General features: G+C 38.9%; 3 protein-coding genes and 1 long non-coding RNA gene across 6 annotated transcripts; 2 read left to right on the forward strand and 2 right to left on the reverse strand.

The window, feature by feature from the left end:
* Positions 1–22,327: 22,327 nt before the first annotated feature.
* On the forward strand, positions 22,328–24,557 carry LOC122011735 (protein ABIL2-like). 2 transcript variants are annotated; one of them, XM_042568113.1, is made up of 8 exons: positions 22,328–22,467; positions 22,586–22,744; positions 23,139–23,221; positions 23,316–23,466; positions 23,550–23,649; positions 23,750–23,824; positions 23,954–24,162; positions 24,282–24,557. In XM_042568113.1, exons 2-8 carry the CDS (start codon positions 22,640–22,642, stop codon positions 24,456–24,458), a joined length of 900 nt encoding a protein of 299 aa, XP_042424047.1. In that variant the 5' UTR covers positions 22,328–22,467; positions 22,586–22,639; the 3' UTR covers positions 24,459–24,557. The 2 variants fall into 2 exon arrangements, with proteins under 2 accessions (XP_042424047.1, XP_042424046.1); XM_042568112.1 differs by having other exon boundaries at positions 22,329–22,467; positions 23,951–24,162; positions 24,282–24,554.
* A 215-nt stretch (positions 24,558–24,772) lies between these two features.
* Positions 24,773–28,050, forward strand: LOC122009634 (protein kish-like). The gene is made up of 4 exons (XM_042565873.1): positions 24,773–24,917; positions 25,026–25,132; positions 25,931–25,965; positions 27,779–28,050. The coding sequence occupies exons 1-4, from the start codon at positions 24,915–24,917 to the stop codon at positions 27,844–27,846; spliced, it is 213 nt and encodes a 70-aa protein (XP_042421807.1). The 5' UTR covers positions 24,773–24,914; the 3' UTR covers positions 27,847–28,050.
* Positions 28,051–28,809: 759 nt separating this feature from the next.
* Positions 28,810–30,812, reverse strand: LOC122009633 (bidirectional sugar transporter SWEET4-like). 2 transcript variants are annotated; one of them, XM_042565870.1, is made up of 5 exons: positions 30,496–30,805; positions 30,383–30,419; positions 29,910–30,291; positions 29,600–29,719; positions 28,810–29,146 (listed from the first exon to the last, which is right to left on the reverse strand). In XM_042565870.1, exons 1-5 carry the CDS (start codon positions 30,536–30,538, stop codon positions 28,946–28,948), a joined length of 783 nt encoding a protein of 260 aa, XP_042421804.1. In that variant the 5' UTR covers positions 30,539–30,805; the 3' UTR covers positions 28,810–28,945. The 2 variants fall into 2 exon arrangements, with proteins under 2 accessions (XP_042421804.1, XP_042421805.1); XM_042565871.1 differs by lacking the exon at positions 28,810–29,146 and adding an exon at positions 29,157–29,420 and having other exon boundaries at positions 30,496–30,812.
* A 13,238-nt stretch (positions 30,813–44,050) lies between these two features.
* On the reverse strand, positions 44,051–45,444 carry LOC122011739. Its single transcript, XR_006120020.1, has 3 exons — positions 45,303–45,444; positions 44,221–44,243; positions 44,051–44,120 (listed from the first exon to the last, which is right to left on the reverse strand). It is a non-coding gene; the product is annotated as an uncharacterized LOC122011739 (long non-coding RNA).
* Between the last annotated feature and the right edge of the window lie 26,645 nt (positions 45,445–72,089).

The following is a 72,089-nucleotide window of genomic DNA, read 5'->3' on the forward strand; positions in this document are numbered from 1 at the left end:
ATCGATCCACGGATCGATCCAGAGGCTCTCTGTTCGCTGGGACAGGTCTGGATCGATCCACTGATCGATCCAGCACTTGATTTTTGTCCAAAACCAAGTCCCAAACCTTCCAAACCAACATCCGGTCAACCTTGACCTGTTGGTATGTCATGCCTAGCATCTAGTCACTCCCTTGACCTGCTAGGACTCCCTTACCAAGTGTCCGGTCAATCCCTTTGACCCACTTGGACTTTTCTCTGTTCCAAGTATCCGGTCAATCCCTTTGACCTACTTGGACTTTTCTTTCATGCCAAGTATCCAGTCAATCCTTTGACCTACTTGGACTTCCCAACACCAGATGACATCCTTGATCCATCTGGATTTTCCCTTGCCTGGCTTCACTCACCAGGACTTTCACCTAGCTTCACTCACTAGGGTTTTCCATCTGCCTAGCTTCACTCACTAGGGCTTTCACCTGGCTTCACTCACCAGGCCTTTCACCTAGCTTCACTCACCAGGACTTTCACCTAGCTTCACTCACTAGGGCTTTCACCTGGCTTTACTCACCAGGGTTTTCCTTCTGCCTGGCTTCACTCACCAGGACTTTCACCTAGCTTCACTCATTAGGGTTTTCACCTGGTTTCACTCACCAGGACTTTCACCTAGCTTCACTCACTAGGATTTTCACCTGGTTTCACTCACCAGGACTTTCACCTAGTTTCACTCACTAGGGTTTTCACCTGGTTTCACTCACCAGGATTTTCACCTGGTTTCACTTACTAGGACTTTCCTTCTGCCTGGCTTCACTTACCAGGACTTTCCTTCTGCCTGGCTTCACTCACCAGGACTTTCATACTGCCTAGCTTCACTCACTAGGTCTTTCATTTTGCCTAACATCCCAGTTAGGACTTCCCAGTCAAGTATCCGGTCAACCTTGACCTACTTGACTCTTCTTCAATCAATATCTTATTGTCAAACATCTAAACCCAAACCAAGACTCAGCTTGGTTACCCAGGTCAACCTTGACCTGAGGGATATTGCACCAACAAAGGTCTCAAAGGAATACTCAGTATCAAGAGAAACATAACATTCATTTCTCCAGTAACCTAACTCGGTCTCAAAGGGGTGAATTACTAGTTTTCACTCATGATAACTAGTTTTTATCCCTTATTTTTTTCTCCTTTGAATGTTTTCAAAGTATCAAACTTAAACAAACTTTCATCATTATTTTTTGGGATTGATTTTTCCAAATGAGCTTACATGATCTGAGTTTATCCAGTAACCAAAATGTAGTTGAGAGGTCACCATAGAAGCACAAGTACTAGTCCAATTATATGAATCATGACTATTTTAGAGTTATCAACTATCAAAAATAGGCATAGTGTATGGAGATCCTAAAACGAGGTCAATACTTAAACTCTTATAGTAAAAACATTGCTCACTTCATGCTATCAAAGATAGAAAAAGATAGATCACTAAACATACTAGCACCATAAGTAACCAATAAACCACATGGAATCTAGAATAAACGTGCTAGTATTTTGCAATAAGGACAAACAAACATGATGTGATGAATGATGCAACTAGCAAAAACAAAAAATTATTATACAAAAACTAAACTAAACCAAATGCATCTAATGCATCCCCCTAGACTTAAACTTTTCATTGTCCCAATGAAAACTAGAAATGATATATGGAGGAGGTTTTATGGAGTTTAGAGAAGTTACCAAGTGATGAGCTCCAAATGGTTTACATTCATGTTCTTGAAAATACTCCTCTAGCCAATTCTCACATTCCTCCACAATTTTGAAATCTATAAAACAATAATAAACAAGAAAACTTAAGTAGAGGGTATGAGTTATTATGAAGAAAGAAATGAAAATAAGAAAGAACTAAAGACATGAATGAAAATAAGGAAAATGAACTTGGGTTGCCTCCCAAGAAGCGCTTTTTTAAGGTCATTAGCTTGACCCCTTAGTAGGCTCATCGAAATCGTGATCTTGCCGGAGTGAGAAACTTCTGGACTTTTCTTCCAATAGCCCAATTTATTATGAAGAGAGTTGTCATTATAAGAACAATGTAGTGCATCACCGCTCTCTTCATCTTCGTCTCCTTAAAAGTCCTTTCCGGCGGTCGAAAATGGTTCAGTGTGAGCATCCAATTATTAGCCTCTTGAAACCCTACACACCCAAAAGAAAGGCCAACCTCCCACAAGCATGTAATAAAAGAAAGAACTAGAACCATATTAGTATGAACTAAGTATTTATCAAAAATTGAATCACATCCAATAAAATCAATTATAGGTACCTCTATAAAATTTTCTAAAAGATCACTAGAAATACTAACCTTGCATTGTTGAGATGTACCTGAAAGTTCTAACCAAGTGGATGTGACCTCTTCAGAATTTTGTAGTGGTTCTAGCTCTGGTTCGAGTGGTGGTGCCTCTAAAAGTGGTGATTCTTGGGGCTTTGCTTCCATTGCATAAGTCCCTACACATTTATCATCAACTAATTCCATTGTATCAATTGGTTGTGCGACCAAAAGAGGTGATCCTTGGGATAATGTCTCTACACTTTTATCCACCACATCATCGTCTTAAGTAGGGAAAGGTCCACTAACACTAATGCCATCAATAGAGGGATCAACAACATTATTAGAAATTTGAAGCAATATTCATAAAGCTAAAATCCCCCGTTGCACCATTAGCTCTTCAGAAACTTGTGTTGTGGTCTCCATCTGACTTGGAGCAGGAATATTTGTGTCTTGGGAGTCCTCCAAGTCAATCGGCTCATCTGGTTGAATGATGTGGTCTATACAATGAAAAATCATCCTGAAACTCTGAGAGACTCTGAGATGCTTGAAAAGAATAATCAATACCTCACACGCTTCTATAATCAAAATTTTGATAATCCATCCAATCCTGATTGTAGTGCTGAGGTGGGTAAGAGTTCTGCTGCTGGAATAATGACTGCTCACTCTGCTCTGGAAATAGCTGGGGTTGAAGGTTCTGAATTTGATAATCTTCCCAGTCATAGCCATAAGTATCAGGAACTTGCTCATATGTATCTTGATGTTGAGGTTGAACCAAACACTGAAGTTCTGGAGTTATAGCAGTATTTTGGAAAAAATGGCAAATAGCAGCTGGATGAGATGTGCTTGTTAGAGTGTATACTAAAAGCCTAGCTTTTGGTATAAACATTTATCTAGAAATAAGAATCACATTGGTCAAATTTCTACATTTATGATAAATGTAGTTGCTCAATTAATTTATATTGTAGATAACATGGTGTGTGGTGTCACATACAGAAGATCATGTTATCGGTTCCTTATAAATTATAAACAGTAGCTCACGACCAAGATGGAAAGGAACAAACCATTGGAAGGTCGTAGTGTAATTAGGTATTAGTTTATCTTAACTATATAATTACACTAGTACACTTAGAGTGTATTGAGTAGGACCATTTGAGGTCGTTCCTTTTATACTGACTTTATAAAGGAACAAAGACCTCAGTTATTATGGAAGTGTGTGCTCTTAATCCTAATATAATAACAAGCACATATATTTGATATTTATTTCTTTAATTTATCAATGGGTGAGATTTAGTTCGATAAATCAATAAGCCCGATAAGTTGGGAAATAATATCACTTATAGTGTGTGTTGTTGATTATAGAAGGAAACTGTGTCCTAGTGATCTAGGTTGAGAATGTCCCCAAGAGGAGCTCATAAGGATTGTCATGTTAAAGCCTGCAGGTGGACTTAGTCCGACATGACGATGAAGTTGAGTGGTACTACTCTTGGAGCTAGATATTAATTAAGCGAGTTGTCAGTAACTTACTTAATTAGTGGACATTTGTTATCTTAAACACAGGGAGACTAACACACTCATAATAAGAAGGAGTCCAAAATGTAATTTGGGATTGGTGCGGTAGTTCAATAATAGTTCTTTAGTGGAATGAATTATTATTGATGAAATTAAGTTGTGTGTTAGGGCCGAATGCTTAATTTCATCGGGAGACCAAAACCAATTCCTCCTCTCGGTCCCTATCGTAGCCTCTAGTATATAGAGATTTATACCCACCGCATACCCACCTTCTTACCCATCCAATGGGGCCGGCTAAGCTAGCTTGGAACCCAAGCTAGGGCCGGCCAAGACCAAGTGGATGAGTCATGTAGGTGGCCGACCAAAGCTTGGGTCCCAAGCTTAGGTGGCCGGCCACTAGAATATTAAAAAGGATTTTTATTAAAATTATTTCTTATGTGGATATCATGATTTTAAAAGAGAGTTTAAAAATTAAAAATTTCCTTTTATAGTTTTCTACAAAAGATTAAGAGAAGAGATTAATCTCTTTCCTTATTTGTAGTTTAAAAGGATGGTTTTAATTTTTGGTAAAAACTTTCCTTATTTGTAAATCATCTACATGTTTAAAAGAGAGTTTAAAATTTGAAATCTTTCCTTATTTGTTGATTAAAGGAGGATTTTAAATTTTAAGAAAACTTTCCTTATTAACCATGTTCATGATTTAAAAGAAAGTTTAAAAATTAATAATTCTCTTTTATTAGTTTCTACAAAAGATTGAGAAAAGATTTGATATCTTTCCTTATTTGTAGATTAAAAGAGATTTTAATTTTTAGAGATAACTTTATTTTTATCTACATGTTTAAAAGAAAGATTTTAATTTATTAAATTTCTTTTTTATAAACCAATCATGAAGGGATTAAATTATTGGAGAAATTTTATAAATTTCTGGAGACAAATTAGGAAGTTTTAATTAATTAAAACTCTCCTTGTTTGTAGCTTTTATATGGCCGGCCAAATAAAATTGAGAAAGAAAATTATTTTAATTAAATAATTTTTCCTTTTCAATGGAAAAAGAATTAAGGAAATTTTATTAAATTTTCCTTATTTGCCAAGATCAAGGATTATAAAAGAGGGGGTAGAGGAGGCTTCAAAAAAGAACAACTCTATTATTTTTCTCCCTCTTTTCTTCCTTGGTGGTGTGGCCGGCACTATTTCTCTCCTCTCCTCTTGTTGGCCGAAACTTATCTCTTGGTGGAGCTTTTGTTAGTGGCCGGATCAAGGAAGGAGAAGAAGGAGAGAAAACAAGCCTCGTTTCTAGCATCCCTTGGAGCATGGTGGTGGTGGCCGAACCTCTTCATCCTAGAAGATGTTTTGATGGCCGAAACTTGCAAGGAAGAAGAAGGTGATTGGTGGTTTCTCATCTCGGAAGAACGTTGCCCACACAACGTCCGAGGTTAGAAGAGGAATACGGTAGAAGATCAAGAGGTCTTTCTAGAAGGTATAACTAGTAATTTTTCCTTTCCGCATCATACTAGTTATTTATGGAAATAATACCAAATACAAGAGGCTTACGATTCTAGTATTTCGAATATGTTTTTCGATGATGTGTTCTTTTGTTTTATTTTTTCTTGTGATTTGATTGTTCTTTTCGGTTAACCTAAAGTTATTTTAGGAAATTAAATATTAGCTTTCCATAAAAGGTTTTGTCTAGTCGGTGGTGGTTGCTCCCATATCCAAGAAGGCCATGTGCCTCGCCACGTCAGTACTGGGAACTAATTATGGAAATTAATATTTAATGGAATTAATAACTTAAGGTGATTTGGGTCGAACGTGTTAAGTTCCGCAGGAGATCCAAGTCAAAACCTAAAAGAACAAATAGATTAAGTTTTGGATCAAACGTGTTAAGTTCCGCAGGCGATCCAAAATTTAATTTAAAAGAACACATGGTAGCTAGGAAAAGGTTCAGACCTTTGTACAAAATTTTTGTACAGTGGAACCTCTAGGTTTTCCGAGTAGCAACCAACAGTGCTACCACACACTCTATAAAGAAACTCAAATTGATCATCTTCTGAATCATAATATTCATCAATGGAAGATCTTGCGCTCATAGGTGTGAAAAATTCTCTTGAAGCCCTGCTTGACATGTTAGTGCTCAAGATATCTAAAAAAATTACAAGAAAAACTAAAAATGCAGAATTAATTAAAGACAAGAAATAAAATACATAATGAAAAACAAGAAGGAAAATGAAAAAAAGAAAAAGAAAAATGTCTAGAGTAACTCATATGCTAATCAACTAATGTTAATCGAAAATAGTCCCCGGCAACGACACTAAAAACTTGTTACGAACCGCAAGTGTACGGTTACGTCGTCAGTAATAATAAAAGATATCATATCCACAGGGATTGTTGATTAAGCACTAGTTAACTTCACACGGTGAATTATCTAGACAAACCTAAGATTGGTGAGAAAAGAAAGTAGAGCAAGAGAAGAGAAAAGAGAGAGAATGGATCTCGAGAGGGGTAAAGCTAGAGAGGATGGAAGGCGATAGATTCTAGGATTTCGGTTTCCTTGTAATGCTAGGTGATGTTACATAGATTGCTTAGTTCCTATCCTCTATGTTCATCATCTTGTAGGAAGTTAGATTCATTACCGACTCCCTTGTAATGGATAAGTCGGCATGATCTCCTACTCCATGTCCTATTCTACTAAATGGGAATGATTCCTATGTTGTCCTTACACGGGCTTTCCTGTCATGTGCGCCCCTCAGATAATCAACATAGAAACAGACTAACACACAATAGCATAGAAATATAAATAGTGATTACACCCGATCCCCTACTTCCTTGTGGAGATTTGCTTCTCCTTTGAAGATGATACCCTAAATCATCCTTACACGGGCATGTTCCTATCACGAACGCCCCTCGGATAATCAATCTAGGGTATCCCCCTATGGGATTAACAATTCTACACAACCATTTGATTAAACATGCAAAAGATATAAACAAGATTCACACACACATTACATCAAACATGAACAAGGCATCAACAAGTCATTGAATAGAAGACATGACAAATCTACATAGTTTTACATCACCATCACATCACAAATACTTCCTATATCCTAGATCTAGAGATATACTCCATTGCTAAGGAAGAACAGCCCCAAAACATATAGAAAAGCATACTTACAACCCTAAATTTGAGAAGAAGAGGAAGAAGAGATGCTTGAAGATGATTCCATTGTCTTGGGGATGCCTCCTCGCTCCGGAGATGGATGGATCGCCAAGGGATGGAGGAGAATGAAGCTCTAGGGTTTCCCCCTAAGGGGAGAACCCTTCCCTTAAGGAGAGGGATGAAGTCCCAGATCCAAGATCCAAGATCAGTCCAAGAATGAAGATCTTGACCCTTTTATACCTCCTCCAAACTGCCCAGGAAAATCAGGAAAATAGGGGTCCTGTAAACCAGATTTTCACCCGCTAAACCAGGTTTTCTCGTGATTTACTCTGAACAAAAGTTGTATCTCTTGGAATTATCTTCAATCTGATACTTGGATCGAGCCCTGGCTCCAACCGAGCCGAAAGTTATGGCGGTTCAAAGTTTGGTCTGCAGTCTGGGCGGAGGTCCAGTTGAACCCAAGGTTGGGAGGCACGACCATGCCATTTAGCACGGGCAGAAAAGTCTCCCTCTCTCTTTAACCTGAAGCAAAGTTGTAGATCTTGAAGTCAGCTACGTTTTGGTATAAAGAATAGCCCGAAACTCCAACGGAGCACAAAGTTATGGTCGTTTTATGAACGGTCTGCAATCTGCCAGAATTCAGCACAGCTCTGTTTTTGGCATGGCACGGCCCGTGTTCTTCATCACACGGCCGTGTGAGATCCACACGGACTCACACAGCTTCTTCTCTGGTTGAGTCACACGGCCGTGTGGCTCACACGGCCGTGGCTCTTTTCTTCTCTGTCGATGTCATACGGCCGTGTGAATTCACACGGCCGTGGCCTTCCTCCCCTTTGGATAGTTGGCACGGCCGTGTGGCATACACGGTCGTGGCTTGATTTGCTACTGTGGTGGAGCACGGCCGCGCCATTTGGCACGGCCAAAACAAGCTAATGGCCACACGGCCATGTGGCCTACACGGCCCATTGCTCCTATGTGCGTTTTAGCTCCATTTTCGCTCCAAATAGCGTCCTGTCAATCAAAATAAGCAAAGAGCAGATCTCTGAACAAAATATAATGGAAGTATGATATTATAAAGAAATGGGGTACAATAGACATAAATTATGCCAATGAAATACAAGTAGATGTGCGTGAAAGCATGCATAAAAGTGTATATAATCTACGCACATCACCTAACGTGTCTTGCTTTCAAGAGCTGATCAACTTCAGCTCGGATGATCTTATTTTATTCGGCCGAGAAGTTTCGCTTCTTCTACTTGACTGGCCGGGAATCGGGCAGGAGGTGTAGCTTGTGCTTAGCTACCTCGGACTTGACTCCCGGTAGCTCCTTGGGGGACCAGGCAAAGACATCCCTGTTGCGCGTCAGACATTCGACCAGATCCGTCTTTATTCCGATCAACAGGTAACTTGATATGCGGGTAATGCTCTCTAGACGCTTAGGATAGAGTTGGACCTCCTCCCAAGGGATGAGTTTTTCGGCTATAGGAAGAGGCTCTTCTTAGATGATGTAGATTCTTCCATCTTGGGTTCTTTGAGCCTTGCAGACCTCAACCTTCACCATGTCTATATAACACCTGCGAGAGACCAGTTGCTCACCTCTGACTTCCCTGATCTGGTCCCCCACAAGGAATTTAATCTTCTGATGAAAGGTAAAGACTGCCGCTCGGAACTCGTGCAGTGCGGGTCTTCCCAAAATGACGTTGTAGGAGGATGGGGAATCCACAATGATGAAGGTGCTCTTCCGTATCCTCACCAATGGTTCGCTATCCAAAGATATGACTAGCTTAATTTGACCCATTGGTCGTATCTCATTGCCAGTGAACTCGTATAAGGAAGTATCTACGGGTTGGAGCTCACTAGCGTCGATCTTCGAATGCATCCTTGAACAACACGTTGACAGAACTTCTGGTGTCAACGAAAACCCTGGTCATGCAGCTGTTGGTGATGATGACTTTGCTTATGAGGGCATCATCATGAGGGAGCTCCACCCCCTCCAGGTCTTGCGGCTTGAAGCTGATTACGGGCCCTGCGACTTATTTCTGGCTGCATCCCACCGCATGTATCTCCAAGCGACACTCATGGGATTTTCGGGCTCTGGAGGAGTCTCCATTGGTGGCCCCTCGGGAGATCATGTCGATCTCCCGAATGGCGACATTTCCCTTATTCTCTTCCTCAGGGGATTCCACTGGCTCCTTGCCCCATCTTGGTTGCTGAGTTCCCTGGCCTCCGCTTCCGGACAAGGCTTTACTTGACTGCCCTGCTGCAGTAGGTGGGTTGGCCAGCATCTTTTGAAGCTTAGGCGCAATCTTGGGCGGAGGCATGCCTAGTTTAGTTGCCCGTCGAGAGTCACGGGCAAATTGGACATAGTCTCCTGTGGAATGAGTGTGAGACCTATGGTAGGTGCAATAATAGGGCCCCCACTAACCAAGTTTGGGGGCTTGAACAACTTTGGCTCGTTTCGCCACCCTGGATTCCTGACCGGGTGGATATCCTGGTCGGGCATTCTTGGAGCGGGGAAAGGGTCGAGCTGGATGTTAGGGCGGGCAGCCTTCTCTTTGACTTGTTGGCAGGAGAGTTGGCAGAAGCAGGCGTCTTGTCTGCTTTCCTTCGGGCAACCTGGGCTTCTTCTACATTAATGTAGCTTGCCGCCTTTCCCAGCAACTTATCAAAGTTCTTTACAGTCTCTCGAATGAGGACTCGGAAGAACTCTCCTTCCACCGGGCTATGATACCCTGAGCTACAATTCATCAAGATCTCAGAGGTAGTGGACAGGACATCCTGAGCTACTTGGTTGAAGCGTTTTATATAACTTCTCAAGGGCTCTGCAGACCCTTGCTTGAGGGCAAAGAGATAGTGGTATGTCTTCTGATATTTCCTGCTGCTAGCAAAATGACGCAGGAAAGTATTCTTGAAATCCTAAAAGTAGGTGATGAATCTGTTTGACAATCCATCGAACCACTTTTGTGCCAAGCCAGACAGAGTGTTTAAGAACACCCGACACTTGATGGCGTCGTTGTATTGGTGTAGCAACATAGTATTCTGAAATTTTTGGAGATGATCCTCTGAGTCCTTGCTACCATCATATTCTCCAATAGCTGGGGCTTGCACCCCTTCGATAGCTTCTCCTCGAGTACCCTTAGAGAGAAGGGCACTTGCTCCTTGGGCATCTCCCTCGGCTCATCCTAGAGGACTATAGCTTTCCCCTTCTTCGAATCTCTGTGCGGGGAACTCTCGGCCGTGGAGACATGATGTTGCTCTTTTTTGTGATAATATTCCGGGTAGGGGTAGCGATAGAAAGCTTGGGGTAAATCCTCAGGCTATTTTCTTTTAGACCCCCTAACTAGTTTTTTGAAACGATGGGCATCTTATGTGGTTGTGAAGCAGTGGTGTGCCTTTCGGAAGCCACTCGCCTCTTGACTTCCGAGAACAGCTCGTACTTTCTGGCTGTCATGGTGACGTTGATTTTGCTGGTGTCCTCCATGATCATATTCCAAAACAGGTGAAGGAGATTTCTACAGACGGCGCCAAATTGATCCTGTCCAGAATCTGAGTCAGACGAAAATCGGCTGAGATGGTGTTGGCGTTGACGGAGAGGTGACTTGGGCACACCTTGCGTATATGCATCGAAAAAACGAAGGACAATGGTAACGAGACCGGTGGTACTTTGGCTTTGCGCATACTCAGACAGGCACAAGAAGCATTAGAGACTAGAAACTAGGGAAAAAGTCTCCGGCACAGGTCCTCCGACGCTCAAGTCAGATACTTTTTCCCCAGAAGAACAGTGTATGAAGGAAAAAGAACTGTAAAAGACGAGTGCAAATGTGTGTGTACCTGGCTAAGGGAGAGGGTCTCCCTTTTTATATGACGCTGCGTACCTTCAGAGCCTGTATGTTGTCAGAGAATGTCAGGTGTCAGGGTCTGTCGGGTGAGAGAGGGTGTACGGTGGCCTCCTATTGGTGGAAGGTTCCATTCACAGGCGATCACATACCACTGAAATATTCCCTGACGCATGGCAGTTATTCTCTGACAGGAGGTTATAATTTCCTGATATTGTTTGTTGCTTAGCGCTTTCTGTCCTACCTGGGTTTAGCTCTGGGTGATCGTTCAAGTGTACCGCCTAACTTGAGTCTTGATGATGGAGACGAGTTGTGGCAAGAACCCCATCTTTCATGCTTGGATCGCTGAAGGGCCGATCGGGAGTTATCTTACTGAAAGTACCAGGCTTGACTATGCGACCTGAGCTGAGGAAGCCCAACTAGTTGGGGTAGGTCAGGCACTACTCTAGGGCCTAGGTTGTGTCTTATGTCTCAGATCTAAGACCCTGATTTGTTTGTACCTGACTAGGAATTATGCGGTTGGTGACATTAGGCGGTCTAACTCCTTCTTTCTCCTAACTGTTGACTGCCACGTCCCTTTGATTGCTAATCGTCGTGTTACCTTGACTTTGGACTATCCTTAACTGTCATGTCCCTTTGACTTCTGACTGTTCTTAACTGTCGCGTTCTCTTGACTTCTGATTGCCTGGTCGTATCAGACCCCACCTTTATGCACCATATTAGGGTGCAAGGAGTTCAAATATGCTATCGATTGATGGACTTAGAGAGCTTTGATTGCATCCATTTAAGTTCTTGTGGATTTTTGGAGTTGCAAGGAGTTCAAATATACTATTCATTATTTATTTTGATGTTGCAGAGGTGTTAAAATATAATAAAGAAGAATCGTCAAAATTCTCCACGTTATGCCTGATATGATTCCATATTAGACCTAACATAGAGAATTTTGATGATTCTTTCTTATTATATTTTAATACTCTTGAGAAGTCAAAATAAATAATGGATAGCATATTTGAACTTCTTGTAACCCTAAAAATCCATAGGAATTGAAATGAGTGCAATCGGAGCAAAATCCACTTATGGACCTAGAGAGCTCTGATTGCACCCATTTTAGTTTCTGTGGATTTTTGGGGTTGCAAGGAGTTTAAATATACTATTAATTGTTTATTTCAGCCTCACAAAGGTATTAAAATATAATAAGGAAGAATCATCAAAATTCTCCATGTTGGGCCTGATATGGAATTATATCAGGCCCAACATGGAGAATTTTGACGATTCTTCCTTACTATATTTTAACACCTATGCGAAGCTGAAATAAACAATAAATAGCATATTTGAACTTCTTGCAACCCTGAAAATCCACAGGAACTGAAATGGGTATAATCAGATCTCTCTATGTCTATAAGTGGATTTTGACCAAAACTCACTTATGGATCTAGAGAGTTCCGATTGCACCATTTCAGTTTTTGTAGATTTCTGGGGTTGTAAGGAGTTCAAATATACTATCTATTATTTATTTTGATTTCTCGAGGGTGTTAAAATATTTTTAGAAGAATCAACGTACAAAAGAGAGGAAAGATAAAAGAAGAGAGGAAACTGAATTAGATGTTGCATGCATAGGAGAAAAGAGAAGAGAGAGAAATGAAATAGGAAATAAAAAAATAGTCAAATTTGTTAGGAAAATAAAATAGAAAAAGTAATGTAAAATGTGCATCTTTTGATAAAGAATAAAGTACCATACGTCATTTAGTAAATTTGAAAATCTATACAGACGGGATTTACGGACCAGAGAATCTGTGCTCAAACTTACCTACATCTTTTGGTAAATTGCGGGCGCTATTTGGTGCGTTTCATATCTCCCCCTTCCCTCTTATCGCATTAAGATTTGTGACTCGCTCAAACTTAAACGTTTGAGTCAGTTTATTTACGAGAGCAAAAACTAAAACTAAGGAAAAGTTTCCGTAGTAGAAAAGTTTTCGTCGTTTACTTCATTAAAATTTTTAGATGGAAGAGAAACACAATCCATCAACGGATGGTTTTGGAGACAATATCGATCACCTCAAAATCGGATGAAAAACAGCGGATGGAAAAAAAAAATGATACATGCACCCTTTTTTATTCACAAAATTACATCATATACCAAAATAATATGACGCATGCACCCTTTTTAACTCATAAAATTATACCATGTACCTAAAAAAAATGACCGCATGTATCCATTTTTATTTACAAAATTACAATACATGAATCCACCTTCCTCTATCAAGATAAACAAAAATTTCACCCTTTCTCTTTTCTTCCTCCAAAGATAATTTCCCATTATAAATTACTTTTCCTCCTTCATCCGCGCTTCAGAGTAAACACTGAGCATCAGTAACTGAAGCTCCGTGTTTTCACTTCGAAAATCTTGCTGTCGAAAACACGATAAATGGATGCAATTACCATTGCTCCCATGACAAAGGGCATTGTTGGTGAGGCAGTGAATTGTTTCACATGAACAAGTTAAAGTTGCAGTGCTGCATGCCAGACTTTTCACATGAATTGGCTGGCGCCGCCATTCCAATTGCTCCGATTTGATGCCAAGAGCAGAGTCGCGACCGTGTTTAATTGAATAACTTGTTGCATAACAAAAGAACTAGCTTTTTTAGATAATGTCATCTTTGAGACTAGAGACAGTAGCGTTGATCATGAAGTATCTGCTGCGCAGGCACGGCGAGCGCGGCGAGCGTTGAGGGGGCTCGTGAGGCTGCAGGCGCTGGTGCGAGGCCACCAGGTACAGAAGCAGGGGCACACGACCCTGCGCTGCATGCAGTCTCTCTTCCGTGTGCAAGCCCTTTCCGCGACCGACGCCACAAGATAGCTACCACCCACCGCAATCTCCTCTTCTCACCTTCGCCCGATGACCACGATCTCTACCGCCTACGTCACACGGAAAACAGGCGGCTGCGCGATTACCACCGCCTCGACGTGGAAGAAGACGACGATGAGGATGGCGAAGGGGAAGGTCCAGGCAATCGGCCAATTTGCGCGATCCAGAGCCCGTTGAAGGACTGGGATGGACGGCAGCAGAGCGTGGACGCCATCTCCGCTGACTCCCAGAGCAAGCACGAAGTAGGCAGCGAGAAAGCTCTCGCTTACGCACACACTTGCACTGATCAGGTAATTATTTGCTCCTTTTGCGTATTAAATTGCTGAAGTTTGCAATTTATTCATCTGGATTTGGATTTCGGTTTGACGGCGTCTGCAGCAGTGGCCGCCGGAGCAAACGAAGCCCCAGTGGCGATGGAACTGGCTGGAGCAGTGGATGGCTGTTGAGCAGTGGGAGGCACGTCATGGCACGCCTCGGCCACCCCCCTTGAGCTCCGACGTCAGGGCCACGGCGGACATGGACGGCGACCTGTCGGAGAAGACCGTCGAGATGGACCTTGGAAGAGTCAGCCCATTCCATCCAGCCACGCACTATTCCTACCACTCTAAGGATGGGCCCGTCCGATCACGGGCGGCGGTTCCCAGCTACATGGCGGCCACGCAGTCCGCCAAAGCCAATGCGCGGACCCAGTCGCCACCGCAGGCCATGACCAAGACATGGACTAGGAGATCGCACTCAGGTAATGTTGCCGATTCATCAAGCTCCAGTGGGGGCACACCAATGTATCTGGCTGATCGAAGCCCCGGCCACATCGACGGAGTTGGGCTTAATGCGCAGAGAAGGAAGCACACCGGTTACAACCATGACTCCAGCTGCGACTGAGATCACCACACGCCGCCGCACTGAAGAAGGTGATTGAGGATTTCAGTAAACGTTTGAGTTCTTTAAATTGATTTGACTCTATAGTTTATTAGATTACTGAAGACCTCTCTGATAATTCTTGAATCAAGGATCTGTTGGATATTGGGGCCTTAAATGGACCAAAACGACTTAGATGAAGGAAGCCATCAATTGTTGAAAGTCATAATTGACTTCAAAATTAAAATCTACGATTCGTGTAGATAGATTTAGACTATTAATTTGCTCAAAACCGATTAAGGGTGAATGAGAAATTAATGTTTAAAGTCAACCCAAAATAACATTTGTTATTCATTAATAAAGTGCATAGGAGAATAGTCCCACATCGGAAATTTTCGATGTGTATTCTCTACTTGTTAATGAAGATGTGTTAATGGAGTTAACACAAAAAAATAAAAGGACAGGTGACCCCTTAGCCCAGGGCGAGCAGGTGCTCGCACCTGTGAGCCCGCCACCCGCCACGTGCGCAATGGGCGCTTTGTAGGCGCACTTTGCGGCATCCTCGTGGGCAAAGGGAGATGACTGGACAGTTGACTTAGGGAATGGATGACTTACGCATCGTCGCGAGGAGCATTGAGGAGCTTAAATTTATGCTCCAGGTGACATTGCAGTGCCTGCGTGGCACTCGGGTGACGTGTCAGGCTCTTACCTGACGTGGCAGCGCCTATGCGGCATCCTCGTGGGCAAAGGGAGATGACTGGACAGTTGACTTAGGGAATGGATGGCTACCGTTGATCAACGTTGATCAAATAGATATGATGGATCGCTTGTGATGCGATCTAGAGCGTTGGATCGCAAAGAGTAACGATCTGACGGCCTGGGATGAGGCTTGATCTGAAGCATCGAATCAATGGATCCAGATCCGATAGTTGATGACAATAGGCGGGATCTGAGGGTCACAACTCCTCAGATCTGATGGATGAGATTGAAGTGGGCTTGGTGAAGGGTTACAACTCTTCAGAATAGATGATCTAGATCGATCCAGCCCAAGGAACACATCCACTCACCCAAAGGACACTCAACCTCTTCGTTCAGTATAAATAGAACCCTCCAGATGATGGAATACTCACTCAATCTTCTCTTCTCTTCCTCAAGCATTCATCACATCTTGTGCATTCAAGAGTCCAAGAAGTCTACTAAAGGTTCGCTGGTCTCGGAAGTCGGAGTGCTACGATTCCGAGACGTTCGTCGTCGTTGTATCTTGGGAACGAATTGCAACAATCCATTAAGCACCGTAGCGGAGCAATATCGTTTACGGAGATAGTGTCGAACACTAGCCTCGACGATCAGTTTGCATACTCTAGAAGCTACCCGGAGACAACAGTCGTAAACGATATTTCCTGCAAACTGATATGGCTACCAACGACATTCCGACGGCCGTTCCGACCGTCGTTCCGACTGCCATTCCGCACGGAGAAAAGCCGGAGAAATTCACCGGAACCGACTTCAAAAGATGGCAACAGAAGATGTTGTTTTATCTAACAACGCTAAACCTTGTACGGTTTTTGCACGAAGACACGCCAGCCGCTACGGAAGGAAGTAAGGCTGCTAGCGATGCGTGGTCTCATGGAGATTTTCTGTGCCGCAATTATATACTCAACGCCTTGGACAACACGTTATATAACGTATATTGTTCTCTGGAGAAGGCAAAATCTTTGTGGGAATCCCTTGAGAAGAAATACAAGACCGAAAATGCTGGATTGAAGAAATTCATCGTCGATCGGTTTTTGGATTTCAACATGGTGGACGCAAAAGCGTCTCATCTCAAGTCCAAGATATGCAATTAATACTGCATGATCTGGACGCCGAAGGCATGAAGCTGAACGAGACATTCGCAGTTGCTGCGGTAATTGAGAAGCTCCCTCCGTCATGGAAGGATTTCAAGAATTACCTAAAGCACAAGCAAAAGGAAATAGGGCTGCAAGACCTGATCCTGAGGCTACGAATAGAAGAGGATAATCGAAAGTTATCCGACTCCAGAGGAACCAAGCGGACTATAGACGAAATGTCCAACCTGGTCGAGCCGAACGCCAAAAAGCCGAAGCAGTTCAAAAGGAAGGCTCAAGCAAAGAAGTTCAAAGGCTCCTGCTACAACTGTGGAAAGGCAGGACACCTGTCCAAGGACTGCAGACGCCCAAAGAAGCCAACCAAGGGGCCAAAGTATGCTACGAATCATGTCGCAACCTCTCTTGAGGACTTGGATCTCACTGCGGTTGTATTTGAAGCCAACTTGGTGGATACCAACCCGAAGCAGTGGTTCATTGATACTGGAGCAACTCGTCATATCTGTTCCGATAAGGCGATGTTCTCCAAGTATACTCCGATAAATGGCAGGAAGCTCTATATGGGTAATTCCACGACGTCGCCAATTGTTGGACTCGGAAAGGTTGTTCTGAAGATGACGTCCGGAAAGGAGCTAACACTCATTGATGTACTCCATGTTCCCGACATCAGTAAGAACCTAGTTTCTGGAGCGGCATTGGTAAAGGCCGGATTTAGGCTAGTGTTCCAGTCAGACAACTTTGTACTTACGAAGAATGGTGTCTTCGTAGGAAAGGGGTACCTAGAAAAGGGTCTATTCAAAATGGTTGTAATGCCTGTACTCCGAAATTTTGATGGTAATAAAATAAATGCTTCCAGCTATGTTGTTGAGTGTTTTAATTTATGGCATGATCGACTCGGACATGTGAATAATAATACTCTCAAACGTCTCGTCAAATTAAATTTATTACCAAACGTCAATGTTGACGGAACACTCAAATGTGAAGTGTGCGTGGAAGCGAAAATGACGAAACTACCTTTTCATTCGGTGGAAAGGACGACAACTCCTCTAGAGTTAATACATAGTGATCTATGTGACTTGAAATTTGTGCAAACTAGAGGAGGTAAAAAATATTTTATTACTTTTATCGATGACTGCACAAAGTTCTGTTATGTCTTTCTTTTAAGAAGTAAAGACGAAGCCCTAGAGGCGTTCAGAACCTATAAAACAGAAGTTGAAAACCAACTTGACAAACAAATTAAAATAATTCGAAGCGATAGAGGTGGAGAATATGGTGCACCGTTTGATGAATTTTGTACAGAATCTGGCATTATCCATCAAACAACGGCACCTTACTCACCTCAATCAAACGGTGTTGCCGAACGTAAAAATCGGACACTAAAAGAAATGATGAATGCCTTGTTGATAAATTCAGGCTTACCTCAAAACTTGTGGGGAAGCAATATTATCGGCAAATCACATTCTCAACAGAATCCCTCATAAAAAATGATAAAACCCCATATGAACTATGGAAAGGTCGCGAGCCATCGTACAAATACCGAAAGTGTGGGGTGCTTGGCAAAGGTCAAGTACCTAAACCAAAGCAAGTAAAGATCGGACCTAAAACGTTCGATGCGATATTTGGATATGCCCATAATAGTAGTGCATATCGCTTCCTAGTTCACAAATCAGATATTCCTAATATACATGTGGGAACAACCATAGAATCTCGAAATGCGATATTCTTTGAAAACGTATTCCCAAATAAAAGGGAAACGTTGAAAGTAATAACAACGGAAGTTCAAACAAAATGACGTTACCGAACTTAGTTGTTATAAAAGGACTATTGACGATCAGTGAAGAGCCACGTCGTAGCAAGCGGGCTAGAGTTGAGAAATCGTTCGGGCCGATTTCATGACTTTCATGTCGAAATGGAACCAAGAACATTAAGTGAAGCTCTCTAGACCCCATGCTCCAATGTGGAAAGAAGTCATCAATAGTGAAATTGAGTCTATCATGAATAATCATACTTGGGAATTAGTAGACCTTCCTTCGGTAATAAACCATTAGGTTGTAAGTGGATACTAAAACGTAAGTATAAAGCTGATGGATCAATTGATAAGTATAAGGCCGACTTGTAGCCAAGGGGTACAAGCAAGAGGAAGGCCTTAATTACTCGATACATACTCACCGGTGACAAGGATTACGCCCATACAGTGCTAATAGCCATTGCAAAGACCGTATGACCTTGAAATACATCAAATGGATGTTAAGACCGCATTCTTAAATGGTGAGTTGGAAGAAGAAATTTATATGGAGCAACCCAAGGGTTCTTGTCCTGGAATGAGAAAAGGTGTGTCGACTTGTTAAGTCGTTATACGGACTTAAGCAAGCGCCTAAACAATGACACGAAAATTTGACAAAGTAATGTTGTCAAACGAATTCAGAATAAATGAATGTGACAAATGCATTTATGTCAAAAACACACTTGAATGATTTGTCTATACGTAGACGACATGCTAATAATGGGCAGTAATCATGATGTAATCATGACTACAAAGAAAATGTTGACCAGAAATTTTGATATGAAAGATATGGGTCAAGCAGATGTTATATTGGGAATTAAAATTCTCAGGACATCAGAAGAGATAGTTTTAACACAATCCCATTATGTAGAATCTGTATTGAAAAAATTCAATGCGTACGATCTCTCTACAGTGAAAACACCTATGGATCTAAGTCAACACTTAGCAAAAAAACCATGGTGAGACCATATCGCAGTTGGAATATTCTCGGATAATAAGCAGTTTGATGTATCTCACAAACTGCACACGTCCGGATATTGCCTATACGGTCAACAAACTGAGTCGTTTTACGAGTAATCCAAACGACACCCATTGGAAAGCATTGATGCGAGTTCTCAGATATTTGAAATATACTATGAACTATGGATTACATTATGGAAAATATCCCGCTGTATTGGAAGGCTATTGTGATGCTAATTGGATATCAGATACAAAAGACTCCAAATCCACTAGTGGATATGTATTCATGATTGGTGGGGGAGCAGTATCTTGGAAATCCACTAAGCAGACTTGCATTGCTCGGTCAACTATGGAATCCGAGTTTATAGCACTAGACAAAGGAGAGGAAGTGAAATGGTCTGGAATTTCTTGGAAGATATTCCTAATTGGGTGAAACTTGTGTCACTATAATCCACTGTGATAGTCAAGAAGCGATAGGGAAGGCACAGAGTAATATGTATAATGATGGATCTCGACATATTCGTCGTAGACATATATAATTAGGCGGTTGATCTCTAATGGAGTGATTGCAATCGACTATGTTAAGTCCAAAGAAAATCTTGCGGATCCTCTAAGAAGGCTTACTCAAAGATAAGTAAACTGCTTGTCTAGAGGGATGAGTTTAAAATCCAACATATGAATGGAGGAGTGTTAAACCAACCATGTGGAGGTGAGAGTCCAAGATTCTACTTCAAAAGAGACAACTAACTTTCACAATTCGAATCACCTATGAGTAGTTACTCCATCTCATTCCATCACAGCAAAGTGCAACTCACAAATGGATAAAGGGTGAGCAAAAGGCTCTTAATGATTCTTATATTATGTCGTAGAAGGTTCCACTGTTTATTCAATCGTCATGACTTGAGATGCAAAACTGCTTTCAAATGCATCGGTATGGTATCCGTGTTAAGAACCTAGTCCTGTATTTGCTATATTTCTCATAATTTGTTGATCTACTATGCTAAGCTAAGAATGTGCATTCAAGACACGTTCACTGCGCAGCCTAGTATACTCGATAGCATTTCACTACGGAAGGTTCAAAGCCACAAGCTACCTCTCCCGATGCAGTGACTTATTGATTGGACTCTTGAAAAATGTCAGCATGCATACACGCATTGCATTAATTTCCATTCATGTGGGGGATTGTTGGATATTGGGGCCTTAAATGGACCAAAACGATTTAGAGGAAGGAAGCCATCAATTGTTGAAAGTCGTAATTGACTTCAAAATTGAAATCTACGATTCACGTAGATAAATTTAGACTATTAATTTGCTCAAAACCGATTAAGGGTGAATGAGAAATTAATGTTTAAAGTCAACCCAAAATAACATTTGTTATTCATTAATAAAGTGCATAGGAGAATAGTCCCACATCGGAAATTTTCGATGTGTATTCTCTACTTATTAATGAAGATGTGTTAATGGAGTTAACACAAAAAAATAAAAGGACAGGTGACCCCTTAGCCCAGGGCGAGCAGGTGCTCGCACCTGTAAGCCCGCCACGCGCAATGGGCGCTTTGTAGGCGCACTTTGCACTTACGCATCGTCGCGAGGAGCATTGAGGAGCTTAAATTTATGCTCCAGGTGACATTGCAGTGCCTGCGTGGCACTCGGGTGACGTGTCAGGCTCTTACCTGACGTGGCAGCGCCTATGCGGCATCCTCGTGGGCAAAGGGAGATGACTGGACAGTTGACTTAGGGAATGGATGACTTACGCATCGTCGCGAGGAGCATTGAGGAGCTTAAATTTATGCTCCAGGTGACATTGCAGTGCCTGCGTGGCACTCGGGTGACGTGTCAGGCTCTTACCTGACGTGGCAGCGCCTATGCGGCATCCTCGTGGGCAAAGGGAGATGACTGGACAGTTGACTTAGGGAATGGATGGCTACCGTTGATCAACGTTGATCAACGTTGATCAAATAGATATGATGGATCGCTTGTGATGCGATCTAGAGCGTTGGATCGCAAAGAGTAACGATCTGACGGCCTGGGATGAGGCTTGATCTGAAGCATCGAATCAATGGATCCAGATCCGATGGTTGATGACAATAGGCGGGATCTGAGGGTCACAACTCCTTAGATCTGATGGATGAGATTGAAGTGGGCTTGGTGAAGGGTTACAACCCTTCAGAATAGATGATCTAGATCGATCCAGCCCAAGGAACACATCCACTCACCCAAAGGACACTCAACCTCTTCGTTCAGTATAAATAGAACCCTCCAGATGATGGAATACTCACTCAATCTTCTCTTCTCTTCCTCAAGCATTCATCACATCTTGTGCATTCAAGAGTCCAAGAAGTCTACTAAAGGTTCGCTGGTCTCGGAAGTCGGAGTGCTACGATTCCGAGACGTTCGTCGTCGTTGTATCTTGGGAACGAATTGCAACAATCCGTTAAGCACCGTAGCGGAGCAATATCGTTTACGGAGATAGTGTCGAACACTAGCCTCGACGATCAGTTTGCATACTCCAGAAGCTACCCGGAGACAACAGGATCTATCTGACTATGTAATAGCAATTATTGTGTTCATTAATGCCAATAATTTGACAAAGCTAGTAGTCTTTCTCTCCAGCTGAACAGAGAATCATGATGACCAAGAATATTTGACTAACTAATATTCTTAATGCTGAAAACTGGTTCATACACGGCCAACAACTCATTTTACAACTTGGTTTGGTTATGAGAAGGTAGCTCAAGTACACTAATTGGGGAAGTTAATGAGATTATTTTCATGAAAATTACTTAATTATTTATGAATCCTTATGAATGGGCTCAAGAACAATGAAGTTCCTTGCTAGTTGCTAGTCATGCATATGGAACATGATACATCAAAGCTAAGGACAAAATTAGGGGCAAAGTGTTATTAAAGAACTTTTCCTTGTATAAGAAGCATGTCTCAAATGGCAGAAACAATATATTAAAACAAGAATCCTTAGGCAAAAGTTAGAATTGAGCAATCTTATTAGTTGGAGTTCATTTGACATTCAAAATGATCAGGAATATTTGGTCATCTGTGTTTAAAGCTAAAAAGGGAGCACTGAAAAGTAGAAAAAGCAACAAGTTGCTACCTTTTAATGATAGCTAATGTTAGGCTTCACTGCTCAATGTTTAAGTGTTTTTAAGATGATGGAAAGAACTAACAAGCTGTATATTCTATATACCAACTCCTTTTAAAACTAAACCATGATTTGAGAGTTGGTGATGAATCTAATAAACAAGGCATGAAAAAGAACCCTTCTCTGTTTCTTCCCCTTTTCTTTATAATAGCAGCCAAAGCAATCCAAGCTGTGCCTCAGCGAAAAGAGTTAAATCTTATCGTTACAGGTAGTTTTTCCAATTCCATGCTCCTATAGTCCTATACTCCTATTCTCACTTCTCTGATTCAGTGGTAGTATGGAGATATAGTCTTTCATATCTTTTCATTCTTTCCCTTGATTTGCAGACGAAGGAAGAAGACACTTCAAGATTTTCTACCTTCTAAGTTGGCCTTCATACTATGATAACATCTCCATCTGCTTCCTCTATGTCTGCAAACCTGCAGGAGGAGTCAAGCTTGGATGTCTCCATTCCACAGAACCAGCTGTTGTCAGAAAGTCTCAAGGTTTTTTACTTGAAATTTTTGCTTAGTCTGAATTCTGAAGGAAAATCATGGATCATTCTTGCTATGATGTTTCATATGTTAACTCAGTAAGCTTTCATTGCAAAAATGGAGGTTTTATCATTTTAATCATGCAGTTAGGATTAACATCCAGAAGACACACCTTTGTTGGATGTTCATATTTGATAGTCATGAAGTATGACAGGACTGTTTTTATAGATTAAATCATTTCCACCCCAGTTAAAAAAATATATAGTGGAGTTTGATAACCGAAACTAGGAACTCGATCTTGGTTATCTCAAATAAGACCCTACTCTCAACAAGTCTTGAAGAACTTAATAGGTTGAAAACCACAGATTCTTCATTGCGATCTTTTCACCTTGCTTGTTGGTTTCAGGGTCTGAGGAACATGCGATCGCAGTTATACTCGGCAGCAGAATATTTTGAACTATCTTACAAGAACGACGACAAGAAAGAACTGTGTGTTTGTTTGCATGTACACTATCCTTGTATTCTCTAGATTTCAGATGGTTGAGTTTTGCCTAATTTGAGATCACTTGATCCATTTCATCAGAATCTCAAAGACTTTGAAAAGTTATACTCTTGAGACTCTTGCTGATGCTGTGAATCGATTAGGCTTGGTATCGAATAATGTAAACAACCTTCTCCATCAAGAAGTTAATGAGATCTCTGCTGCAGAGTTTCAAGTATCATGCATTGAGCAGGTATCATCAACTCAATCCTTCCCTTCACCCCCAAATGCAGTCGTTTGTGTTCTGATACAAGTGTTCTATCTTTCCAACACTAGAGATTTAATACATTTCAAGCATGTCTAGACAAGGAAGGCCTTCATGAACAATCCCATTTGATCAAATCGCCAAAGCATCACAAGCACTACATTCTACAAGGCAGAATGATACTATCTTTGATAATTATTTACCACATCAAATATCAATGCATCTATCGTTACATTTTTCTTAAGTTTGTGTTGGTTGGTTATCAATATAGGTGATGAACCTATGCAAACGTATGAAGGCATACATCCACCTCAAGAGGCCAGCAAACTAAGAAAGCATAAAACTGGTAATGCTATTATTTTGTCATGAGATATCACACTTTGTATCATTATATCACCTGGATTAAATCATCTGAAAAGTGCTAGATTCATCAGTCAACACTAACATGTACATGTTTTTGCAATCTTTTCAGCAGCTCGACGCAGGTTGCCTCCTCCTCCTCCTGTCCTTAGTTCATACACTCTGACTTGGCCCTTGCCGCGACTTGGGAAGACATTTTTAGACAAAAGTAAGCTGATTGCACAGCTTCAGGAAGATCCTAATTGTGCTCTTTACGACATGGAAAGAAGAGAAAATTCACAACTTCAAGCAAATCGACCATTTATATCTGACTCATGGCCGAAGGTACGATGATTAGAATCTAGTTTGCCACTCATTATGCTTTCTAGTGAGAAAGCAGTCGAGCAATTAGTGAAAAAAATGAAGAACAATGTAGCAATAATCCTTATTGTTTTAACTTGCAGTATAATTTGGAGCCGCAACATTCACTTCCAGTATACTTGCATGATGGTGAGAGGATCAGACGCAGAGAGACAGAGGAGGGAAATAGGAGAAAAAAGAGGGGATTTTTCAAGGGCTTGTTCTCAAGGAAGAGTTCATGGACTGACGAGCCTATGTATAATTATTTAGATGAATATTGAGCAAGCTAAGGAAGAAGAAAGACAAAAGAAAAAATGAAGATTATTTTCTTTGTTTTCATGATGTAGATTATTTATAAAACTAATTGATTCAGACATTCAATCAGTGGAATGATAATAGTAATGAAAGAAAATATAATAATCAGTGAAAATGATACTAATGTATGTTTGTCATACCAGCCGATAAAGTCAATTAATTTAATAATACTAATAATGAGGGGCAAAATGCGAAGAGCTCCTTACTCAAGGAAACTTTGACCGGGAGTGTTTTCGTAAATGGTAGACTTACAGGGGTAAAATAAAATTTCTTCAATGTGTATTTCTGTGTTTTCTTGGCGGCCAAGTCGTCACCGCAAAGAGAAGCGGCGAGTCCGGCGCTCGCCATACGAGGTCCTTCCGGGCTGTCCCCGCTGCTCTACAGATCGGAGTTTCTCGATTGGTATCTAGGAATTGCCTCTGATGGTAAGGACAAATCCAGATCCACTTTCTGATTCGTTCATCGGCTCGTGCCTTATTTCTTGCTGATCGATTTGGGGAAATCCTGATGCTGATACTTGGCTGCTCCCAAAGTCGGCTCTGTTCAATTTCCACTCTTTCCTGACGGTGGTGCTGTTGGTGATCTGCACCTGCACCTACATCAAGATACAGTTTCCCGCCATTCTCGAGCAAAGAACCGGGTAATTACTCCCAGGCTTCCTCTTGTTTATCGTTGATAATATTATACGATTCTATTGTATGCTAGTTTTCTAGGCTTGTTCTTTGAGAGGCAGTATCAGTTTAGGTGACTCGTGAGTTGCAGAAGGAATGCAAAACATGAAAGTTCTTTATTTTTTGAGACACCATTGAAAGGTACTGTTTGCGGAGGTATTAAATATAATCAAGTTGGATCTTGTGGCTGAAACGGTTGGACAAGCAATGGGATTTACTAAGAGTTAACTTCAACTGACATATTGACACTGTGATCATTATGATGGCTTGGAACACTATTTTAGAACAGAAGTCTGAAAACTCATATTCAAGATGTCTCCTGTTACTTGAATAAAAGGTTCAACCAGCTCTTTTTTATTTTGCAGAAGATTGTAAAGCATTTTCAATCTTGGAAATTCTGAAAGTTAACTAGCAGACACTGTGAGGCTTGTTGTAATTTTTTCAAATATTATCACGATTCTAGCTAATTCTCAGTTGGAAAGCATTTTCAAACTTCCATATTAGGTGCTTGTCAGGATTGTTAGTCATCCCATTTAATGTTTTCTTCTATACTATGTGCCCTCGAAATTATTGTTCATATGTTATCAGAGTTGTGCAGCAGAAGTCATTACACTTGTTTAGCATTGTCTTATTCTAAATGTACATGCGTTTCTCATGGGTGAAGGGTTGAAGCGCATCACGATGTGTTCTAGAATCTAGATGTCGACTTTTTAATCTTAGCTTAACTAGTAAGTTTCAGTATTTGATTCTGTAGCTTTTTCTGTCAGGTTTCGTGGTTTCTTCTGGAAGGCTGCTAGAATAGGTATGTTATTTAAATAAACAATTGTTTGGAATGAATCATGATTGTTCTCTATCTTATGTAAAGCTGGTAGTGCATTAAATATAAGTATTATATAGGAATTTATTAGCATATGTATATCGGCCTCCACTGCACACTTGTTGACATTAAGCTACGTCGGTCGCTAGCTAGGCAAGCTCTGCTCTACACGTGCCTTTTCCTTTAGCTAACTAACGCTATGTGCTACATATAGCTGAGTAAACTCCTGATTTGATAGTCGAGCGTGTAAACATCAACCTACAAATTACGCAGTAGTGCGAGCCCCTCCTTTGGTGGCAATGAGTTGAGGCAAATATGGTTGATGATGATGTATTTCGCGTCATAATGACATGAAAACAATCTTAAACCTAATTGATTAAAATATCTGTGTCTTATATTTTTTGGGTCGATGTTTGCAATTTTGATTATTTCTTTTGCAATTTTCATGCAAATGCACTTTAATGTCTGATGATTGTGGTTAAATTTTTTTCTTGAAATGAGCTCCTTTTCCTTATTCATGGTTCTAGCCTCTTTATAGCGTGTGTGCATTGACTAATCACATTTTCTTCCTAAAACTTAAGTTTATTGTTACTTGATTATGGGAACTAATGTTAAATTAGTATGGAATAGATTCCAAATAGATAGGACAGGATTATCATTTTTGAGAAGGTAGCATACAATGTTAGTCTATTGCTTTTGCAATTCTTTTCATCTGTATGCAATTTCAGGCTTCGCTAAGTGTATAAGTACTCAGAAACACTTAGTTCAATATGTATATTAGTACAAGATGCACGCATCCACATGCCCTACATATGACGTAAACAGATTCTCATTCCTTTCTTTATGAATCTGGCAATCTTAGAGAATGTATTAACCAATCACATTTTATACTTGCATTCTAGCTTTCCACTATTTATGTGGAGAGTACAAAATGCTAAGTTATTATATCCTTCTTGATAATGATTGTTGACAACATCAGAATAATAGGATATAGTGTGCAAAATATTGCAAAAGGATAACTGGTTTAAATCATACATGAACTCTAGGGCATGTTGCATTTGCATGCATAAATTTTGATACGTGATCATATTCATAAACTTTTCCATCCTTCAGTATCTTTCCTGCTCTTTTTCAAGCCATTGTGTTGAAACTAGCTAGGAGAGTCCACAAGTCCCACATTGGCAAATGTAGTGCTGTCTATATATTGAAGCGTGTCCTAACCAAGAGATTAGTCATTGGAGTATATGCTTGAGCTACGAGGAAGCATGTCAATGTTAGGATTCTCCTTACCTGTTTTTGGACAAATGAATTGTGCTGGAGTGGGGTTCATCACTTTACACAGATATTCTTGAAAACATTCTCTTTCTTTAGCTCAATTACTTCATCACTTAGCACTTGGCCTTTATTTACCTTAGTTCACTTTGTTACTTTTCGTCAGATAGATTGTTGGTGTATCTAACTTTATTTCCCTATTTATACTTTTAAGAAGTTCAAAGCCTCAATTCGAAAGATAACCCGTGCAATGAACAAATTGCATCAAATACCAATGTGTCACCACACAACCTTTCCAATGGCGTCTACTAGTTTTGTTTGTGATGGCTCAGCAGTTAGATTTCACTTTGGACTTTACAAACTGAAACATTTCAAACTAGATTTGATTTTCCTTACCCAATTAACAAATCCAACTGTGTCCACTCTACACCTCTTCAATTTGCCATTATATTCCTTTTTTGTGGTTGATAAATATAAGATATTGCTGTGAATTTTCTGATGCACATCCATCTTTATTTTGCTTCAGGTGAGCGCCTAAGCCCATGGGTAGCCTTGGGTTGCTTTGCGATGGGTATCTCCATCATTATTTTCTGACGGATGTAAGTTATTTTGGTAAAATCAAGCAATTTTTACATCCTGGAGGAAATCTCTCTTGTTTGTACCGAGACAATTGAATTTTTTATTAGCAAGTTTGAAGACAGTTGTAACTAGTAACATGAAACCAAAACTTTTGGTCGTTGTCTCCCAGCATATTTTTGTTTTGCTTTTGCAATATCATCCTTGCTTTCTTGCACTCAATTTTGATTTAACTGAGTGATAACTGTCCCTACATTAGCAGCCCCCTCTTGTGGACTCTCAAGCTCTGTTTGATAGTTATTGAAGTACAAAATACTTAGTGCTGTTCATATGATGACATTAGTTAGCAAAGTAGTTCTTTAACTCTATCGACCAAATAGTTTGCTAATTGATCTTTTCCAGCTCTTATTTTGGTTCTCATGGAGCCTCTTTACTTTCGTTGATAAAACTTGTTGCTTTAGATAACACAAATTTAGGCAGCCTATTTTCTTCTATTTACTAGTTAGTTAGATCTCTTTTTCTTCTTTCTAAAGTGGAGATAGTTGCAAAAACTGTTGCTTTCGATAACCTAAATTTAGGCCGCCTATTTTCTTCTATTTACTAGTTAGTTAGATCTCTTTTCCTACTTTCTAAAGTGGAGATAGTTGCAAATCATGGCGGCCGTATTACTAAAAACTTATGGCAAGGATGCGTTTCGCTCCGTGCTTGAAAATAATCTTCCAAGCCTTTGTATGCTCTCTAAATCCTATGTTACACAATTTATAATTTGGAGCATAGAGTTTAATTTCTTTGATGAATGCATCAAAGACATGAGAGTTTAATCAGTCAGGAAAAGTAACAAAAGACTTCGATTCATTTCTGTCTGTTCAAATTAGATGAACTGAAAAAGGAAGGGTGGTGGATAAGACATTATTCTCTCTTATATTTTAGGAGTACGTTCAATAAGATACAAGATGGAGCCGAGAAGGTTTAGTTTAAAAATTTTAAAAGCAGAGCAAAAAGTCGAACAATTATTCTGATAAAAATTCAAGCACCAAGCAAATTTAAAATTTGCCTTTTAGGTTAATTTTACACCATGAAAATTAATTTCTATATTATTCGAATTCTTCCGGCCTCCTCATTGGGCGCCGCTGCCTCCGGCCTTATCATCATTAGCATCAACAGCCACGGTGGGCGCCGCCGCCTTGACGACCACCACCTCTGCCATCTCCGCCGTCTTACGCTTCCGGTCGGCGATCTGCCGCTGAGTTGATTTGTAGTAGACGGCGTAGAGCACCAGCTGCGCCACGGCGAACATCACCCCCAGCGCGTTGGGAATCTGCATGCAAATTGCAACAAAAGAAGCCAAATAAAGGTGATGCGTCGGGGTCATTCAATGTCTGGTGGCAGGAAATCATTCACGAGAGTTTATTTTGTATCACGAGGGAATAGCAATTTTGAGTCTGCAAATGTTTTTGTTTCTTTCGAAGTCTGAAAAAGAGAGAGAGAGAGACACAGAACGTCTAATTCCAGTGATTGCTTGCTGCATGATTGGTAGTGCAGTCAGCAGTGCCAATGTTCTCTCTCTCACCCCATCCAACATTGCATGTGATCTGTAAAATTATTAGAACCTGCGTACACTTATTTATATCGATTTAGATATATAAATGGTTTATCTAGCTAAGATAATAGTAAAATTGAATTTGAATATTAATAATAATAAAAAAATATTTATAGAAGAAAAAAAAAAAGCTCCTTTCCAAATTTAATCATCAGAGGATGGAATGCTCACAGTGATGTAAAGGTCAAAGCGGATGAGAGCGTAAGCCGTCCAACAAAGTCCATTGAAGAAAGACGCAAGCGACAGACTTAAAGGCATGTACTCAACACTCTTTGTCTGTATCACCAATTTCTGGCACAGTGTAAAAAAGAAATAATTAGTTCATTGATTGAACTCACCGAACCCCCAATTAGCTGATCAATTAACATCCATGTCGACACATGTTCCATGTCGATCGGAAAACGACTTCCTTAAAATTTTTCCGAAGCGAATACCAATAATATTTTGATCGATATATGTGGAATTAATTTTACTCACTTACCATGACAGATAAGGGCGCGGCGTACATCATGGTGCCGAAGACGACGCAGAGGACGCCGACGACCATCGAGCGGCGCTCGTGGGTGCGCAGCGTGGTGAGCACCATCAGCGCGACGGCGACGACGAAGGCGGCCTCGGCGGCCAGCATGGCGGCCACCCTCGCCCGCTGCCTTCCGCCCCGGGCGTAGACGAGGAAGAGGAGGACGTAGGCGAGCTCGATGGCCGTGCCGGCGCCGTTGATGGTCAGCACCAGGGTGCTGTGGGGGTGCACTGCCGGAAGGCCGTACACCAACCACATCGTGCAGTTCAGCAGCGTCGCCACGTACGGCACCGCCGAGAACTCCTCCACCGACCTCTTCTTGCATATCCTCACAAACGTCGGCCTGTGTTTATCAAACTCCATCAACCATTACAATCTATATATTTCCACAAATTAATTAAGCACAAGCTAAGTAAATATGCTAGCGTACGTACAGTGGAGACAAGAAGAGAGCCAGTGCAATCCCATTCCCTGTAACATCGAATTTGTTAATTAAATCAAATTAAAGATATCGCAGTAAACAGATTCCGAAAGCGAGATCACATACCAAGAATTCCAACTGCTGTGCGAATGGCGTCGGCAGAAACCATGATTCGTACTGTAAACAGAGAGCTAAACTTGCAAGAGGGAGGAAGAGAAGCGGTGAGATATATAAGCTAGGACGGCGTCGGAGGAGATCGAGTAGAACTCGAGGGAATGGAAGGGAGAGGAGGATAGGGATGAAATAAATAGGGTGGCACTTTGTTCGAGGGTTTGGAGTTGAGACTCGGCTATCGTGGCGACTCGGCACGGTGGGGGCGAGTCGACCAAGTCTCGCTATCAAAATTCAGATGATTCCAGTGGCCTTTGACAGTTCGTCCTGCAATTTAGTTGATATTCAATTGTCAAGTGATGGATGATGGGAAGAGTTTTTTTTCTCTAACAATTATGTTTCCGTCAATCGATTCGATTGGGCATACCAGGACAGTCACGCTATCTCCTATGTTTGTGCATGGTTCCCGTGATACTTTCAAATCTGTTTGAATCAGTTTGGCACCGACATAAAAATTCTCTTGTATCCTATAAACAGAGAAAAAGCCATAAGCAATATTTTGTCAGTAAAAGAAAAAATCTTATATGGCATTTTTAACATCGATAAAATATTAGAGGGGCATTTTTTAAATAAATAAACATTAAATATTAAATATTAGAAGACATTTTAATTTTGTAGAGTTTTTTTAGTTGGCACAGCTTACCCACTATTTTACCGAAGTTTTCTATTATAGATAAATCAAAAAACACTTATAGTAGGTTCTTATTGGGCGTCTCTATGTTTATTTTTAAAATTTATTTAGTAAATAAGTAGTAAAAATATAATAATTTCCTAAATTATTAGGACATGCGCATTACACACATATACACATATGCGCAAACATAGCCATAGAATGAAATTTTAAAACGAAATTATACATGTTGGATGACATTAAGCAGGAACAACATTAACTAGTAAATTTGATGAAGTTTGCCTCTATCCATATCCACGTCAAGATATATTCGAGACGGTTTCACTAAGTCACAAGTTTCATCTCTGATTCGGCACGAGCTGAAGGAAAAGACGATGTGATTCGAGAGAGCATACTTGACTCGCCTTTGTGTTTGACAATGAGGACAGCCCGATAGCACAAAGAGAGAGAGGGAGCAACCAAAGGGGTTGTTGTCCGACGCTGTAGAAGTTGCTACCCATAACTTTTGGTCGCTTTTCAGTGGCTTGATAACTGACTGTAGGAAGCAGACAGCTGAGCCTTGAGGCCCAACAACAAGGGCAGGTGGCCAGAGGCTTGCTGGCGGCACCGTCGATGAGTTGGAAGAGGCGACGGTGGCTAGCGACAGCAATCAAGGAGGACTTTCCTCCTTGCTGTCTGGCGCCCTTTGTGGCTGCTGGATGGCCGACGATCGGGAGGAAGATCAACAGTAGGTGGACGGACTCCGGTGACTACAAACAACACTGGCCTAAGGCGAGAGCACAAAGAGGGGCTACCTCCTTTGGGCGGTGGCGGCAAAAAGTGGGAGAGGAAGAAAAAGCAACAACCTAATTCACAATTAGATTTTTCTTCATCTTCAAACCCAAAACCTAATACTAACTAGATCTATTAGCATTAATCTTAGTTTAAAACCAAACCAATTTTGAATCATAACTAAACCAAACCAATTAGGTTTATTACTAAATCATAATGAATCTAACCTTACCTACAATGAGCATGACCCACCATCACTTTTATTCCAATAAATATTTTTCATATTTGCGTCTCATTTGGTCATACTAGACTTAGTCTCTCTCAATCAAAGAATCTAATTATCAAACTTATTTAGTCTTTCTGATATATTCGTAGTATGCGTGATCCAATAAATTTTAGTTTATGTTGGTCTTTCATAATTAACCATTAATTATGGATCAATCATAAGTGGCGCCTAGTAGTAAATAATGATCTACAATTATTAGTGTGTCTATTCCTTTCACTCATCTTATATCAATTTGGCTCATGATATAATCTATATGTCAGTCTCCAATAGGCTAACTATGTTATACCTAGCCCAAGTAATAGTTCCTTATCTTGCATATTCAAATTACTTAAATACATGTCCAAGAAGACCATCCTCTTGGCGTGTAATGCTTTGATTAAAGACTTACGAGTAATAATCTTGACAAGAGACCATATAGTATACGCCTCCTTATAAAGGAGCGGTGAATACTCTGTATGCTACTCAAACACTTTTGGGTATATTGACTTATACCCAATCATCCTAAACTTACACCTCCTAGGATATGTTTGCTAAAATGTCAAAGTATAAGTCTCAATTACCAAGATGATTTGAATATCTTAAATCTAAAGAAATTTGCACTCAAGTTGCAATGAGATTTTCATGGACATATATAGAATCATATAAAGTCTTATAGTATGTCACATTGAATGAACTAGTTACCTTTAACCAATATTCATATGTTAACTCTCAACATCCCAATGTTTCTAGCCAGTGAAAACTGATTGCTTGGATAAACCAAGGAACATAACATATGCTAGTCTTATAAATTTGATGCTATCTAATCTCATCAATTCATCGACTATGAAATATTTTAATACATATAAAATTACACATGGAGAGATTCTCATTAATTGTGATTCAATTACAATTTCTCTCATGTTATGCATTGTATTGTGGACTTTATTAATTGAGTTCAAAATCAATATCATATACATATAAAATGCATACTTAAATATGGAATTATATTTATCCAATAAAAAATATAATATCTAAGGTGATTGTCTTAGGACACCTCTCAAATATAATATACTCCTACTTGGCTTAATGTCAGTCGCCTTGGTATATAATTCCAGAGGACTCAACATGACTCTCAAACTTACTTTATAGTAGAGTCTTTATTAAAGGATTTGCTAGGTTCCTTTAGGTGAGATTTTTTTTTCAATTTGTATTTGTTTCCTACTTATGATCTCCTTGATCAAATGATAGCGGCAAAGTATATGTTTAGATCATTGATGAAATCTTGGTTCCTTAACCTATATAATGGACTCAATGTTATCCTAGTAAACTTGTAATACTTGAACAATGCTCGGAACTACACTAAGTTTAGTGACAAACTTCTTGATCAAAATCGCTTCATTTGTTGCTTCAAAAGCTGCAGTGTATTTCGCCTCAGTGATAGAATTAGTAACGATTTCTTGCTTGAAACTTTTTCAACTAATTGTACTTCCATTGAAGGTGATTATTTATCTAGACTGAAACTTAAAGTCATCATTGTCCATCTAGAAGCTGACAGCAGTATACCTGCATATCATCATTTCTATATACCAAGAACACATCCTTAGTACTTCTCAAGTACTTAAGGATGGTCTTGACAACCACTCAGTGATCCATTCTTGGATTCAACTAATATTTGTTGGTGACACTCAGAGCGATAGTACATAGCATAACATATATAATCTGTAACGATCCCACCTTCTACACTACTACTACTACTCTAAAGGTGGACGTTATCTAACTACTAACTCTACTTAACCGGTACGTTACTTGACTACGAGGAATCCCTACCGAAAAATTTCGACAGAATCTCACCTGTACCGGTGACCAAATCAACAATACAAATGATATATACTCAGCCACAGGCGGCTGGAACACATTTTTTTTTCACAACCACGCAGTAATAATAACACAATAACTCAAAAGAAACTATTCTAACAATGGTAAACAAGTATATAACTCCAACAATAGGACATATCAGCCCACAAGTACAGAATAAACCCAATTACAGTCCCAACCTCATAATAGCGTTTAAGGAAAACCAAAAAGAACTCTAAACAGAAAGGTCTTGACAATTCCTTAGCAAACTCTTGATCTCCCCATAGTCCAGCCATCACACACCTTCATTACCACCACCTTGTCGCCTTCCTTTCATACTTTAGCTTTTCCTTTATCTGCAGTAGGAGGAAATGCAAACTATAAGCATAAAGCTTAGTGAGCGCTATCTAACTCACAAAAACTCGATATGCATGTATATAATTAAAAACATGCTAAAACTGAATGCTAACATGTAAAGCTACTCATGCTCATACATAGCAAAAGAATCATACTAACTGAAATACTAAACATGTATGGCTAATCATGCTCATAAACCAATAAAGGAATCATACTAACTGAAATACTAAACATGTATAGCTAATCATGCTCATAAATAGCAAATAACAGTAAGCTAACTCATGCTCTTCTATTAGTAAAGAAACATACTGAAAGGCTAAACATGTAAGGCAAGTCTATACTATCATGCTTGCATAAAGAACTTAACTTACTGAATTCTAAACACCTTCTGTATCTTATTTCACTTGCTTAAAAACTTATTCTTTAATACTTATGTGAAACTTATTTTTTAATACTTTTGTACTGATGTGAAACTTATTTTACTTGTTCAAAAGCTTATACTTTTAATACTTCAAAATAATAATCAACTTCTCTTGGGCCCAGGCATAGTACCATTTTATGCGCGTTCCCTAATAGGTTGGGGTAGCGAGCCACCAATCCTAAAAGATCAGACCTTGGTCTACCAGGGCCAAGACCTTGGAATTGGACACCTGGATTTGTTTAAGGACAACCTTGTGAAGTCGGGTACTAGCCTCTTCTTAAAAGTAAAATACTTATAGTCTTAATTACTTCTTTTTTAAATGCCTTGGCATTTTAATAGACACCTTGTGTGTCAAAATTCCTAAAGTCTTGACTTTGGAATTTACTTAAGGCCTTGGCCTTCTTCTTTCTTTTCCTTTTCTTTCTTTTTACTTATTAATACTTCTAAAAGAATTTAATAGAACTCTTATTTTTCCACTAGAATACATGGTTGTTCATGCTTGTTAAAATAGCAAATGAAAACTAAAGAAAACTGCTCATATGTATCTAGTAGTAAAGGACTAAAAATAGGAATCAATACTGCTCATGTTAAACTGATAGCAAAGAAAAACTGTACGTCTAATAGCAATAGAAAAGAAGTCTGCTCATGCTTACAAATAGCTAAGGAAAAAAAAACTAGAAAAGGCAAACTGCACTTCTATTACTTAATAAAATCTGCACTACTCTTCTTAATAAAAGTCTGCACTGATCTACTAAATAAAAATCTGCACTGTAAGGACTTAACCAAACTTCACTATAATCTTTTAAAATCTGCATTATGAACTTACCCAAGAATCTTCACTATTCTTTTAAAACTACACTATGTTAAATTACATGCTTTAAGAACTAAAGCTAAAACTATTTGTTCATATCCAAATTTAACAAGTTCTGAAATAGATTTCATGGCAGCACACTTCAACCAAACCGAAACCATAATACTTTCCCCTTGATTAGATATTAACTCCTCTTCACTGATACATAAGAGTGCCAAATGGTTTAGCACTTGTCATATCAACACCTTCAAGTATATAAACTACATGTACACCTATAACCAAACAACCTCAATGCCTAGAAAATATTTTAGGCTAGCTAAACCTTTAGTTAGGAAGTGTTGGTGGAGATAGAATTTAAACCTCGTGATTTCTGTATTATGTTGTGGTAATACCAACCATATAAATAAGGAGAATAACTTAGATTAAGAGGCGATGCCAAACCCTAAATGTATATGAAGTATGTGATCATGTCAAATTGAATAAATGCATGATTGAATTTACCAAATCATACTTTGGAAAACCACTTCAGCCTATTTAATGACTTTTCAATTACATCTAAGGCATAGTTCTCCTAAGTAACCAACACGAAACATCCATCTTAATGCTGTAAGAAAACAATGATACACTTGCTGCTTTTAAATTTCAAGCTATCCTAATGCTGTACAGAAGAAAATCCGATACAAGAAACAATGAAACACTTGCTGTACAGAAAACCCAAGCATGGAAACAAAGCACACTAGAATCCGGACTGCAACAAGCTCTAAGAGGGGCTGTTCTAAGCTCTAGTAAAGTTGTTCGTGGTTACAAAAATGCAAATAAAACTGATCATTCTTAATTATTAGCAAATGGAAAACCGAAATGCTCAATTTAACAACCGACGAATCTAGGGTTGTTCCTGCTCGGCGAGAAAGCAAAGAAGAACAACGAAATCGTGGAACTACTCCTACTGCAGGTGAGTAGCAACTCACCCTTGTTCTTTAACTTACAACCGAGAAGATGACTGCTAGGGTTTCGGATAGGTGAAGGTCTCGGCGTCTCCTTCGGATCTGCGTGCTCTCCACGACGAGAGGGTCACGGTTGGGTGAAGATCGGCCGAAAAGAGCCTTTTGCCGGCGCCGGAGACGAAGCCCTAACACGGCTCTGTTTCGCCCGAGCAGAGGAGTCGTGCGGCGTCGCGTGTGAGGAGAAGAGGAGAGGGATCGCGAAGTTAGGTCACGGGAAAAGGAAACATAAACTTATCCCTTAAGTTATTCTTGGTTCTAACTATAACTTAAATATTTTTCTCTCCCTCTTAGGTTAACACAGCCCGCGAGCGCAGCCGGTCAAGCGGGTTTTGCTCGAAGCCACAGATCGCAAGTTCGATCCTCGTTGCACCCCTTTTTCCTCTTATTCTCTGTTACTAACTTCTACCTTATATACATTTTATTCCCTTCTTGATTAACAAAATACTGGCAGACCAGTTGGTTGGCGGAGTTCGGTTAAGACTCGGTTCAAGTCCGAGGTCCACGGCTCGAATCCCAGCTTTGATAATTTTTGTCCAAACTTCTTTCATTTTGTAAAAATACCAAACGACCTCCAAAAATTATGTAAAAATACTCTAAAAATTTCTAAAAATCTCTAGAACATTTTAAAAGCATTTTCCAGATATTTTTGAGGACATTTAGAACTCGAAATAGGAAAAATTGGGTCGTTACATAATCGATCCTATAGTTGACACATATGAGATTTGACTCATCCGTATCCTCTCGTTTTGTGTGCTCGAACACATAGACTTTGAAAGGTGAATCCCATGTCTCATGGGAAGAAAATGTTTCTTGGATTCCTCCATACTAAACCATTTTGACACATTATCTATGTATGTAGACTGCGAAAGACCAAACAACTTTCTCAATCTATCTCTATAGATGTTAATTCTAAGGATATAGGTTGTTTCTCCTATGTCTTTCATGGAGAATGTTTTGGATAATTAATATTTAACTGATTGTAGAACATGCACATCGTTTCCTATAAGTAATATGTTATCAATATATAACACTAGTGTCACACCCTTGAGGAGTCCTTGCCTGACAAATGGATAATATCTCCCTCCTTATGACAACATATTAAACCTAGATACAATGTCACATGGGAGTACAAGTATAGTATCTACAACTCATACGACCGAAATCAAACACAACCGCGCAATATAATATGCATCCCACACGGATGGAACAAAAACACAACCACTTAATATAGATAGTTATCCGATGGTAAGAGGGGGGCCCGCTCGGCTGGAGGTCGAACACCTGGCAGACGTTGGACCAGGCGGATTACCTTCCTGATCAGTAGGAGGAATAGCCAACCCGACATCTCGACAGCTCGGCCTGATGCCGAGTTTCCAGCGCTCATAAGGCAAAGCGAGAAAAGACGAAGGTCGAGCGACCACCCTGCTCGGCTAACAGTAAACTCGACGTCAACCTTGCAGTTAAGGCTCACTCACTCGACACGGTGGGTGTGGACACCAAGTCACCGGCTGAGCGGGCATCCACCCAGACGACGTTATCCGACGTGGCCTCCGCTCGACCCGGGAAAGGCGCTAGCCGAGTGGTTCCTCCGCTCGGCCCGGTAAAGGACAGAGGGAGCAGGTGGTGAGATCTTCTTAGGAAACAGTGCCACCGACAAGGGGCATGGTCAGCAGCATGGTCAACCAGAGAATCGTACGGTGGAAACTTCCACTGTCACGTCTGGGATATGCTCGTGCTATTAAGGCATGGCGTCAGACGTGCTTTTCTGACAAGCCCATTTTATGTATACTTTGAGGAGCGTGCACACCTCGGGAAGCGTGCACACACCCCTAGGGAGCCCTATATAAGGACCCCTAGGCTTCGACGGAGGTATGCGTTTTTTTTTACTTGATTATTGTAGCCACAGTGCTCGCTTCTTCTTAGCTCTACTTCTTTCTGCCAAAGATTTGACTTGAGCGTCGAAGGGCCATCGTCGAGGAACCCCTCCCTGGCTCGGCATTGTGTTTGCAGGTTCAAGGCGGCAAAGGATCTATGCCTTTGAAGTCTTCAACTAGTCAACAAGAGCGCCACATCCCCAACGTCCGTCGACTCAACTCTAAGACAGGATCAAATTGGCGTCGTCTGTGAGAACGCACCTGAATCCGAGTCGAGGAGATGGAAGAAGATGGACGCCAACACACCATGACGCTCTCCCAAGAGAAGCTTGACACGCTTGTACAGGTGCGAGCAACCAAGATAATAGAGCAGCAACAGAAGGCGCTAGCCGAGCGGCTGGCGCAACAAGCAACTTTAGCATTCGGAGGCCGAGCGGCGCATGAAGACCGGTCGGAACAGCTCTCCATATGGGTCAGAACAAAGGTCTAACCGGTACACAAGCAGAGGCGCCGCCCGCCCCGATGTCATTCCATCGGGCTTTGTTCCAGACACCTTCCGAGATCGCGCAAGCAAATCGAGACCAGTCTTCATCAGATGAAGCTCCCGCTCAGGACACGAGAAAGGGTAAAGCGCCTCAAGCTGACTCATCCCCCAAGCGGATCAATCGCCAGTTCTCCGAGGCGATCCTGCAAGATCCTCTGCCAAGGCACTATGCGCCCTTGGCAATCGGCGAGTACAATGGATCGACTGACCCAGACGATCACCTTGGCAAGTTCGACAACGCTGCAACCCTTCATCAGTACACGGATGGATTTAAGTGTCGAGTCTTGCTCACTACATTATCTGGCTCGGCACAACGTTGATTTCGAAGGTTACCGGACGGATCGATTCAGAGCTTCAAGGACTTCCGGACGGCCTTCCTCCACAACTTCGCAAGCAGCAGACGCTATCAGAAGACCAGCGTCAGTCTGTTCTCTATGAAGAAGGGCCAAGGGAGATTCTGCGGGCCTACATTCAACGCTTTAACCAGGCGATCATGGACATCCCCACGGTCTCATCCGAAACTATGATGCATGCCTTCACCCAAGGGCTCATCGACAGGGACTTCTTCCGCTCGCTCATTCGGAAGCCGCCTCGCGATTACGACCATATGCTGAAGAAGGCCAGCGAGTATATCAATGTGGAAGAAGCCCAGATGGCCCGACGAAAAGAAGCGCCATCAGAACAATCTGTGTCGATCAAGCGGAGGCCACCAAATAGCCATCAACCTCCAAGAGAGCCCCGAGCCGATGTGGTATGACCACATCAGAAAGCAAGACCACACGTTGTCCAACACGTGGCGGCTGAACGGCCAAGGCCCAAGGGAAAGGTATGGACTCTTATATTCTGTACCTTCCATCAATCCACCACTCACAACACCCGCGACTACTGTGGAGTCCCCGCAGTCGCTCAGCCAACTCCCCGGAGTTATCGATGATGGTTGCCTTCCCCCAAACTGCGATATAGGCAACCTACTACCGGACGACGAGAGGAGAGCAGGCAGTCACCCGAGCGGAGGCATCATCAAACAAAGAGTGACGGCCGCACCCCAGCCTCGCATGGACGATTTGAAAACTTTGCTCGGGAGGAGGAAAACTGAAACAATGCCGCTCGGGGTGGAATTAGTATCATAACTGGTGGACCGACTAACGGAGATTCCAACCGAGCCCGGAAGTTGTACGCTAGATGACTAGAGATACTCGGGAATCATCGATTATCTAAATCAAACAAGATTTTTATTGATAATTTTAAATGGATAACTAAAATTATTAATTATTAAGGATAATTCTGAATCATGCACATCTTAAAAAACATTGGGTTGGAGAAACGGAAGGGTGACGACGAGAGAAAAAAAAAAGGCTACATGCCTTGAAAAGCTTAAGAAGATAGGCTATGAAGTTCTTTTCATAGTTGATGTCGTCGATCAGTATGGTGTTGGTCAGCTGAAGGAATTCAAAAATAAGGAGCTTGTGTCTGCAATAAAGGAGAGATTGAAGTTGGATAAAAATGAGATAATTATTAGTAAATTTTATCAATTTAGTATTAGATTATCTTCTTCTTGGGTTATTATTGGGCTATCACCTAACACTATTCTAAATTGAGGATGAGTCCTTTTAACTCAGGATTACTGATATAAGAGGATCCACAAATTATTATTTTTTGATATTTTTTATCTTTTTATAGTTTTATATTTTTAGTCTGTTTAGAAATTTTAGAATTATAAGTCTATTAAGAAATTTTAGTATATTTTTTCCTTAATAGGAACTGTAGTCTATATAATCCTATCTAAAAGCTGGGAAGATTACATGTTGGGCAGATGACTCTGATGTTGACTAGGCAAAGACTCCTTGCTAGAAGGATGGCTCCGAACGATCCTGCGTGTCAAAACAAGCATTAGCAACCAGGCCAAGGAAGAGATCTCCAATGTAGACAATCCGACGCTCAATTCAGTGATCGGTAAAAGACAATGAATAGTAGAATGAATAGTGGATACGTGTGTAAAATTATATAGTCTCGCGTACCTGTGCATGTAGACGAAGCCCCCCCTTTATTTTATAATATTACTGTTTGTCTATGCACGAATCTCAAAATATTTTTAAAAAAGGGCAGACCATAAAGAGGCTCTGACATCTTTTCTAAAATGGGCCCACAATCTCTGCATTTAGTAGAGTGGAAGCTTCTAAAATACAACTTGTATATAGAATATTCTCTGTCATCCGTGGCATAAAATGTCAAAAAGGAATATGAGATCGTTGGATTGAAGGGCCCTCAATATACTTAGCTAGCAGACTGATTGAGTCTCTCCTGTAGTTCGATTGGCTGTCGCTTATAAGAGTAACCATGTCAGATTTAAGGAATGTTATCGGGGACTCATCCTTAGCTCGGCCTTTCCGTTTGGCCCAAAGTTTGGTTGAACCAAGTGACTAGTTTGTCCGATCGGACCATAGGTCCGATCAACTAGATTATTTGGCCGAAATAGTTAGTCGTGATAGCCCCAAGGGGATTTTGCTCTAGATGGCGCTAACTTGACTTAGTGTTCCATCAATACTGAAGGTCTTGGTGTCTGATCAGCCAAAGGGTTCGGTCGGATAGTCACTCGGTCAAGACAATCTTCTGAGCTGGCCCCGAGTGTTGACCTTCTCTTGACTTTGATTACTATGTCAACCGACCTTCTTAACCTTAGCCTAACTTAAAGGTCCCACCTTATTTGGCGTATCATTATATATTGAAATTTATTTCATTTCTTTTGTTTATGGTTTAGAGTCTATATAAATACTTGTATATCTGTTTGGGAAATTAATCCTTTATTCTTAACAAAGCTTCTATTTTTGGCAAAATCTAGAGAACGATAAATTTCTTTTTGTTTTGGAGGATTTTCTTCTTGCATTCTCCTTAATTCCTCTCTTCTCGTTAGCCCACAGGGTAATCCCTATCCTATCCAACGTCAGATGCCTAGGAAATTGAGAAGACTCTTTGTCACTACACTATTGCCTCAGGGTCAAAAAAATTATGGATTTTTTTTATAGTTGGTACCAGGTATCTAGCTTACGCGACTAATCCTGGGGTGATTGACCTAACCCCAAGGAACTTTTCTACATGCCATCAAGGTAAATCGCGAAGTGCTCACAACAGACGGCTCATCAGCCTAACGTTCTTAGGTTAACCACCCATTAAGGAAAATTCATTTATTAATTTGCCAAGCATGAGACTTGATTCTTAGATGTTTGGGAAATTGAGAATGTGCTCTACCATTGCACCATTGCTCAGAGGAAAAGATAAAAATTATGGATTCTTTTTAGTTTCACTAGGTATTCAGCTTACATCAATTAATCTTGGGATGACAGAGCTATTCCAATGAAAATTTCCCACCAACTACTATGGTAAATAGGGAAGTGCTCGCAGTGGACGACCCATTAACCTAGTGTCCTTAGGTCAACCGACCATTAAGGAAAATTTATTCATTAAAAAATTATGAATTTTGAAGCAAAATATGATATCGCTCACCTGAAATGGTATGGTATCATCAGTTCCATAGCAAAATACAGACAGATAAAATGTTGGTGCAATCGACTTCCAGAGTTTCGATGTTTAACAATATATTTAATGGAACTTAGTCAAGGTTGACCTAGTCAAGTGAGAAGTCTAGTCAGGTCAAGATTGACCAGATGACTGGCAAGTGGTGAGTAGTCTATTGAGTGACTGTAAGTGGTGGATAGTCTACCAAGTAACTGCAAGTGATGAGTAGTCTATCTAGTGACTGCAATGGTGAGTAATCTACCAAGTGACTAGCAAGTCCAAGCAAGTTAAGGTGGCATGATGCTTGATAAGAGGAAAAACACTAGGGGGAGGTAACCCTAGGTCTTGAAGGAGTGAACTCCAAGTAAAAGTCCTAGTGAGTGAAGTTAGGCCCTAGTGAGTGAAGTTAGGTGGAGAAAGTCCTGGTGAGTGAAGCTAGATTCTAGTGAGTGAAGTTAGATAGTGAAATTCCTTGTGAGTGAAGTTAGACTCTAGTGAGTGAAGTTAGGTGGTGAAAGTCCTGGTGAGTAAAGCCAAATAATGGAAAATCTTAGGAGGAGGTTGTTGGTGCAATCGACTCTAGAGTTTTCATATTTATTTGATGGAGTCTCGTCAGGTCAAGATTGATCGGATGATTAGCAAAGGTGAGAAGTCTACCAAGGGAAGTCCTAGTTATGGCTAAGCAAGGAAAATTTTGGCAGATTGTGGAAACTAGGTATAATTCAATAGATCTGGAGGACCCGATATCTCGAACCCCTAGAGAGTCAATCCAATGCTGAGTTCTGGTGAATGAAGCCAGGTGGTGAAAAACCTAGGAGGAGGTAACCGTAGGTCCTGATGAGTGAAGCAGATGGTGAAAGCCTTAGGGGAGTTAACCTTAGATCCTAGTGAGTGAAGCTATATGGTGAAAACCCTAGCCGAAGTTAACCCTAGGTCCTAGTGAGTAAAGCCCGTGTTGGGATATGATCGATGCGATGTGTGCTAAAACATGTTTCGTAAACATGCACAGCGGAAAACTTAACGATAAATAAACTAATTTATTACATCACACATACCACACATATACAAGATATAATCATGCACATAAGATCATAAAATAAAAATGAAATCAAATAACAATTATTCTAGATATACCTTACAGATAACCTGTAACAAGAAGAGCATCAACTTTTTGCGATGTTATTGAACCTCATCTCTATTCGTATCCATGCTGAGCTCTTAAAGATAACTCCAAAAGAGCAAACTTCACCTTCGGAAGGTACTAGCCACGAGCGAAGGAGAAGGATCAAGAAGAGGAAGAAGAAGAAAAAGTAAGATCTTTTTCCTTTGGGTGGTTCACGGCAATAAGAGGAGAACCTCTTATTGTGGTCGGTGGCAAGAGAGAGGGGAGAGAGGTATTGAGTTTAGGTTTCCAAAACCTAATCTAGCTAATAATGAATTATCTATTAATTCTCTCTTAACTATATCAATATATAGTTCCGTGCAGATAAGGTGAAGATAGAGGTGAAGGTGACACATAACGAGAGTGCGCATACCTGAACTACCAAATATATTTAGTAATAGTAAAGAACCTTAAACATAACAGGGAAGACGTTTTTTTTTAATCAATGTCGAATGTGAAACAGGATCACTGACCTTGTCTTTCCTGAGTGAGACATCTGCAAGGAAAAGATAGATCATTAGTCTTCTAGTGTTTGCACAGGTAAGTAAATTTTAAGGCCTCATGAAACTTATGACTCCATCGCCAAATGTGCCTCCATAAACTCTAATCAATCTATATGATGCAAACAAAACTAAACAAGTTCAGCAAGTATGTCAACTGCATTATCTTAACGATTTGACAAAATACACAGTATGCCTACACACTATGTATTAACTTTGTTGTCTTGTCTTAATTGTGTTCCCAAATTGTAGCAGAAACAGATCTCCAAGACTGAAACATGTAGCTTTCTAGAACATTGTGATAGTTAAGTTTCACCTAGTCATGATTAACCTCACCAATCATAAGTTTCACAAAATAAATAATATTATTAATAATAAAACTCATCAATCATATCATTACTTGTGTCTTCTATTTGTTATGAGGTGGATCCAAACAAAAACTAGTTCTGTGTGATGTAAGTAATCACTTAAACTGTATTTACAAATTCTACTCTTGGATGATTTCTTAATTAGTAGAACATTAAATATTTCCTTATAATCCAGAATTGGTCGACATGATCACAATTCCCAGGAACTTCAATCTTCCTTCGACATGAAAATAGAATAAAATTTATAGGAAAATGATTAATCATTTTAATACGCACAAGATCCTACACCTACTGTATACTGTTCTGCGTATTTTCCTCTGTCAAAAAAGAATGATGACCTACAACTTAAATATATCACGTCGGCTAATCTCACGTCTCAAAACCGGACAAAAGTTTGAAACTTTGAACGTAAAGTTTATTAGATATTAATCATGAACCCTAGATATAAGATATGCATCAGGAAAAAGATGCATGCCATCAGTTGCAACTTGGAAGTTCTTCTAGATCCAAACAACAAGAACATGAGTTGTGTGAACTACCTACAATTCAGTTTCTATTTTTTTTTTAAAAAAAAAAAATCAACATACGATTTCGATCTGTCACAAACAAATTTCTGAGGCGATAACTCACAAAGAAAAGGCAGCATACCATACAGAAACAATCAGGAAAAGGGAGATCAGCACGCACCTTGATTGATCTCTCTGATGACTTCTCTCTCTCCCTGGATTCCGTCCGTCCGCTTGCGTCCGGTTACGGAGAAACTAAGAGGTGACGCCCCTACGCGACAGATAAAGATGCAGCCGAAGCTTCTGGAGATGCGGACGCCAGTTGGACTTTAAATCAAGTTAATCCACGTACACTACCGACCTAGAAGATGCCACGTTTCAGGTCGGAAACATGCCACGTTTAATATGGAGGCAATGGTCTAATTAGGATCGAATCGAGCCGGAATTTTCTATTAAATTGGGCCATCATTCTTGGCCCAATTTCCTATATATCGTTTTACTATATATATATATATATATATATATATTTATTTATTGATAATTTATCAAAGATAGTATAATTATATATTTTTTAAAGTATTTTTAACATATATATTTATATTTTATGAATATAACATGATGTCATTTAGAACGGAAATAAAACAAAGACGTACATTAAAATGGATATAAAGAAGACCAATAATTTAATCGTGCCCTCGACACGGCCGTATGCAAGCCCAAGGACAGGTCATGCCCCATAGACACGACCATATCCCCTACCGGCCGTGCCTCCCACCAGCTATCAACAAGGGGTGGTCATGTGAATCCACATGGTCGTACCCTCCTTCCAGAGCCGAACTGTGTTTTGGCCATGCTAAATGGTATGATCGTGCCACATTTCCAAAGTTACTTCAGAGGCTAGTTGTGCCTCTCCGGCCGTGGCGGTTCAAGCCCAGGTCGTGCCAAAAGGTACGACCGTGGCTGAGAAAATAAGGGAGGTCGTGTCCCCTTACTATAAAGGAGGATTTTCTTTTCTTTTCACTTATCTTTGGTTTAAGGCTCCCCTCATTACTTGGGGAAGGATTCTCCCCCTTAGAGGAACCCTAGATCATCCATCTTCACTGATTTGTGCACCTCCTGAGCAAGGATTGCAAGCAAGAAGATCGGCGTTCCATAGATAAGCATTTCTCTATTCTCTATCTTGTGTTTTGGATTGTAAGATGCTTAATTTCTTATTTCTTGTTTGTAAATCCTTCGCAATAGAGTAGATTTTCTAGATTTAGGATGTAGGAAGTAGTTGTGATGTGATGTGATGTGATGTATGAACTATGTATTTGGACATTTTCTTATGTTATGATATGTTTTATGACTTGTTCTATGTGTGTTGTACCTTATATGTGTTTGAAGAAATGTGTGTGAGGTCAATTCATATAGATGTACAGTTTTGTTCACCGTATAGTGGAGATACTCTAATTTGTTTAACTGGGGACCCTGTGACAGAGGGTATCCCTTACTTTATAGGGTATCACCTTTGAAACAGAGGGGGGGGTGCAATTCCCTAAAGGGAAGCTAATTAGAGTTTAGAGGGTTTCTCCCAAATTAATATTAGGAAGTGATTTATATAATCTAATGATCGTATAACTGGGGGACCCTATGACAGAGGGTATCTCTTTAACCGGACTTTGTAGGTTACATCTACTTAATTGCATTAATCTACCATTAAAAAGTAAATCGATTAACTTTAGAGATTGTATGATCGGGGGCTCTGTGACAGAGGGTATCCCTTTAACCAGACTTTCTAGGTTACATCTTCTACTTAATTGCATTAATATACCATTAGAAAGTAAATCGGTTAACTCTAGAGATTGTATGACAGGGCCGGGGGGCCCTAGGGTATCCTTTTAGCCGGATTTTCTAGAGTTTCTTCTTTACTTAATGATGTTAGGACATGAGTAAACTCTTTGGTACAACCTGCGCAGGATTGTGTCAGACTTTAGTTTGAAGCTCTACAAGAATGTAAGTATGGAGTTAGGTAGATGAACAATACATAGGGACATTACCTAGCATCATAACAAAACTGAAATCCTAGAATCTATCATATTTCACTTACTTATGCTTATTCTCTCTCTATACTTTCTTCCCTTCTCTTTCTCTCTTAAGTGTTCGTGAGCCAACCTTCGATTGTTTAGATAATTCACTGTGCGAAGTTAACTAGTGCTTAATCAACAGTCTATGTAGAATCGATATTTTATTACTTGACGACAACCATGCACTTGCAGATTGTACACATCAAGTTTTTGGCGTTGTTACTGGGAGATTATTTCTTATTAATATTAGTTGATTAACATATGAGTTACTCTAGATATTTTTCTTTTTCTTTCTTATTTTTCATTATACACTTTCCTTGTTGTTTTTAAATTTTGAATTTATTTTATTTTTATTTTTTTTAAAAAAAATCAATAAAAAAAATTGGTTAAGTGCCTTGATTATTTTTAGATCTTCTATGTCTATGTGTTATATCATTATTACTCCCTATGTCTTGTGATTTTATTGCTATTCTCTCAAGTGAGATTAGAAATTTTCTTTAGCCATGGATTGATATTCTTGGCAACCTGGAGGCTTAAATGCAAAGTATAATTCAAATGATGAGCAAATTCTGAACATCTACAGAGCATGTGGTAGTCTAACACATCCAACTGCCATATGCCACATCTTCCAAAATGAAGCTGGTCATTCCACAGAACCAATTGATGATATCCGCACAGTTTGTGGCAGCTCATCTCATCCAGCTGCTATATGTCACTTCTTTCAAAAAGTTGCTACATCTCCCACGAAACTTTAGAATCTATTCTAAGATGTACATTAAGATATATATGATTTAGTTCCTTGTATTTCTAGCTATGACTAAGGGATCATCAAACGCAGAACTTTCAACCCCAGCACACTTCTGAGGGGAATGAGCAGTTACAACCACAACAGCAGATCCCTAACTTACCTCAACACCGCAATTAAGATTGGATGGATCATTAAAATTTTGAGTAGAACAACATACAAAGTGTTGAGCAGTCTTCTCAAGCAAATTAAAGTCCATCAAAATTTCAATATGATTTACTATCAGATGAACCACATCAGTTACAACTTGATGAGTTGACTGACTAGGAGGACTCCCAAGACTCAGATATTCCTGTTCCCAAATAGATGAAGACCAAACTACAAGAATTAGAAGAGCGCTTGGTGCAATAAAGGATCTTGTTTCCTAGATCCCTACAGTAAGTTGATGTGTCAAGTCCATGCTTAGAGATTGAGTCAAATCATATATTAGAGAGGATGAAATGTAAAGCTGATGGCAATTGTAATCATAATTATGCAACTCTACAAGACTCCTCTACTGCTGTACATGGTGATGATGTATTTGATGATACTTCAGACATTGATAGGACTTATGATGTATGCTCAACCAATCTTGCTGTCATTCCTGTTGCAACTCATAATAATACATGCTTGATGGATGATGGGATCATAGATGAGGCAGATGTTGACACTAGTATGTAGTCCTCAGAGTAGGAAGTGGCGGATAGCCGGAGACCCCAAGGTTAGACACTCCCACTTTTGCTTATACTTCACTTTCATCAGAACAAGGACTCAATATCAACTGTAATAACTGCGCTCTTGGCCTGGATACTTCAAGTGAACCTTCTCTAACCATCAAGAAGAACCTTTAAGGAGAAGAAGAAGGGGCGAGCAATTACTCAGGTTGTGATACTTGACTGGGAAGTCCTAAATAGAGGTTAGGCAAGGGCAACTCCAATGAGAAGGTTGGCAGAAGAAGAAAATCCAAGTGGGTCAGTGTTGACCAGACACTTGGTGTGAAAGTCCTGGTGAGTGAAGCCATCAGTTGGAAAGTCCCAGTAAGTGAAGTCGACCAATTGAGAAAGTCCTGGTGAGTGAAGCCAGATAGTTGGAAAATTCTGGTGAGTGAAACTAGGTGAAAGCCTTAGTGAGTGAAGCTAGGTAGATGAAAATCTTGGTGAGTGAAGTCAGGTGAAAGTTCTAGTGAGTGAAGCTCGATAGATGAAAATCCTGGTGAGTAAAGACAGGTGAAAAACCCTAGTGAGTGAAGCTAAGTAGTGAGGAAACCTGGTGAGTGAAGCCAGGTGGTGAAAATACATGGTGAATGAAGTCAGGCTTATGGAAATCTATGTGGGTCAAGGTTGACGGGACACTTGATGGTTGGAAGTCCAAGTGGGTCATGGGGGACTGAAACTTGGCACGATACAATAAGTCCAAGTGGATCATGGTGGACCAGATGCTTGGCACGAGACGGTAAGTCCAAGTGGGTCAAAATTGACCAACAATACAATAAAAGCGTTAAAAGACAAAGGATTTTATCCGTTGTAGTAGGCCCTTTAAACCGTTATAATTGACAGTATTGTTAAATGTGTGGTAAAAGACAACGGTTTAAAATTGTTGTCTTTGAACACAATAGACAACTGCATGCAACGATTTTAAACTATTGTCTTTTAATACCAAAGAGAACAGTTTTGCAACGGTTAAAAACAATTGTAATTGACGATTTTGCAATAATTTTGATAGCACATAATATATGCTTTTGACAACAAATAAACATTGTTATCTTTCTTCAAGATTTAGTTTAAAACTATTGTCTTTAAATACTTTTCACAATGGTTAAAAAATCATTGTCTATCTTGATTAAAATACATTACGAATAGATAAAAATTATTGTCAAATAATATTTTTTTCACACAATATTTTAAAATCATTGTCTTTGATAAGAAACATCTATGATTATAAACAGTTATGTTTGTAAGAAAAACTATTTTATATATATATATATATATATATATATATATATATACTTCAGTTAAGTTTAAAAACTTCTACAATTACTACAAGTATCCCAAACATGACCATGAGTATCCAATCATGACAACCACAAAAGATGAGACAACAAAATTAAGTTTATATAGAAGTGGACCACAACCATGCTTTCTCCAATCTTTTTTCTGTATACTAATCATCGAATGTAGAATTTCAAAGACTTGCAAATCATGCTTTCTCCCTTTTCTGCAAAATAAAAAATATATATAGTTAAAGTCATAGCAAAAGCTAAGCTAGACTAAGAGATGTTAGAAAAATATTATAGATTGTCTTTGTCCTTATCCTTTATAATAAATTAAATCCTTCAACACAAAAAGACTCAAATAGCATGTTGACACATAATAACACTTGATTTGTATTGTTGCTATCTCTTGAATCCCAAGGAGACCACTTCATACAATTAATTGAAAATAAAACACAACCATTTAGGTCATAATTATGAATCGTGCAAACTACAACAATAGGCATGCATACCTTTATTATTTCCCATGTAACATGTTTTTTCCCTTTCGTTTCCATGTTTGGATTAAACAATCTTATGCTCCTTTATACATCAATAAGAGTGGGCATATGAGAATTTTATTGACTAAAATAAATACTTAATAAAATTTAAAATATATACTCACATATCTACTACGTATTTTCAGTACTGGAGGAAGTGAAGTCAATGTATCTTAAGGCAAAGGTAAGTCATGTGCATCAATCTGAAGATAATATTTGCAGATAGTTTATCCATATATAACTTTAACTATGTAAATTGATATTTATGATCAAAATACAACTGAAGATAAACAAAAGATGTGAACTTAAATTGATAAATTAAAAAAAATACAAGTATGATAACATAAAAAAGTGTGAAAAAAATTAAATTAAGCTATAGAAACTTGAATCCATCATGTGCTAAGGGCAAACAATCCCGGAGAGAATGATTTCTCCAAAACAAAAAGATTGGAGTCACCTGATTTTTGTAAGAATAGAGATCATTACTTCCTAAGATTGTAATATCAAGATCTACATGGAGAAGTGTAAAAATTAGATAAAAGAGTTAATAAAGTACAAATTATATTTCTAAAAATAAATTAAAAAACATACCTTGTAGAAGTAGTTTTTGTAATTTATTCTTTTCCTTTTCAAAGGGTATTACCTGGATGCAGCTATAGTATATTGCACAGCTTGCTCCACAAAAGGGTTGACTGAGTCCCTGAAATCATAAGTTGATAGAGAAGTAAGCAATTTACCCAATGTCTCATTTCTATGCAACCTTTGTAATATTCATTTATTATTATCTTTGGAGGGTGAAGAAACAACCTTGATTGAGAATCAACTAAATCTTTTCTTTAAAAATGTCACAAAATGATTTTACCAATTAGTAAAGTATTAGCAAACAAGGGATAGCATAGTTATTCAATTCTGAAAAAGTTTTCAACGTTTGAAATGAGCAAAAGGTCAGCAAACTTCTCAATGTATTTTTGGTAGAATTAAGAGAATCAAAACTAGCTTGAGGCAACCGAAGGTACAGTGTTGCATATTATTTTTCATCCATCTGTTTTACCTACAATTTTGACTGGTGGAAATTAAGTTCATACCAGATTTTAATGAAAAAAATCTCTACTTAAAACTCATGTGGAAGGAGAAAATGCTTATTTACAACATGATGCTTGAGTTTATGCTTCCAATTTACCACCTTATTGTGATGCCATGTGAGACCGACCTAATGGCACAATATGATCTGCCATTAACTGGTACTGCTAGAGACTAATCTGGGAGCATTCAATACTTGTTTCATTTACAATGCTCAATTACTCAACTAAAAATAACAGATAAGATGTCTTAAACTTTAGAAATAGATTCATGCTTACTGTCAGTTTAAATGGATGATAGCAACCAAAAGAACTGGATATGCAAACACTAGCACATGAAAAAGAAGCTGCAACTGACACATGGTTCCTTTTTAGTATTATAGTTGGTATTTCCTACAGAAATGTCACCCTTGGTTGTATGCTCAACTTTGATTAAAGAATAGTCTCATTGTTTGTGTTGTTATGATATTAAGTAATGTTCCAACCTTATTCTTTTGCAGCATTGATGAAAGTTGAATCCTCATCTAGTAACAAGGTATGTTTCTATCTATAGTCATCTCCTTTTATCTTTGATCTTTGACGTAGACAAATTCTCCAACTTGTTTATGTAGGACCGTAAATACTTTAGAGGGGGGATAGTGATCTCTAGAAAATCGAGAGTTAAAATGAATTACGTAGCGGAAAAATGAAAATAAAGCACAATGCTAACAAAATTAAGTTTTACTTGGTTCAGAGCCTTCGACGACTCTTACTCCAAGGTCCGTACTCGTCGAGTACTTTCGTTGACAAATCCACTAATAGTTCGCAAAAGTATTACAAAATTAAGTACAAGAACTAAAAGCAAAGTTACCGACAACAAAGAAAATAAGAACGTCTTAATCGTCGGTTGTCGGAGAAGCTTCACAGCGTCGTAGGAGCTTTTTCGAAGCACTGAGCAAGAGAGAAACTTGTAGTAGTTGTTGTTCTGAAGCTCCTGATCGAATGTCTTTATATAGGTCCACTTCGGCCACCTGGAACCCCTCCGGGCACCTGGACCTTTGCTGACGTGGCAAGTTCTCTTCGAAACTTCATCTGCGAAGTTTATCCACCTCCGAGCGCCTAGAGCGTTGATGTGGGCTCGGCTAGTCGACGTGCTCCAACTTAGCTTCAGGATAAAGTATTAGGGTCCAGGCGCCTGCACCGACTCCGGGTGCCTGGACCACCTAGACTCTCCTTTTCGGGTCCAAGCACCCGGGTGAGCTTGGTCCGGGGGCCCGGACTCGGGGCACCCGGATCCCTTCCAGGTGCTTGGACTCCAAGCGCCCGGACTCCGGCACCCGGATCCCTTCCGAGCGCCCGGACTTCGAGCACCCGGATCCCTTCCGGGGGTCCGGACTCTCCTTTTTTTAGCATCCTGTAAAAAAGTTAGTTCGGACAATAGAAAATATATTTTACCCTGCAACAGAGAGTTAGTACACCATAATAAAGTATTAGTAGTAATTAAATCTCATCTCCTCGAGACCAGGATCTAGTCAAAGTCTCAACTTAGGTTTCTCAAATGGAACCTAAGTTGGACTGACGCCTACAGTTTCCTCAACCGGGAACGCGTTCTATCTGGATCTCTCCTTAAGTTGCTTACCTTCACTTACCAACTGTAATCATTTGACTTGTCTTTGACCCACCAGGTCTTTCCGCCAGTTGTCAGGTCAATGGACCCAACTAGACTTCGGTCGATTGTCAAGTCGTGCAGATCCAATCTGACTTCCCGCCAGATATCGAGCCCCACAGACCTATCTGGACTTCCCACCAACTATTGGGTCCCTCAGACCTAGTTGGATTTCAGCCTGGTGTCAGGTCTTTCAGACCAGTCAACTCCTACACACTTGGTAAAGAGTTTAAATCACAAAATACTCTAACTTTAAGTAACTTATCATTTATCAAAATCTGGATTAAATTATTAGTGTAAATTGTACGAATAATTTTATCTCAGAAGAAGTCTCCTGACCTCACGGAAAAGTAATATAAGAAGACATTTAACGAGGCAATTGCAGTTTTGGTATGTTCATTCGTATGCTCTTTCACTTCACCGCTTCTTGTTCAATACTACATCAATCTGATTTCGACTATAGTTAAAGCTTATTTTGAGTCAAACTCAGCTATCTTGCTTTAACAAAGGCCTTTGATGATAAAACTAATTCAAAGGTGTTATCAAAGCTAACAAGAGTTTTTCCTAAAGCAACTCCTCCAACAATGCCAACTATGACAACTCGTGTTCCGGTGAAATAGAGAAACAATACCATAAGAGATATTTCTGGTATACTTCCTAAATGGATCTTCGTGCACTCTCAACTAGTGCAGCCAAATATAATTCAGTGATGCAAACTCATAGGTTATGATTCCAAACTCATTTAAATTGTTCATTTTGGCTTTTGAAGGCACCCTAGTTTGCCAGCAATCATTGACGTCATTGAAAATTTTAATACAGGACCTTCCAATATTAACTTTAAATCCTCCGTATCTCCGAAACCTTCCTTGAATTTGGTCAATGATATTGTACGGAATCTGAGTCAGACGAAGATCGATAGAAATGATGTTGGCATTGACAGAGAGACAGCTCTAGGGTTGGCATGGGAAGTATCCGACGGTCGAACTTGTGTTTTGATTATGTCAAAGGATTCAAAGTTAAGGTATTTTGTTATTTGATATGTTGAATGAGTATTATAGGAAAGTCCTAAGATTTCTTAGGCAAAAGTCCTAGCTGCGATTAGGTAAGTGGAAAACCCTAGGGGTGGTAACTCTAAGTCCTAGGGGGTGGATAAATATGGATTATAAACAGAATTTGAGACCGCAAAATCTCTGTTACAAATTTTGTTTAAATATTTAATGAAAATTAAAACAGAAATAAAATCAGTTTTAGATTTATATAAATCAGAGACAGATTTGATACAAAATTATAAATATGTTCACTTTGATAAAATATAATATATGAAAAAACTTTAAACATAATTTAAACCAAATTTAATATGAAATTACATATAACTTTTTATAAACAAAAATAAATATGATTTATGTTTTCTAACCCTTCCTCCTTGCCTTAATTTGTCTTTGGTTTTAGTAGAATAGGTACGCATTCTTCTTCCCCCGCCTCTGATTTTTTTTTCTCGTTCTTGTTGGGGCCATCTCATGCGGCTGCAAGGTTGGCCGCAGCTGCGAGGTCGGCAGCGACCGTGAGGTCGGTCGCGGCTACTAGAGGTTGATTGTTGTTGCTTCTCATGGCCACAAGGTTCGCGACCACTTCAATCGACCCCCTCATGCAACCGAGAGGTTGTGCATCCTACGGTCCCTGGATGTCGCCTACTACTAATATGTGATAACTAGCATTTTGATGCATTATTTTCCCCTATATTTTAATGTTTTAATCCACTCATATGGTTAATTGTTGATTCTTATCATGTTTATTGAGTTTGATGCATATTATGAGTTTTGTTATAATTCTTGTTATTTTTATGGATTTCTATTTATAATTGTACACTTTTTTTTTTGTAGGGATTGAACTCAAGTTGGACCAAATTAAACCTAAAGACTTGAGTCAAGGAGAAGTCTAATATGGAGAAATATGAGCCATTGGATCAAATATGAAGTAAACTAATCAAAGGACTCCGATCTAATTAATTCTAGTCGTTCATCGAGACCTGGTTGATTTTGGTCAATCTGTGTAGATCTGGGATTCTCCGAGCCATTCACTATGATCTAGCCATCTTGATCATTCAACTAGTTCTAGCCGATCCTGACTGTTCAATCAGATTTGATCTCATCCCTTCACCTAGATCCAGGTCAATCCTGACCGTCCAATCAGATCTGGGAAAATAAGAGTGGATGAAGCACAGTTTGTTCATCTATTCTCTTGTTCATCTATTCTCTGCTTCCTCACGCGATCGTTGCCAGACGCCACCCCTTCTCCTCGAACTCCACCTTCAATCGGTCGGCGAGTTCATCTACCACTCCACCTCTGGCCGATCAATCCTCTCCATCTCCCCCATCTGCATCCCGTCACCCTCCTCCATCCCGGCCTCATCTTCTTACCGACGCGAACGCTGCCCAATGCCAACTCCACCACCACTAGCGCACCAAGGAAAGGGGTTTCTCCCTTTGGTCATCGCCCATCGCGCATCTCCTTCCTCTTCTCATCTTCCTTCCTCGATAAGCCTTCAAGCTTCCAACAACAACTCCACCACATCTCTTCCATATCCGGTCTTTGATCTACGAGTTCTTGGGCTTTCCCAGCTTTGTATTCAATCCGGACAGCTATCTTCTTCATCCATCTTCGATCCAGCAGCCTTCTCTTCTTCGCCAAGTCGACAACAATTCCCTTCACCACCGGACAACTTCATATGCACCTTACAGAAATTGGGTTGTTTCTTTTATCATGTTGGATGTGTGTTGATGTTTTTTATTGAATGCTTGTATCAAACTTGATCTTTCTTAATTGGATTGAACGCACTTGGTTTTAATTGTTTCATGCACACAACTTGTTTGATAAAATGTTCTAATCTTCTAATTCCTGCATGTAACGTGTTCGGTAAAATGTCTCTTTCAATAGTTTGGTTCAATTTGACGCATCTTAATTTGCTTAACTCTTGCTTTGTATTGATCTTTCAATTGTTAAGTTTTATGTCTTCATTTAAATGCAATTAGGTTAAGTTAGTGTCTTCATTGAAATGCAGTTAGTTTTATGTCTTCATTTCTATGTTTAGTGTGTATTGTATTTTAAGTTGTTACATATTGTTTCCTTATAGCCATAATATTCTAACTAATTTGTAGATGAGAATGAGGTTATCTGGAGGCAATCAAGTTATCCAAGAATGATCTGTAATTATTTAATGAGGTCATTCTACTTTTCCATATTCTATTGTGACTTATGTTTCACTCGTTAGTATCATGCAGGATACCAAGAGCAAATGTTGCATTAGCCACAACAACCAAGAGCAAATGTTGCATTCAAAATCATCTTTTAATCTTTTGGTAGGTACTATTTACTTACTATCTGCTATAGTCTTGTTTATTAATATTACAAGATTATTTCTTAGCAATATTTATAGTTTGTGTGGTATTGTGTTTGTGGATATTAAGATTTTTTAGTTTATGATTTAAATTAATTAATGTGCAATAAGAAGACCAGCGAGTCTTTTCTATTGTCTTGTATTTGATTTTGTTATATGTACTTAGAGATTCTAAGTTTAAGATTCAAATTCGAAGAAAATCCTACTTAAGTATTTGTTCACATTGACCTAATTTTTATGGTTTTGTTATGCCTATTGTTTCAGAGCCAAAAGAGTCTTCATGACTTGTTGATTCTTTAGCATTGACAACTAACTATGGACTAATTAGTGGATGAACATTGATATTGACTATGACTTTTGTACCATTTCAATTTATTTGTATTAAAAATTCTGATATTGTAAGACTTACTCGTTTCATGTTTTGATTTGTTAGATTGTCTCAACAAAATTAGTTGGTTCATTAATCTATAAAAGAGATGAAAATTATTTTTAAAAAAATCATTTGAAAAATTATTTAAAAAATCATTTGAAAAATTATTTAGAAATCATTTGAAAAATTATTTAGAAATCATTTGAAAAATTATTTAAAAATTATTTGAAAAATTATTTAAAAATCATTTGAAAAATTATTTTAAAAATCATTTGAAAAATTATTTAAAAATCATTTGAAAAGTTATTTAATTAAATTTTCATATTCTTAGACTTTCAAGATAAGTAATTTTCAAACTCACTGAAAATGCGAATTTGACAACTCAATATCTTTAAAGATATCGAGCCCCACAGACCTATCTGGACTTCCCACCAACTATTGGGTCCCTCAGACCTAGTTGGATTTCAGCCTGGTGTCAGGTCTTTCAGACCAGTCAACTCCTACACACTTGGTAAAGAGTTTAAATCACAAAATACTCTAACTTTAAGTAACTTATCATTTATCAAAATCTGGATTAAATTATTAGTGTAAATTGTACGAATAATTTTATCTCAGAAGAAGTCTCCTGACCTCACGGAAAAGTAATATAAGAAGACATTTAACGAGGCAATTGCAGTTTTGGTATGTTCATTCGTATGCTCTTTCACTTCACCGCTTCTTGTTCAATACTACATCAATCTGATTTCGACTATAGTTAAAGCTTATTTTGAGTCAAACTCAGCTATCTTGCTTTAACAAAGGCCTTTGATGATAAAACTAATTCAAAGGTGTTATCAAAGCTAACAAGAGTTTTTCCTAAAGCAACTCCTCCAACAATGCCAACTATGACAACTCGTGTTCCAGGAAATAGTCAGCAAAGAAACAATACCATAAGAGATATTTCTGGTATACTTCCTAAATGGATCTTCAGGCACTCTCAACTAGTGCAGCCAAATATAATTCAGTGATGCAAACTCATAGGTTATGATTCCAAACTCATTTAAATTGTTCATTTTGGCTTTTGAAGGCACCCTAGTTTGCCAGCAATCATTGACGTCATTGAAAATTTTAATACAGGACCTTCCAATATTAACTTTAAATCCTCCGTATCTCCGAAACCTTCCTTGAATTTGGTCAATGATATTGTACGGAATCTGAGTCAGACGAAGATCGATAGAAATGATGTTGGCATTGACAGAGAGACAGCTCTAGGGTTGGCATGGGAAGTATCCGACGGTCGAACTTGTGTTTTGATTATGTCAAAGGATTCAAAGTTAAGGTATTTTGTTATTTGATATGTTGAATGAGTATTATAGGAAAGTCCTAAGATTTCTTAGGCAAAAGTCCTAGCTGCGATTAGGTAAGTGGAAAACCCTAGGGGTGGTAACTCTAAGTCCTAGGGGGTGGTAACCCTAGGCTGAAAGTCTTGGTGGGTCTATGCTTCGGGCAAAAATCCTAGGGGGCGGCAACTCTAGGTTAAAATCCTAGTGTCGCGAACTAGGTGGAAGTCTGGACGGGTCATGGACCGGACGTCCAGCATGAAGACCGGAAGCATCGGACGCTAAACAAAAGTCCAGTCGATCTGGAGGACCGAACTGACAAACAGGTATACTTCTCCTGAGTGGAGTAGGTGAGGGTGCGTTCCCCGGAAGAGGGAACAGTAGGCGTTGGTTCGACCTAGGGTTTCTGGTTGGAAATCCGAAGTCAGAACCGGACAGCCCGAAGGTTGTCAAACATTTCATTTATTATGTTTATTATGTGCTAATTTTGTGCTGTAGGGTATTTTTGGGACTAACATATCTTGCAGGAACTAAAACACAAAGCTTGTCTCGGATGAACAGTACCCGAGGCGCCCTCCATGGAGCTTGGAGGCGCCTCGGGTGCAAGACAGGAGTTGGTTGCGAAGAGGAATTGGAGGCACCCTCAAGAGAACTTGAGGCGCCCTGGACTATTGGTTGAAGGCGCCTTGAACTGGTGATGAAGGCGCCTCCAGGCAGATAAACAGCAGTGACTCAAAGGCTTATCGCAGCGGTCAACTCGGGATAGAATTTTGGTTTGAGGCGCCTCCATGGAGCATTGGAGGCCCTCAATGGCCAATAAAAGGACATCTTGACCAGCAGCTAGATACATCAATTCAAAAGCGATCTTTCTGCAACCAGCTGCTAACGAGAAGTTCCGACGAAACTACAACTTGACGCCGACGACCCAGAGCTCAGAATTTATCATTTCTCTTGTCGTTGGTATACTTAATTATTGTATTTAATTGTATTTTAAATTGTAACACTTTAACAATATTATAGTTGTTGCCCACTGAAAGCGATCAACAATCGTGGGCCTTGGAGTAGGAGTCGTCCTAGGCTCCGAACCAAGTAAATCTTGGTGTCCTTGTTTTGTGTGTGTGTGTTTGTTTTTCTTATTCTGCTGTGCATTTACTCGTACGTTTTTCGATTACAAAATGCGTGAAAGCCACGAGCGCTATTCACCCCCCTCTAGCGTGGTCTCAATCCAGCAATTGGTATCAAAGCGGGGTTGCTTTGATTTGGTGCAACCACCAGTCAAGCAAATTTTTTTGTGGTCTTTTCAATTTTTCGGAGTTAATCGGAATTAGTATAATTGTTATATTCCGATCTATTTTCTTGTTTGAATCGATTTTTGCTCGAAGTTGGTGCAACACCACTCGAGTTCGTTTTCCTTTTATTATACATCTCGCACTGCTAATCTAGGATCAAGTCCTGGGATTTGTTTTTCTTTTTATTGTGTGCTAGATTCTTTAATGGCTCTCCAAGAAGGTTTTAGCAAAGTCCACCCACCACTCTTTTCCGGCGAGGACTTTGGCTATTGGAAGAACCGGATGGAATACCACCTCAAGATGCAAGTAGAGATGTGGATTATTATCCAGACCGGTCTCGAACTTCCACGTGACGACCCTGGAGAATTAGTTTCATGCATCAATTGGGATGCCAGCATAAGGAAGAAGATTGAAGCCGATGCCAAAGCAACTTGCATGCTACAATGCGGATTAACAAAAGAAGAACTAAATAGAGTCGGGCCATTTTCAAGCGCAAAAGAGTTATGGGAAAAGCTAATCGAGCTGCACGAGGGCACCTCCGACACTAAGGTAAGCAAGCGCGATTTAATTTTAAATAAATTGTATAATTTAAAAATGTAGGAAAGTGAGACGGCAAGCCAGCTTCATACGCGCATCCAGGACCTCCTCAACGAACTCCATGCGATTGGCCAACGAATAGAAAACCGTGATGTCATAAGGTATGCGCTTAACACTCCGAGGAACACTTTGTGGGCATCCATGGTTGATGCTTACAAAGTTTCCAAGGATTTATCTTTAATTAAACTAGATGAACTGTTTTCCGAATTCAAATTGCATGAGCAGACTAATGCACGTCCAGCCGAGAAGGGCATTGCTTTGATTTCAGATACAAGCAGAACCCGGGAAGCTAAAACAAAGCACAAAACCAAACCCGAGTCCAAAGACAAATCAGACTTAGAGGACGATGACGAGATTGTTTCCGAGCTATTAAGGCTCGTATAAAAGATCTGCAGAAACAAAAAGGCGACTCGAACGAACATGAAGGACAAGACTGGAGTTACCTGCTACGGTTGTAACCAGAAGGGGCACTACAAGCTGGTTTGTCCAAATAAAAAGTATCAGAGAAAGAAGGTATTAAATGCAACTTGGTCCGAGTCATCAGATGAATCCGAGACTGATGAAGAAGAACAAATGAGCTTTCTCGCTCTACCGGTACAAACGAACATCGTTGAAACCGAGTCCGAGTTCGAGTCCGAAAGCGAGAGCGAGTCAGAAACCGAGTCCGAGTGAAGCCACAGATCCACGTCCGTTTCCGAAGGACTGAACCCCACTGTAAGTTCTCTACTCGTCGAGACACAATTAGATGATTTAAAGAATTTAGTTCCTTATTTATTAAAAAAAGTTGGCTAAATCCAACGTCCGAGTCAAGTCATTCCAAAAGGAGGTAACAACCCTTAAGGAAACGACTGACTCAAGTTCTTTAATTGAGCTAGTTCAAATTGAAAATTCAACTCAAGTTCAACAACTTGAGGAAGAAAATTCTAATTTGAAAACTCAAGTTAAAGAACTTAAGGACACATTGAAACGGTTCACCCTGTGTTCCAAGAATCTTGATCTGATTCTTGGAAAACAACGAGCCGTTTACAACAAATCCGGACTTGGATTTAAAACTAAAAGAAAATGCAAATCATTTTTATCCCTAGTTAATAAAAGGAGCATAGTCCAAGCATGGGTCCCCAAGTCGAATTTGGTTAATCAAGTTGGACTTGGGCTATATTGGGTCTCCAAGGATCAGATCCATTACCTTGATAGACCATATCGAGGCTATGATCCAAGGGGAGCCAATAGAAAAACCATCCTTATCAATAGATAAATTGCTTGATGATTGTTTATTTATTTTTCTTGTAATATGCATGTTTAGAATAGGATAGATTAAGGACTTAAGCGTAATTTACACTTGTTAGTTAAACCCAGGGGTTTCAAAAAGAAAATTAAATACGTAATTTCTTTGAAAGACTCTGTCTAAAAAGTGGTGGATGATCTCATACCCAAGAAGACCTAGTGCATCGTCACTGCCTGAGAACCGATCTTTGAAATGTGTATTTAATTGACTAATTGAAAAATCTGAGCTTAACTCAAATGTAAATTAATCCTTAGAATAATTTAATTTAAAAGATAACCATCTCACAAAACTACTTAAAAACTCCCTGATTGGTAATTTAGAAAAGGGTGAGATGAATCTAGGATTAAAATAGTTAATTTTAATTTCATAATCAATTTAAAAATCTTATTTAATTCAAATCATAATTAATTCTAAAAAATCATTTGAAAATTATTTTTAAAAAAATCATTTGAAAAATTATTTAAAAAATCATTTGAAAAATTATTTAGAAATCATTTGAAAAATTATTTAGAAATCATTTGAAAAATTATTTAAAAATTATTTGAAAAATTATTTAAAAATCATTTGAAAAATTATTTTAAAAATCATTTGAAAAATTATTTAAAAATCATTTGAAAAGTTATTTAATTAAATTTTCATATTCTTAGACTTTCAAGATAAGTAATTTTCAAACTCACTGAAAATGCGAATTTGACAACTCAATATCTTTAAATGTTAAAATAAAGTTAATTTCATCTCACGCTCACTCATAAGCTGAACACGCTTGATAACCTAGAATGGGTGAGATGAAAAATTAGATAAATTACTTTTCAATTTTAAACTTATTTACATGCTTGGACTCTAGGATACACTAATTCCCTAAAACTCAAAGAAATTTTCGACATTAATTAAGGGGGAGTGCAACGAAGTAAGATAGTTTTTTAATTAAAGTTTTTTAAAAAAAAAAATCATTTTGGAAAAGCAAATATTTTGAAAAAGTTTTTGAAGAATGTTTTCAAGTACTTAACTAGATTTTTAGCAAAATAAGAGTCAAAGTTTTTTTTTACTCTTTTTAAAAGCCTAGATTTAAAGCTAAATATTTTATCAAAATCTTTTGTAAAGCTAAGAGCGCTTCAAATTTAAGCTAAGTGTTTCTTAAAGCAATTATTTTCAAAATGCTAAGTTTTGCTCAGTTTCTGGAGAAAGCGCTAAGTATTTTTCAAAGCATTTTCAGATTTAGCTAAGTATTTTTCATAACAATTCATTTTAAAACGCTAAGTCATTTTCACCTGTTAAAAATGAGGTAAAATGCTACCCTTCAGGGGGAGCTTAGAATTACATAGAAAATTTTTCTATTTTTCTCTCTGCTTATTCTTTTTGATTTATGTCAAAGGGGGAGAGGAAAAAGAAAGTCAAAGTTAAGACGAGTTAAGAAAATTAAGAATTAAGATTAATCTTAAGAATTTAAACATAAGGAGCATAAGTCTTACAAATTTTTACATTCATGCTTATGTTTAGATTTCTTATCTATTGTCATATTTTTTTCTTAACTTTGAACCGTATTGTCATAATAAAAAAGGAGGAGATTATTGATGTGGGAAGCATCCGACGATCAAACCTGTGTTTTGATTATGTCAAAGGGTTCAAAGTTAATATGTTTTATTATTTGATATATTGAATGAGTGTTGCAGGAAAGTCCTAAGGTTTCTTAGGCAAAAGTCCTGACTGCGGTTATGCAAGTGGAAAACCCTAGGGGTGGTAACCCTAGATCCTAGGGGGTGGTAATCTTAGGCGGAAAGTCTTGGCGGGTCTAAGCTTCGGGCAAAAATCCTAGGGGGCAGCAACCCTAGGTTGAAATCCTGATGTTACAAACCAGGTGGAAGTTTGGACGGGTCATGGACCGGACGCCCAACATGAAGACCGGAAGTATCAGACACTAAGCAAATGTTCAGTCGGTCTGGAGGACCGAACTGGCAAACAGGTATACTTCTCCTGAGTGGAGTAGGTGAGGACGCATTCCCCGGAAGAGGGAATAGTAGGCCTCGGTTCGACCTAGGGTTTCAGGTTGGAAATCCGAAGTCAGAAGAGGACAACTTGAAGGTTGTCAAACATTTCACTTATTATGTTTATTATGTGCTAACTTTGTGCTGTAGGGTATTTTTGGGACTAACATATCTTGCAGGTACTAAAACACAAAGCTTGCTTCGGATGAACAGTACCCGAGGCACCCTCCATGGAACTTAGAGGCGCCTCGGGTGCAAGGCAGGAGTTGGCCGCGAAGAGAAGTTGGAGGCGCCCTAGACTGCTGGTTGAAGGCGCCTTGGACTGGTGATGAAGGCGCCTCTAGGCGGATAAACAGCATAGACTCAAAGGCTTATTGCAGCGGTCAACTCGGGATAGAATTTTAGTTTGAGGTGCCTCCATGGAGCATTGGAGGCACCCTCAATGGCCAATAAAAAGACATCTCGACCAGCAGCTAGATACATCAATTCAAAAGCGATCTTTTTACAACCAGCTGCTAACAAGAAGTTCTGACGAAGCTACAACTTGACGCCGACGACTCGAAGCTCAGAATTTGCCATTTCTCTTGTCGTTGGTATACTTAATTACTGTATTTAATTGTATTTTAAATTGTAACACTTTAACGATATTATAGTTGTTCCCCATCAAAAGCGATCAACGATCGCGGGCCTTGGAGTAGGAGTCGCCCTAGGCTCCGAACCAAGTAAATCTTGGTGTCCTTGTTTTGTATGTGTGTTTGTTTTTCTTATTCCGCTGTGTATTTACTCGTACAATTTTCGATTACAAAACGCGTGAAAGCCACGAGCACTATTCACCCCTCTCTAGCGCGGTCTCGATCCAACATGGGGTGCCCCATGTACTGGTGCCGGGAAAAGAGGAACCTCGCGTGGAGCTTCTTCCCCTCCCCGAGTCTGCAAAAGGAGCGCGGATGGTACCTTCCCTCTGCACACATTTAGACAAACACCCGCAGCGTTAGAGACTAGAAACTAGGGAAAATGTCCCTGGCACAGGTCCTCCGACGCTCAAGTCAGGTTTTTTTCCCCCGAAAAAGTAGTGAACGAAGAAAAAAGTACTGTAAAAGATGAGTGCGTAAGTGTGCGTAGCGTTCTACGTAAGAGAGAGGGCCTTCCTTTTTATATGATGCTGCATACCTCTAGAGCCTGACTGTTGCCAGGGAATGTCAAGTGTCAGGGTTTGTCGAGTGAGAGAGAAGATGTACGGAGGCCTCCCATTAGTGAGAGGAAGGTTCCTCTCTCAGAGAATGGCAAACCACTGGAATATTCACTGATGCATGACAGTTATTCTCTGACAGGCGGTTGCGATTCCCTGACACTGTAGTCTTTTAGTGTTGTTCGTCCCGCCCGAGTTCGGTCAGGGACAGCTCGGGCTGATCACTTAGATGTATCACCAGGACTGGCTCCGGACGCAAAGGCTGAGGCGTTATGACCTGATCGGGTTTCATATGAGACTGTAGCGGGAAACCCCTTATGTATGTTGTGACCTTTAAAGAGTCGGTCAGGAGCTATCTGAGTGGGAGTGTCGAGACCCTCTGTAAAACCTAAGCCAGGGGGAACTGGTTCCCGGTCGAGAAGCCCGACATGGCTGCGTCCGACTTGGTATTACATGTTTGGTGAGGCAGGGCGGTCTAACTCCTGCATTCTCTGGACCGTTGATTGCCACGACATCTTGACTTCTGACCACCATGTCACCTTGACATTTGACTATCACGTGACCTTGACTGCCACCTCGCTTTGACTCTTGACTGCCATGTCCTCTTGACTCCTGACCTTCTGACCCCATGGGATCCCTCCTTTACACACCGCATCACAAGCCTCCCCCCAAGTATAGTCGAAGGAGGCTCAAGTCTGACTGACTAGACCCTGGCGTGCTTGTGGCTTGACCTGTATACAAGGGATTGGAAAGGAGCTGATCGCTTTTCCACAAAGTGAATCTTGCATTACTGTTATCGCGTCACAACGCTCGTGCTTGGGGCGTGAGGCTGCCATACCGACCGGAGGTCGTTGGTCGCAAGAGCAGACTCGCTTATAACTCGCACTGGGACGAGAGTTTGAAACGTTGACCAAGAGGTCGTTGGGCGCGAGAGCATGCTCGCTTATAACTCGCACTGGGATAAGAGTCTAGAAAACCCGACTAAGAGGTCGTTGGTCGCGAGAGCATGCTTGCTTATAACTCGCACTGGGGCGAGAGTCTGGAGCGTGAGAGCAAGCTCACTTATAACTTGCACTGGGGCGAGAGTCTGAAGCATGAGAGCAAACTCACTTATAACTCGCATTGGGGTGAGAGTATGGAAAAATCGACAGGGAGGTCGTTGGCAGTGAAAGCAAGCTCACTTATAACTCGCGCTGGGGTGAGAGTCTGAAAAATCGACCGAGAGGTCGTTGGTCGCGAGAGCATGCTCGCTTATAACTCGCACTGGGGCGAGAGTCTGGGACACCGACCAGGAGGTCGTTGGGCACAAGAGCATGCTCGCTTATAACTTACACTAGGGCGAGAGTCTAGAAATCCGACCGGGAGGTCGTTGGTCGCGAGAGCATGCTCTCTTATAACTCACACTGGGGTGAGAGTCTGAAAATCTGACCGGGAGGTCGTTGGTCACGAGAGCATGCTCGCTTATAACTCGCACTAGGATGAGAGTCTGGGGCACCGACCAGGAGATCGTTGGATGTGAGAGCATGCTTGCTTATAACTCGCACTAGGGCAAGAGTCTGGAAATCCAACCGGGAGGTCGTTGGATGCAAGAGCAGGCTTGCTTATAACTCACACTGGGACGATGTTGGTTGCTACTTGGAATATCGTACCGGTTCCCTTGTACAAAAATTTTGTACAAGTCCTGAACCATTCCTAACAACCTATTGTATTCTTTAGAAATTAAATTTGGAATCGCAAACGGAACTTAACATTATTGATTACAAATTCAATCTATCTGTTCTTAGTGGTTTAGACTTGGATCGCAAACGATGCTTAACATCATTGATCCAAATCCACCCATGTTACAAATTCAATTAAATATTAATTTCAGAGATCGACTTCCAAGTTAAACATGGCGGGGCACTAGGCCTTCTTGGGTATGAGAGCATCCACCACTTCCTAGACAAAGCCTTTCAACGAAATTTAATATTTAATTTCCTTATAGTAACCCTAGGTTTAACCAAAAAGAACAATCGAATCATAAGTTCGAAAAACAAAAGAAACACAAAATCGAAAACATAAATTCGATTACCTAGATTCATTACTCTCTTGTGTTTGGTATTTCAAGATCTAGATAAAAGGATGAACTAGTTATGATGCGGAAACTAATAACTAGTTATACCTTTTATAGCTTATAGACCTCACGATCTTCTACCGTATTTCTCTTCTTATCTCGAACGTCATGTGGGCGAAGATCTACCGAGACGAGAATCCACCCAAGCCTCCTTCTTCTCCTTGCAAGTTTCGATCACTAAGAATCTCCTAGAGATGAAGGTCTTCGACCACCAACCAAGCTCCAAGGGATGCAAAGAAACAAAGCTTCCTTTCTCTATTTCTTCTCCAAGCAAAATCTGACCACCAACAAGCTCCTTGAGAGTTGATGCCGCCGGCCACCAATGAAGAAGAAAAGGAGGAGAGGAAGAAGATAAGGGCCGACCACCACAAAGAAGAGAAGAGAGGAATACTAGATGTATGTTCTTGTGAAGTGAGGCACCTCTACCCTCTCTTTTATATTCCTTGGTCTTGGCAAATAAGGAAAGTTTTAATAAAAACTTCCTTATCTTCCTTACCATTGAAAAGGAAAATTTAAAAATTCCTTTAAAAATTATTTTAAAAACTTTTTTAAAACACATTTTAATTATTTTAAAAACTTTTTTAAAACTCATTTTAAAAATTCCTTTTAAAAATTATTTTAAAAACTTTTTTAAAAACTCATTTTAAAAATTCCTGAAAAAATTATTTTAAAAAGCTTTTTTAAAAAACTAATTTTAAAAATTCCTTTTAAAAATTATTTTAAAAACTTTTTTTAAAACTCATTTTAAAAATTCCTTTAAAAATTATTTTAAAATTTTTTAAAACTCATTTTAAAAATTCCTTTAAAAATTATTTTAATTTTTTTTTAAAACTCATTTAAAAATTCCTTTAAAAAATTATTTTAAAATTTTTTTAAAACTCATTTTAAAAATTCTTTTAAAAATCATTTTAAAAATTCTTTAAAAACTATTTTAAAAATTTTTAAAAATTATTTTAAAAATTATTTAAAAAATTCTTTTAAAAACTATTTTAAAAACTATTTTAAAAATCCTTTTAAAAACTATTTTAAAAATTCTTTTAAAAATTCTTCAAAAACTATTTTAAAAATTCTTTAAAAATTATTTTTAAAATTCTTTAAAAATTAGTTTGAAAATTATTTTAAAAACTATTTTAAAATTTTTTTTAAAAACTATTTTAAAATTCCTTTTAAAAATTATTTTAAAAATTCCTTTAAAAAATTATTTTAAAAATTCTTTAAAAACTATTTTAAAAATTCTTTAAAAATTCTTTTTAAAAATTCCTTAAAAAATATTTTAAAAATTCTTTAAAAACTATTTTAAAAATTCTTTAAAAATTATTTTAAAAAAATCGTTAAAAATTATTTTAAAAACTATTTTAAAAATTCTTTAAAAATTATTTTTTTAAAAAATTATGTTAAAAAAACCTTTTAATCATTAAAAATCATTTTAAAGTCATTTTAAAATTAAGATACTTAAGCTAATTAAAACTTTAAAACTTAAACTAAAAACTTTAAAATTAAAGTTAAAAATTAATTTTAAATTAAATTAAAACTTAACATTAAAGTTAAACTTAATTTAAATTTAAAGCTTAAAATTTAAACTTAATTTAAAATTTAGAATTAAAATTAAACTTAAATCATTTTAAAAATTATATTAAAAATCCTTTTTACTTAAAAAAAAATTATTATTTTTAACTTAAATCTTTTAAATTAAGTTTTTCTTAAAAATTAGTTTAAAAAGTCATTGTAATTCAAAAGGCAAACTTAAAGTTAAAATAAAATATTATTATATAATAATAAACCCTAAACCCTAAATTCAAAATTACATTAAAATATTTGAACTAAATATAAACTTAATGACATTATTAACAAATAATTAAAATTTGATTAACTTAAGATCATAAATTTAATAATGGAAGTACAGACTTCATAAATTAACTGTGATCTAAATTAGATGTGACCTTATATTAAACAGTTAATTAATGCTTAACCTTAATTTAACTCAATAAATCTTAATTTTATTGTTAATCAAAATATAATTAAATCATAATTTATCATTATTAACGATTGATTCAAATTGAACCTTAACTATGTTTAACAACGTTAATAAATTTAACGTCGAATTAATGTTAACTTTAAACTAAGTTAATTCTACTTAAAAGGAAGTAAATGAATAGTTAAAATTATAACTAGTGCGTTCATTAAATCAACTCAATCAATTAATACGAAATTTAAATTATTTTAATAAGTATTAAATTATTGAATCAAGTAAAATTTAATCGATAAATTATTGATAATGATAAATTATTATTGAATTAATAAAAAATTATCTTATTTAATCTTAAACCAGAGTTTAAGGACCTGAATCTAAAATTAATTAATTTTAGAATAATTGATTAATTTAACTTAAATAAACAATTATACCAAGTATATAGAGATACTTATGTAAATAAAAAGGTGTTAAGGCTTTGAACATTAAACCTTAGTGTTAACTTAATAGGGAGAAATAAATTAAAGAGGGTAATAAAGTCAAGGGAAGTATCAAATTCAAGGGGAGGAATTAATTAAATATATATTTTTCCTTTATTAAAAATAATTTAATTTATTTTTTAAAAATGTTGAAGAAGTGCTTCAAGTTCAAACCTAGTTTGAAAAATTAAATATATAGTTTTCCTTTATTAAAAATAACTTAATTTGACTTGAAAATTACACGTTTGCCTTTATAAAACTTATAATATTTTAAACTTGCAAAAAAACTTCTTTTTAAAAATTTGATCAATTCTACAAAGCTTACCTTTATATTTTTATACAAAACTATTTTTCAAAATCATCTTACTAAAGTTGGATTTACTTAAAAAATTATGTCAGGTTCAGGGGGAGAATTAATTAATTTCATACTTATTCTTCCTTCATTCTGAAATTAGTTTTGTGAAAATATTTTCTTAAAAATATTTTCAATGTTTTTGAAAAATCTAACTTATTTTTGGAAATCTAATTTGATATATCTATGTTTGAAAACTAGCTTTTATAAAACTAAGCTTTCAAATTGAATTTTATGAATTAGGTTTTTGAAAATTGAATCTTTTGCAAACTTAGTCTTAATTAGTTTTGAAAAGTAGATTTTTAAAACTTAATTTTGAAATTTTGAAAACTCATTGTTTCAAAGTTGCAACTTATTTTGAAAATTTAAACCTTGAGTTTGAAATTTTGGTTTTGAAAACTCAAGTTTGAAAAGCGTTTCAAAGTTGAAACTTATTTTGAAAAATCTACACCTTGATCTTAAAACTTTGATTATGAAAAACTCATGTTTGTAAAGCGTTCCAAGTTGAAACTTATTTTATAAATTTAATTTCTTGAAATTTGGAACTTAAAAACTCATGTTTGAAAATGAGACTATCTAAACTTAACTTCCCTAAACTTATACTTGAAAATTAGCTTTTAAAAACTTCCTCTTTAAGTTTGCAAATTCATTTAATTTTGTAAAAATTATCTTTAAAAAAATTACTCAAAATATACTAAGTTATGTTGCTAAAGTAGCTACCTTTCAAAACTTAGTTATGTTTTAAAACTCCCCTAAGTTAACTTGACATCATTTCTTAAATTTTTTTTTTACTTTGTTTGTACTCTATATTGTTGATTATGTCCTTATTTGATGAATGCTAAAGGGGGAGGGATAGGTGGTTAAGTTAGAGCAACTAAATGTAAATTTGAAAAACTAACTTAAAACCCTAAAAACTTCAAAAATCATGCTTGATTTTTGCATATATTTTAACTAACTTAACCAGGTTGTCATTCCATCAAAAAGGGGGAGATTTTGGTGCGGTTAGCACTAACGGTCTAACTCAGGTTTTGATGAATGACAAATTAGGTTAAGTTAGGTTTGTCGCTATCTAACACTCTGATTGAGTGTGCAAGCTAAGTCCAGACAGGTCGATGGGCTGACCGGATGTCTGGCACAAAGTCCAAGCGGGTCGATGGGCTGACCAGACTCTTGGCGAGAAGTCCAAGCGGGTCAACGGGCTGACCGAACGCTTGGCACGAATTCCAAATGGGTTGAAGGGCTAACCGAACATTTGGCAGGAATTCCAGCTAGGTCGACGGGCTGACCAGATAGCTGGCGAGAAGTCCAGACGGGTCGAAGGGCTGACCGGACGTCTGGCAGGAGAGTAAAGGTAAGTCACTGGAAGGGAGTGACTGTGAGGACGCGTTCCCAGGAAGGGAACATTAGGTGTCGATCCGGCTTAGATCCATTTCGGATATCTAAGTCGAGATCGTGACTAGATTCCGGTCTCGGAAAGATGGAATTTAAGTTATACTCTTGATATTGAATTTATAAAACTGTGTTAACACTTTGTTTTGCAGGAAACATATTATATATTTGCCTCGGACTAATCTTGTCTTGTAGGAGAAGGAATCTCTGGAGAAAGGTGGTCCAGGCACTCGAAACAGGTCCGGGCGCCCGAAACAGGTCCGGGCGCCCGGGAGGCAACTTTATCCTGATCGCGTTGTCGCCACGTGGAGCTCGCTGGTTGAACCTGCCATGTCTCACCAGGGCGCTCGGAAGGGATCCGGGGCGCCCCGAGCCTCATATAAAAGGAGAGTTAGAGGTGGAGCCTCAAGATAACAACTAACAAGAAGATCTTCTACTGCTTGCTCTGTTGCTCTGCACTCCTGCGACGCTAACAAAGCTCCGACAACGCACTTTTTCCTTTTCAATTTATTCCTTTGTCAGTATTGCTTTTATTTTTATTAGCATTTTCTATACCTAGTTTGTAATAATTTTTGAATTGCTAGTGATTGCCCACCGAAAGCACTCAACGAGTGCGGGCCTTGGAGTAGGAGTCGACACAGGCTCCGAACCAAGTAAAATTGGTCTGTGTTAGCATTGCTTACTTTTTCCGCTGCGCTTAACTCTTTTCAAAGAATTTTCGTAATCGATATTCACCCCCCTCTATCGAAACATCACGATCCAACAATTTGTTTCTTTCCATCTTAGTCGTGAGCTACTATTTATAATTTATAAGGAATTGATAACATGATTTTCTGTATGTGACACCACACACCATGTTATCTACAATATAAATTAATTGAATAACTACACTTAGCATATAAATGTAGACATTTGACCAATGTGATTCTTTATTTTAAAATAAAATGTTTATAAAAAGCTAGGCTTTTAGTATACACTCTAACATACGAGAGCCTGGAAATCCAACCGAGAGGTCGTTGGTCGCGAGAGCAGGCTCGCTTATAATTCATACTAGGGCGAGAGTCTGGAGCATGAGAGCAAGCTCACTTATAATTCGCACTGGGGTGAGATTCTGGAAATCCTGACCGGGAGGTCGTTG

The sequence above is a fragment of the Zingiber officinale genome, chromosome 8A (genome assembly GCF_018446385.1).
Source record: "Zingiber officinale cultivar Zhangliang chromosome 8A, Zo_v1.1, whole genome shotgun sequence".
Lineage (NCBI taxonomy): Eukaryota > Viridiplantae > Streptophyta > Magnoliopsida > Zingiberales > Zingiberaceae > Zingiber > Zingiber officinale.

Excerpts from the sequence above, each read along its gene's own strand:
- LOC122011735 (XM_042568112.1), top strand. The coding sequence starts at position 22,640 with ATGATAACATCTCCATCTGCTTCCTCTATGTCTGCAAACCTGCAGGAG. Across the intron at positions 23,222-23,315 it reads AACGACGACAAGAAAGAACT|AATCTCAAAGACTTTGAAAA; the intron begins GTGTGTTTGTTT and ends CCATTTCATCAG. Across the intron at positions 23,825-23,950 it reads ACTAAGAAAGCATAAAACTG|CAGCTCGACGCAGGTTGCCT; the intron begins GTAATGCTATTA and ends CAATCTTTTCAG.
- LOC122009633 (XM_042565870.1), bottom strand. The coding sequence starts at position 30,538 with ATGGTTTCTGCCGACGCCATTCGCACAGCAGTTGGAATTCTTG. Across the intron at positions 30,292-30,382 it reads GCTCTCTTCTTGTCTCCACT|GCCGACGTTTGTGAGGATAT; the intron begins GTACGTACGCTA and ends TGATAAACACAG. Across the intron at positions 29,147-29,599 it reads GCTTTGACCTTTACATCACT|ATTCCCAACGCGCTGGGGGT; the intron begins GTGAGCATTCCA and ends ATTTGCATGCAG.
- LOC122009634 (XM_042565873.1), top strand. Across the intron at positions 25,133-25,930 it reads ATTCTCGAGCAAAGAACCGG|GTTTCGTGGTTTCTTCTGGA; the intron begins GTAATTACTCCC and ends TTTTTCTGTCAG. Across the intron at positions 25,966-27,778 it reads CTGGAAGGCTGCTAGAATAG|GTGAGCGCCTAAGCCCATGG; the intron begins GTATGTTATTTA and ends ATTTTGCTTCAG.